Source organism: Salmo trutta, chromosome 5, assembly GCF_901001165.1.
Source record: "Salmo trutta chromosome 5, fSalTru1.1, whole genome shotgun sequence".
Classification (NCBI taxonomy): domain Eukaryota; kingdom Metazoa; phylum Chordata; class Actinopteri; order Salmoniformes; family Salmonidae; genus Salmo; species Salmo trutta.
Genome location: NC_042961.1, coordinates 5,429,787 through 5,501,875, shown reverse-complemented (window position 1 = coordinate 5,501,875; position 72,089 = coordinate 5,429,787). Strand labels below are relative to the sequence as shown.

Sequence of the window (72,089 nt, the reverse complement as noted above, 5' to 3'; positions counted from 1 at the left end):
GTGTCATATAACATGTTAAAGAAGGTCACGGCCCAAGCACTGTAATTGATAATAGATTGATCAATTATAATCCGAGCAGTTGCCAAAGCAGAATTGAATTTCAGGTGAATAAAACACATACTATATGGATTCGGGATGTTTCCATTATGATAAGAATGGTGAGTTTACAGTGGGAATAGGACTTTAATAGGAATGTTAGGAATGAAAAAACAAAGAATCATCACAATCACTCAAATATTGTTTGAGGTCATCAACCACAACAACACAACAAACCCAGACAGTATACGAGGTAGCTCCTATCAACATGCAGTGCTATTATGAACCCTTTCTTCCCATGTCTGAGGGGTTACTTAGTGGGGGAGGGTGGGTTTGCCTTTATCTAACCAGGTAAGTCATTGAGATCACATAACGATCCTGACTTAGTATGTGTAGGGGGATTCCCTGGACTGTGTTATGTACGTTGGTGACACGGCAGTGTGTTCTCGTTTTCTTTCTTTCACAATCCCAAATTGACCCCTAGGCCTGCCTGACTCATAGCTGTATGGTACAAGTTCCACCTACTGGACGGCACAGAGGAGCTAGTGCCATTTTCTTATAGCTTACTGCTTATAGCGCCATATTGCTTGCACCAATTAGACATCTATCTTCTGGCTTGGAGTCCAGCTTCGCGAGACTAACGTCTATCCAATCCTCTGGAGTGTCTAGGGGTAGGAGCGAGGGGTCGATTTGGGATTGTCTGAATGTCAGTCAGACCTTAAACTTGACAGAACAGGTTGAGATAAGTCAGTTAGAGTCGGGCTGCCTGTGATGTGAAGCCTGTAGGAAAGTTGTTAACAGCTGTTTGTCTTTCTGCAGGTTCAAGGTCGTGCTGCCTGGGTAGCCTCGCTCACAGCCCCAACCCCAGCCCCAACCCCAGCCCTCAGCCCCAACCCCAGCACTGAACATAATTCAAACATTTTGTTCGTTTTGGAGTCAAAGTTTCCGCATAGTTTTAGTTTTTTCAAACGGGTTTGTTCATTATTTTATTTCATTTTACCAAATACTTTTTTTTTATGATTAGTTTTAGTTTTAGTTTCAGTTTACTATAATAACCTTGGTGCAGTATACAATCAAAGATACAGTCTCTATCAACTTCACCTGTGATATAAGAAGTGACCCTACTAATGATTAGTCCTAGTCATTTGTTTACACTGTTGTTTTATTACATAAGCTATAAATGTTATTTTACTGTTGGTGTATAAAGGTCAGCATTCAATGTTAACTGTAGGTTAACTCTAAATTTGGATACATTTAGCAAATGATAATAAAAAATACTGAACATTATCGGTGAACAGGGTCTATTTGAGCAATTTAAACCAGCCTGAGCAGCACTTGTGGTGTTCACAACTTGGCAGTTGTCCCACTTCCATTTTCCCTCTTCCCACCAGGTCCTCTGATTAGCTAGATTCACCAGAGAGGAGTGTGGAGTGTGGACCAATGGCTGCTCAGGACCAGAGGTAACAGTAGGTGGGGTACGGTTCTAAACCTGTGATTGGTCAGAGGTCCCAAACACGTCCCAAAAGTCACATTGGCTTACAGTAGTGGTTCAGGGGTGGAGAGGGTTGTGTGTCTACAGTACGTCAGCGTGTGTTTGTGTATGTTGGTGTGTGTGTGTGTGTGTGTGTGTGTGTGTGTGTGTGTGTGTGTGTGTGTGTGTGTGTGTGTGTGTGTGTGTGTGTGTGTGTGTGTGTGTGTGTGTGTGTGTGTGTGTGTGTGTGTGTGTGTGTGTGTGTGTGTGTGTGTGTGTGTGTCTCAGACTAAGGTGGTGGTCCTCTGTAGCTCAGTTGGTAGAGCATAGTGTTAGTAAAGCCAGGATAGTGAGCTCAATTCCCAGGACCACCCTTACCTACATTTTTTTTTTTTAATCAAATTTTATTTGTCACATACACATGGTTAGCAGATGTTAATGCAAGTGTAGCGAAATGCTTGTGCTTCTAGTTCCGACCATGCAGTAATATCTAACACGTAATCTAACAATTTCACAACAACTACCTTATACACACAAGTGTAAAGGAATGAATAAGAATATATGAATGAGTGATGGCCGAACGGCATAGGCAAGATGCAGTAGATGGCATAGAGTACAGTATATACATATGAGATGTGTAATGTAGGGTAAGTAAACATTATATAATATAAAGTGGCTAGTGATACAATTATTACATCAATTTTTCCATTATTAAAGTGGCTAGAGTTGAGTCAGTATGTTGGCAGCAGCCACTCAATGTTAGTGATGGCTGTTTATCAGTCTGATGGCCTTGAGATAGAAGTTGTTTTTCAGTCTCTCGGTCCCAGCTTTGATGCACCTGTACTGACCTCGCCTTCTGGATGTTAGCGGGGTGAACAGGCAGTGGCTCGGGTGGTTGTTGTCCTTGATTATCTTTTTGGCCTTCCTGTGACATCGGGTGGTGTAGGTGTCCTGGAGGGCAGGTAGTTTGCACCCGGTGATGCGTTGTGAAGACCTCACTACCCTCTGGGGAGCCTTACGGTTGTGGGCGGAGCAGTTGCTGTACCAGGCGGTGATACAGCCCGACAGGATGCTCTCGATTGTGCATCTGTAAAAGTTTGTGAGTGTTTTTATGCACACGTGGCTGTAAATCGCTTAGCCTACTGATACTGCCCTTACAGAAAAACTACGTTTTCACATGTAAAATCACGTAAAATCATGTGAAAACGTGTTTTTAGGAACAATTCACGTGATTGCGTGAAATACGTGTGTTTTTTCAATAAGGGTGTATATACTGCATTACATGTTGACAATGCTGATAATAAGGCCATTATCAATGCAATTTATTTTACTACTGATATCATTACTGCAAAACATTTATATAGGAACACCCACATTGATGAAATGCTGCTGCCAGTTATAAACTAGGGGTGAGGGAAGGGTTGCATGTTTTTCTCAGAACTTCAAGGGTGAAAAGATGCACATGACACACACACAGTGAGAGAGAGAGAGAGTGCAAGACAGAGAGCGCGAGAGAGAGCGCGAGAGAGAGAGCGCGAGAGCGAGACAGAGGGCATAGACAGCCATTAGGAATGCAGCAGCTGTCTACTGGGATGGGTGTAGCTGTGACACTCAGCACATTCCTCTAGTCTATGAGCCCACCACTGATGAACAAACGTAACCACACCACAGCGCTCATCCTCACAGATGCTGCATCTCAATAGTTTGAAGCTGTCTCCTTTCCCTGTTTCCTCTCCTTCATCTGCACTGATCTGAAAGCACAGGATAGGGCAAAGGAATACAGCAAATGCATAGAGTTGTTGTCGCCTGCCCTGTCCTTTCGGACAAGTGAAGGAAAGGAGTTAAGGAGACAGGAGAAGAAGCCACATTAGACTATTGAGATGCAGCCCAGAGTCTCTTCTTTCATTACCCAGTTCCCCCCTGACCGTGAAAATAATCCACTACCACGCCTTGTGTTTATCAATGAATACTGTTACAAAACTGATGGCAGTGTGGAGTGCTACAATGGCTTAATTTGCAGCCATTTTTATTTCAATATCATATCCTTTCTGGGTAACAATTACGTACCTTACTGCGATTGTTTTAAAATGAAATTGTCAAAAATAAACAAAAGCAGCTTTTTAGCTAAGAGCAATTTCTCAAGCAATAATGTTTATAGGACTGTCTAGGAGTGGGTGGGGGAAACGGGAAACTAGCCTCTATTGGTAGAAAGCTTTGGAACTTTCTTTCTTATTGGTCTATTAACTAATTTACCACCTGGTGGTGTCATCAGGCAGACCAAAACTCCATCCCACCAACACAGGCTGAAATTTCAAGCTGTCTTTTCAAACAGCTCTTGCACTAAAAGGGCATTATAATAATTCTCTCAATTTCACAGGATCCGGTCCATTGTCCTGGGTGGTGGACCAAACAGAGGATCTGCTTCGGGAAAGTCGTATTCCTGGTTGTAATTATTCTAACTTCCGCGACGCATACAAAGCCCTCCCCCGCCCTCCTTTCGGAAAATCTGACCACGACCCCAGGGGTTCGGTGAGTCAGTCTCAGGGGTTCGGCGGAGGTCAAGACACACACCCGACTCATATGATTCGTGATGACACGCCCCGCTTGGCCATCATTGGCTGCAGGTGATCACGCAACATCGCTTGGCCTATCTGTGCTGCAGGGAATTTGGCGCGCTCAGTAGTCGAATTGTGACTGTCGTGATGGTACATCGTGTGATTTCTTTCTTAATATTTTAATCCCTTCATACTAACTATGTCGAGCAAAAAAAGAAAGTGGTCGGATGAATATGTACAATATGGATTCACATGTATAACGGAACGTGATGAGAGTCAGCGTCCTAACTGCATGATTTGCAATGCCAAGTTGAGCAATTCTAGTCTAGCACCGGCAAAACTAAGAGAACACTTCCTTAAGCTGCATGGAGATGGACAATACAAGAACACAACGCTCGCTGAATTCAAGGTGAAGAGAGCCATTTTTCCAATTAAGAAGGGTTCGGTGAATGCGCATATGAAACTGGTGGGGGTCAGTACCTCCAACAAGGTTAAGAACCACTGCTATAGACAGACACTAAAACAGGAAACGCACGTGCTCAGGTCTGTTCAACACTGGTCTGACCATGATGTCAAGCAAAGAGGCAGTGAGTTTGAAGGTTGGCCTTGAAATACATCCACAGGTACACCTCCAATTGACTAAAACGATGTCAATTAGCCTATCAGAAGCTTCTAAAGCCATGCCATCATTTTCTGGAATTTTCCAAGCTGTTTAAAGGCACAGTCAGCTTTGTGTATGTAAACTTCTGACCCACTGGAATTGTGATACAGTGAATGATAAGTGAAATAATCTGTCTGTAAACAATTGTTTGAAAATTACTTGTGTCATGCACAAAGTAGATGACCTAACCGACTTGCTAAAACTATAGTTTGTTAACAAGAAATTTGTGGAGTGGTTGAAAACTAGTTCTAATGACTCCAACCTAAGTGTATGTAAACTTCCGACTTCAACTGTATATACTGTACTCTATACCATCTACTGCATCTTGCCTATGCCGTTCAGCCATCGCTCATCCATTTATTTTTATGTACATATTCTTAATCATTCCTTTACACTTGTGTGTATAAGGTAGTTGTGAAATTGTTAGACTACTTGTTAGACATTACTGCATGGTCGGAACTAGAAGCACAAGCATTTCGCTACACTCGCATTAACATCTGCTAACCATGTGTATGTGACAAATAAAATTTGATTTTGATTTTTGATTTTGATTTTATTATAACAAACTCATAATCTGGAAATATACAGTACCAGTCAAAAGTTTGGACACCTACTCATTCAAGGGTTTTTCTTTATTTTACTATTTTCTACTTTGTAGAATAATAGTGAAGACATCAAAATTATGAAATAACACATATGGAATCATGTAGTAAGCAAATAAGTGTTAAACAAATAAAAATATATTTTATATTTGAGATTCTTTAAAGTAGCCACCCTTTGCTTTGATGACAGCTTTGCACAGCATTGGCATTCTCTCAACCAGCTTCATGAGGTAGTTACCTGGAATGCATTTCAGATGTGCCTTCTTAAAAGTTAATTTGTGGAATTTATTTCCTTCTTAATGCGTTTGAGCCAATCAGTTGTGTTGTGACAATGTCACGTCTACTCCCGCTCCTCCCCTCCAGCGTTCGACATTGCCAGTTTACTATCCACCGGGCCTGGTAACCGTCATTACGCGCACCTGACATCTATCATTACACGCACCTGACATCTATCGTTACGTGCACCTGACATCTATCATTACGCGCACCTTCACTTTATCATGAGGCTGGACTCCATTACCTCACTCATTACTTCCCCTTTATCTGACACTCCCTTAGCTTCTTTCCCCAGGTAGTATTGTTTCTGTGTTTCATGTCAAGACGCTACTCCTATGTTGTTTCGTTCCATGTTCTTATTTATATTAAACTTGTCACCTGCTTCTCGACTCCCAGCGTCTACGTTACAGACAAGGTAGGGGTGGTATACAGAAGATAGCCTTATTTGGTAAAAGACCAAGTCCATATTATGGCAAGAACACCTCAAATAAGCAAAGAGAAACAGCAATCCATCATTACTTTAAGACATGAAGGTCAGTCAATCTGGAAAATTTCAAGAACTTTGAAAGTTTCAAGTGCAGTGGCAAAAACCATCAAGCGCTATGATAAAACTGGCTCAAATATGCTTCCCACAGTTCCAGTAACAGACACAGCTCAACATCAACTGTTCAGAGGAGACTACGTGAATCAGGCCTTCATGGTCGAATTGTTGCAAAGAAACCACTACTAAAGGACACCAATAAGAAAATACTTGCTTTGGCCAAGAAACATGAGCAATGGACGTTAAACTGGTGGAAATCTGTCCTTTGGTTCCAACCGCTGTGTCTTTATGAGACGCAGAGTAGGTGAACGGATGATCTCCGCATGTGTGGTTCCCACCATGAAGCATGGAGGAGGAGATGTGGGGGTGCTTTGCTGGTGACACTCTCTGAGAACTCGTCTGACCACGTGTTCTCGCACACCCCGAGAGCATCTGGTCAGCGGGGTGGTGGCACTGGAATCCTCATCTCTCCCAAGTGGACATTCTCTCTTTCTCCCCTGACCCATCTGTCTATCTCCTCCTTTGAATTCCATGCTGTCACAATCACTAGCCCATCCAAGCTTAACATCCTTACCATTTATCGCCCTCCAGGTTCCCTTGGAGAGTTCATCAATGAGCTTGACGCCTTGATAAGTTCCTTTCCTGAGGATGGCTCACCCCTCACAGTTCTGGGTGACTTTAACCTCCCTACGTCTACCTTTGACTCATTTCTCTCTGCCTCCTTCTTTCCACTCCTCTCCTCTTTTGACCTCACCCTCTCACTGTCCCCCTACTCACAAGGCAGGCAATACGCTTGACCTCATCTTCACTAGATGCTGTTCTTCTACTAATGTCACTGCAACTCCCCTCCAAGTCTCCGATCACTACCTTGTATCCTTTTCCCTCTCGCTCTCCTCCAACACTACTCACTCTGCCCCTACTCAGATGGTATTGCGCCGTCGCAACCTTCGCTCTCTCTCTCCTGCTACTCTCTCCTCTTCCATCCTATCATCTCTTCCCTCTGCTCAATCCTTCTCCAACCAATCTCCTGATTCTGCCTCCTCAACCCTCCTCTCCTCCCTTTCTGCATCCTTTGACTCTCTATGTCCCCTATCCTCCCGACCGGCTCGGTCCTCCCCTCCTGCTCCGCGGCTTGACGACTCATTGCGAGCTCACAGAACAGGGCTCCGGGCAGCCGAGCGGAAATGGAGGAAAACTAGCCTCCTTGCGGACCTGGCATCTTTTCACTCCCTCCTCTCTACATTTTCCTCCTCTGTTTCTGCTGCTAAAGCCACTTTCTACCACTCTAACTTCCAAGCATCTGCCTCTAACCCTAGGAAGCTCTTTGCCACCTTCTCCTCCCTCCTGAATCCTCCTCCCCCTCCCCCTCCTCCCTCTCTGCGGATGACTTCGTCAACCATTTTGAAAAGAAGGTCGACGACATCTGATCCTCGTTTGTTAAGTCAAACGACACCGCTGATTCTGCTCACATTGCCCTACCCTATGCTTTGACCTCTTTCTCCCCTCTCTCCAGATGAAATCTTGCGTCTTGTGACGGCCGGCCGCCCAACAACCTGCCCGCTTGACCCTATCCCCTCCTCTCTTCTCCAGACCATTTCCGGAGACCTTCTCCCCTACCTCACCTCGCTCATCAACTCATCCTTGACCGCTGGCTACGTCCCTTCCGTCTTCAAGAGAGCGAGAGTTGCACCCCTTCTCAAAAAACCTACACTCGATCCCTCCGATGTCAACAACTACAGACCAGTATCCCTTCTTTCTTTTCTCTCCAAAACTCTTGAACATGTCGTCCTTGGCCAGCTCTCCTGCTATCTCTCTCAGAATGACCTTCTTGATCCAAATCAGTCAGGTTTCAAGGCTGGTCATTCAACTGAGACTGCTCTTCTCTGTGTCACGGAGGCTCTCCGCACTGCTAAAGCTAACTCTCCTCTGCTCTCATCCTTCTAGACCTATCTGCTGCCTGTGATACTGTGAACCATCAGATCCTCCTCTCCACCCTCTCCGAGTTGGGTATCTCCGGCGCGGTTCACTCTTGGATTGCGTCCTACCTGACAGGTCGCTCCTACCAGGTGGCGTGGCGAGAATCCGTCTCTGCACCACGTGCTCTCACCACTGCTGTCCCCCAGGGCTCAGTTCTAGGCCCTCTCCTATTCTCGCTATACACCAAGTCACTTGGCTCTGTCATATCCTCACATGGTCTCTCCTATCATTGCTACGCAGACGACACACAACTTTTTTTTTTGGTTACTACATGATTCCGTATGTGTTATTTCATAGTTTTGATGTGTTCACTATTATTCTACAATGTCGAAAATAGTAAAAATAAAGAATAACCCTTGAATGAGTAGGTGTGTCCAAAATTTCGACTGGCACTGTATATAAAACACAACAAATTACATTTTTGACTGCACTGGGCCTTAATAAATTAATTGGTTGTGTTTTCACTTCATCCTTTTGATGAGAGTTATGTCTACTTCTATGGGCCATGATCTAGTTCTCCAGAGGGTATATATATAAAAACCAAAAGGGCAATGGGCAGATAAAACACCTTAGAATCAACATGGGTAGCAGAAAAGTTAGTCAACACCAGAACCATAGGTACGCAATGTTCAAGAGAGGGACAATATTCCACTTGTTGCAACAAAGTCGTATCGACTGAAGCTGATAGGAAAAGGCCTACCACAGCGGAGAGAGTGTTTGTTTTTAAACCAGCACTAGAGCCAGACAGGTCTAGTTTGGTCATTGGGTTCAATGCTCACCTGAGGCGGTGGGCTGTGTGGTGAGGAAGGTTAGTAGGCTAAATTCTAGAAATGTCGAATTATCAAGCTTTCTACCAATAACAGCTTTTTTTTATATGTATTTTAAAACTATAGTAGACATTATGTTCCATGTCTCAAATATAATAAAAACGTACCATTTATTCACTGGCCACGTTTTAGGGTTTAGGATAATAGAGTAACATCGTTTCTATGGAGATGGATGACGAGGCATCGTTCAGTCATTTTTGACAACATATTTTGTCAACCCTATGCATGGACTTAGATTTTTTGAAAAAGTCCGTGGGTAAATGCATTTTGGAGGGAATGCTGTCGGTCGAGCAACCTGTTAACCTCATCGATTACTTAGCCCAAAGGAGAAATGAACCCACGAGAAGAGTAGCACATTTTTTGCTAGCTAGATAAGTTAATAACGTCGTTAGCTGTTGTTGTAACGTTATTGGCATGGGCTGTTGATATGGTTAGCAACACATTTTGTGATAGCTTGCCTATCAGTATAAGCAATTTCTCGTTTTACACAGTAATTATACGTTTGCATGTAAAAGCTATGGCAGTTTATTTGTCTGACTAGGGAGCTTCCCGGATACAGACTAAAGAGAACGCTTTTTCATTCCTCTGGAGTCATGAAAGCTGGAGAGAGTTGAAAACGTCTTTAAACTGCAACATGGTCGATTGCCTCTAGGAGTCAGTGTCTTCTTGCCAATAAATAGGTCTGTATGACTGATCAGTGGCCAAGCAAGCAGACCCCCCTCAAGACAATGAGCAAAACCATGGACAAAACCATTGATTTTGTAATTTGTTGTATATTCTTTATAAATGGGATATGCTACAATGTAGCTAAGCAATTAACAGCTTTGCTGACGTGGATATTCTGAGAAAGGAGCTTGAGATGTCTCATGAGGAGGAAAGCAGAAGAGAGGCTGATGAGGAGTCAAAGGTGAGGTTAGAGTTGTGTGTGTGTACAGTTACAGTAACAACTATCACCATAATTAATTTGTTTAATATTTAGGGGGGGTGCCCATGTCAATACACAACATACAGCACATACAGGGGTGACCCAAATCTCTATAGGAATGCCCAGCTCCCTCTGAGAACTCCTGTGACTTGACCCCTGACCTCAGACCTATTTGAAAAGCCTGCCGAGCCAGTCGCAGAGGTTAAGACCCTTCCTGAGAACCCCGAGAAATAAACCCCTCCTGTTCTGGCGGTCCTGGATGAGGGGGTCAGTACAGTAGTAACACAGTATAGTAGCAGTATTGTCTAATATCATATTAGAATAATAGTACAAGTGGGCCACCTGTGCAGTGCTCCAAGTGGTAGGCTATATACAGTATATATGTGATGCCTCAATATCGGCACACCCGGACATAAATGTTATCCATTTGCTTTTCAGGAAGAAGATTTCTGAATATTCCAAATAAAGGCAGTTCAATTGACAATCCCTGCACCCATGCAACACCACTATCCAAAGGCAATAGAAACAGAGCACAGCCTAATGTAATGTCATTGAATAGAAGATAATTTCCAATCCCTCACATAAAACAGAGAGGAATTAGCCTGGTCCCTGATCTGTTGTTTTGGTGTGACAATGGCCATAGGAGTTGGCAAGACAGCACAAACTGGGACTAGGCTAGCGAGGAATGGGATGAGTCAACAACAATGGCGGCATCCTGATTGGCATTTAGGCAACTGTGGGCGGTGAAGCGTGTCGCTCCAGTAAGTGTCCAATATTTTAGTCTCTGGCTCGTACTCAGTAGTCATCAAACCGAAGAAACAGGGATTGAAATACCTGTAGGGAGGTACTATCTGAACTTGTCCTATAACAAATGCTCAATTTCATTTTCCGTAGCACAACGTTTTGAAAAAGATTGCTACAGTGTACCCTAATGAATACAACCATGTAGTACCCCATAACAAGGGATCAAATGTGTCATATGCGCCGAAACAACAGGTGTAGTAGACCTTATTGTGAAATGCTTACTTACAAGCCCTTAACCAACAATGCAGTTAATAAAAAGAGTTAAGAAAATATTTACTAAATGAACAATTTTTTTTTTTTTTTAAGTAACACAATAAAATAACAATAACGAGGCTATATCCAGGGGGTACCAGTACTGAGTCAATGTGCGGGGGTGTCGCATCTGGATATTTCACCTGTCTTGTGCTCTGTCTCTATGCACACTCACAGGGCCCTACCTCATCCCCATATTATTACTTACCCTTTTGCACCCCAGTATCTCTACTTGCACATCATCATCTGCACATCTATCACTCCAGTATTAATGCTAAATTGTAATTATTTTTGCCTCTAGGGCCTATTTATTGCCTAGCTCCCTACTCTTCTACATTTGCACATACTGTACATAGATTTTTCTATTTTTCTTTTGTGTTATTGACTGTACCACTTCATCCCAGTTCATCACTGGGGCCAGTCAATCTCTCTTCTGAGCCTAATTATTTACTGGAAATTGTGCAGTTTATCCTCCCATCACTAGAGTAACTCATCAACACCAAAAATAACATTACAATGTAACCAAGCTCAGGTGTAGGCCTACCTTGGAAGTAAGATTTGTTATAAGATTTATTGAGAAGTGTTAGGCTATGTGTGTGTGGTGTGTGTGTTGGTGGGGATGCTGTGTGTATGGGCTGTGTGGTGTGTATGCAGGGGGCATGGGCACAGGGTTGGGTGTTTATCTGTCACTCTAGGTCTAATCGGTTAGTCTACTGAAAACATAACTGTGATATATACAGCCAAACTGTTACTAATTGGTAAATAGTAACCCTGCTTTTTGTTCATGGACATGTAATTCTAATTACTCTGTTACCAGAATTTACTACCTCTGGTGTGTGTGTGTGTGTGGACACGCAATGTCGGCACATTACTCCTCAGTGTATGATTTTTTTTTCTCAACAATGAATCTGTCAATCTGTTTTTATTGTACAAAAATAAACTTGATTTGTGTCAAAGGTCCGTGTTATCTTGTGCGATTAGTTTCCCTGCAATGACAAATCCATTTATCTTGATCAACTGATACACCTACGCCAAATTTAGATATTTTGAACGGAGACGTCAACTGCACTCTTCTCCTTCAACACAATATTTGTGAGTATCATTCCTTTATACATTATTTGAAATATTGTTAAACATTTTGTTGCGAGCATTATTTCAATCAGCAAGCTAACGTCATCATGCAGCTAGCTAGCGTTAACCTAGATAGCCAGCTAGCTAGATGACTAGGCCAAATGTGAAGTCTACAAAGTGAACAAACTAACGTTAAGTGTCATTGCTACTACTAACTTATACTTAGCCTATTTAATGCGTTAATCAAAGAATGCCAACATAGATTTAGCTAGCTAGTAAAGTTTACTTTATAATTCCACTTACCAGTCAGCAAGATTGTCTGTCTTTTAGTGGATCTCTAGGTTACTTATCAAATAGGCAAGCTATCTATGTCAAATTGCATGGCAGTTGTCTTCATAGGGTTTTTATGGGAAGCCACATTTAATAATTTGTCACTCCAATTTGAAATAAGCACTCTAAGACAAGGAATAAGAAGGTGCAGAATTCAGTTAATATTCAGATTTGGAACTAGCCTACTTTCCATTTAATCTTTGTCACGATTTTTCGTTGTCAATAATAACAGTCCGTTTCTCAACTCATTGTCACTGTATAAATCAGTATAGCTAAGCTTACAGTTACAATGTTAACATTCCTTTCCACTATCTATCAACATGGAATCCAGTCAATCAGTTCATGGGCGGCTGCTAGGTTGCTGTTCTCATTAGGGTTCAGTCCTTTGTCCTCACTCTGAGAAGGGAAAGTCACTGCAGTAGTTAGTCAAGACTGGCAAGTCACGGTGAAGTGCAGAACAGAGTACTTGGGATTGAATGAGCTGAACTTGAGGTAAATGAGTGCACGCCTTCAGTAGGTGATTGTTTGATAAATGAATCATGTTTGAAAATAGAATTTGAGTATTTTTATAATGACCATACGTGTAGGTTTGTGTTTGGTTTCACATATTTCATGCATGTAGGCCTAAGCATTTGGTGGACCATTCAGACTGTCTTGTTCAGAGAAAATGGAAAATACCTGAATGATCCATATCTTGAAAAATCCACGTCTAAGCAAGCCTTGACAATACAGTAACAGTATTTTGTTCATGTTCATATAGACTTATAATAATTATCCTCAGTTGACTATACTGATGATTCACTGTGTACTGTCTAACATTGTATGTTAAGGCCCTTCTTGCTTATACAAGGGGAAGGAGGATTAGCCATGTAAGCTAGTGTGTGTGTGTGTGTGTGTCAGTCACACCCGCAACTTTATAACCACATACTGTAACTAACAGCCCAGTACAGTTTGATGGTCTAAAGATAAGCCACAACAAACGGAGCAGTTCATATGTTTAACTTAGTCATGCCCATCAGTTTCATGAGGAAATGTAATGTAGACAAATAGGTTTGCTGTCATTCATTAAACAATGCCTAAGGTCATTTCCAAAAGGACCCATGAGCACCAACATGTGAAGTTCATAGGAGAATGTCAAATCTGGTGACCAATGAAAGCTAAGAGATTATATTTTTGATAAATAAGATGTTCAGCCATTTTCTATCCTAAATATAAGGAATAAGCGATGGCTTTGATATAAGCGACAGCCAAACAGATAGAAAAGGAGTCTTAGAATACATCTACCAGAAAAAGTCTTAAAATGTATTGGAAATAGACGGGTTGGTTGTTTAACAACAAAACCGACAAATGCACAACTATGGGGCAAAACAGACTGGGTTGGTTAGATTGTTTGCAACATGTCAACTATATTTAGTCTCCAATTTTCATTGAAAACAAATACATTTGCACAATGAGCCACTTGTTGTCGCTCAAATACATTGTTAGTTGTTGGTTAGCTAGCTAGAACTTATTTTTGCCATATTAGCATTGACATGAAATCAGTCAAAACACCTAAAAACAAGACATGGTATCAAGAAGAAGATTTAACAAGCTGAAAGGAGTTACTATTCCCCACATGGCAGTTTCTTGTCATTGTTGCTAGCTGTCTGACCGTCCAGAACCACAACAACGCACAGACGTCTGCCTCATTGAAGCGTGACGTTGTCAGCTTACCCATCTCTGTACATCAACACACAATAATGTTGAAGTAAAGACCCCTGCCAACTAATATCAACACATATATTTCGTTTGGATAAATTATTTGCCTTGTGTAAGTTTAAGAAACATTGCCCTGTGCCTTGAAATTCCGTTACCAAAAACCCACTCATCTTTAAGATATTTTCTAATTTCTCCCCCTTATGGGGGACAATAATGAAAGTTAACAGAAATAACAAGTAAAGGTAGACCTATCAGTTAGTGTTTTTACAGATATCTATTTGGTTTAACCAAATTGGTAGGTTGTGTTTATACAGTCACCATGGCCCTGGCACTGGTCCAGGCCCTCTCCAGATGCTCCGCTAAAGCCCTAAGGGCCAGATGGAGGCTATCTCAGACTCTGCACATCTCTTCCCTGCCTCTGGGGGGTGCCATTCACAACAGCCAGCCCTCTACCAACCCTACAGCCAGACTTCCTTGTCTAAAAGCCTTTCACCTCAGCACAGCCTCATCCAGCCCTGACCCTAACAAGCCGAAATCAGGCAAGGAGCATTACATTATCTCGCTCTAGTGACACATTGCATGGAGTTTGTTATAGGCTAGTTCCCTTTACTTGTCGTATGGCCTATATCAGTGACCCTGACCATCCCACCCCCTAACCCATGCCTAGGAATGTTGCCTCTCGCTAACAGTAAAGTCCCGTTACCTAACAGTACCAGAAATCATTAGACATGTACGTGTGGCATGACGGAGTAAGAAGACCGGCCCTCTTCTCTAGGCTCTGGTTCCTCTTAAAGTTTCTCCTTCCCTAAGAACAATAAATCACTCTGATAATCATGTTTGTCTATCTTTTTGGCTGCAGGGTTGTCCTCCGGCCTCGAGGTGGAGCTGTTTGAGATGGGGATGTGGTCTCTGGGTCTGGGGACCTTAGGAGTTGCCATCGTTGGAATCTTCCTGGCCAACACTGACTTGTGTCTGACCAAGGCTGCCCAGGCCTCACTGGAGTACCTGGAGGACGCAGACCTCCGCTCCACTGGAAACGGTACGAGGGCCCTGGTTCACCTACTGGGCATGGCCGGAAAGTGCAGAAAACTGTCGATCATACTGGCACCAAACGTTCTACAGTATGACAATGACATTCTGTTTTACATTCATACTAGAATGTAGCAAGGTTAGAGCTTTTGGTGCCAACATGGCAGCTGTTAAGATTTGAAATCTCAAACAGAGTTTACAGAACTCTGAATATCTTTTGCATAGCTCTGAGCAAGGCATTTTGGGGTCCATAATATGCTAACGAATATCCGCTCGCTTTTTTTCTCGCGAGACTCGGAAACAACGGTAGAGCGAAGCCTAATTATTATCTGGGTGATTTAAAAAGTTTTTTTTTTTTTAAATGGTCTAGGCACACTGGTGCTCCAAGAATAGTTTTTATCCAGGTCGGACAGCAAAATATTTAGGCGCATATGCGACCAAAATCGTCACACTGCAGAGCCCAGGTACCAATGCATGACCTGTGTATATGTGTGTGTCCTGCAGATGAGAACACCATAAAGGCCAAAGCTCTGTGGGAGAAGACGGGAGCAGTAGTCATGGCTGTACGACGGCCCGGATGATTTTTGTGCAGAGAGGTGACGTGATGTCACTGATACTATACAGTATAGTCAGCTTTTTTTACTTACAGGGAAAGTTCATCCAAAATGTCATAAATGGTCTTAAATCAAGTCTATATTTCACACCATATGTTGTTGTTGTGTAGATTCCGCTGTATGCATCAGGAGAATAAACAAGACCCCATCCTATTAATGAAATTGTACTAATTGTGTGTGCGTAGGAAGCTTCCGAGCTGTCCTCTCTGAAGACCCAGCTTGAGGATCTCGGGGTCCCTCTAGTTGCCGTGGTGAAGGAGAACATCGGCACGGAGATCCAGGACTTCCGACCGCACTTCGCTGGGGACATCTATGTAGACGAGAAGGTGAGACCCTGGGTGTTACTCAGTATGCATACTACCGTGCTCCACACTATCATGCTCCAAGTACGCCACGTTCTCTTGAGTACGTTCTTGTGAGGACGAGAATGTGGAGAATGCATAAAACGATACATTTGTGAAGCACTGGTACACCGCTACTGTATTATTTCACGCTGCATCTCCTCATTCACTGAACCTTCTTCCAGTCAGGACAATGGCAACAATAGGCAAAACAAGATAGACACAAAGAAGATGTTTTACTTCACAACTATCAGCTAGGTATAAGTGAATCTGAATAATCTAGCTATCCAGCTAGTTAACCTGTCTGGCGCATGTGGGACGAATTCGTCCCACCTACGTAACAGCCACTTCAATCCAGTGGCGCGATTTTTGAATCGTTTGAAATACTATTACTTCAATTTCTCAAACATATGACTATTTTACAGCTATTTAAAGACAAGAATCTCGTTAATCTAACCACACTGTCCGATTTCAAAAAGGCTTTACAACGAAAGCAAAACATTAGATTATGTCAGGAGAGTGCCCAGCCAGAAATAATCAGACACCCATTTTTCAAGCTAGCATATCATGTCACATAAACCCAAACCACAGCTAAATGCAGCACTAACCTTTTATGATCTTCATCAGATGACACACCTAGGACATTATGTTATACAATACATGCATGTCTGTTCAATCAAGTTCATATTTATATCAAAAAACAGCTTTTTACATTAGCATGTGACGTTCAGAAAAAGCATACCCCCCGCAAACTTCCGGGGAATTTACTAACAGTTTGCTAAATTACTCACGATAAACGTTCACAAAAAGCATAACAATTATTTTAAGAATTATAGATACATTACTCCTCTATGCACTCGATATGTCCGATTTTAAAATAGCTTTTCGGATGAAGCACATTTTGCAATATTCTAAGTACATAGCCCAGCCATCACGGGCTAGCTATTTAGACACCCGGCAAGATTAGCCTTCATCAAAATCACATTTCCTATAAGAAAAATGTTATTACCTTTCTTGTTCTTCGTCAGAATGCACTCCCAGGACTTCTACTTCAATAACAAATGTAGGTTTGGTCCCAAATAATCCATCGTTATGTTCCAACAGCGGCGTTTTGTTCGTGAGTTCTAGACACTATCAGAATACTAAATCACGGTCACGAGCATTGCGCATGGCGTGACAAAAAAATTCTAAATATTCCATTACCGTACTTCGAAGCATGTCAACCGCTGTTTAAAACCAATTTTTATGCCATTTATCTCGTAGAAAAGCGATAATATTCCGACCGGGAATCTGCAATGAGCCTAAACAGCTGACTGAAATTTCTCCACGGGGGCGAATCGTGCACGCGCCTCATTGCATTGACACCTAATGGGACACTTGGAAAAGGCGATAATGTGTTTCAGCCAGAGGCCGCCTCGTCATCATTCAGGTTTTTCCCGGGTTCTGAGAGCCTATTGGAGCCCTAGGAATTGTCACGTTACAGCTAAGATCCTTACTCTTCAATAAACAGATGCAAGACGCACGACTCCTTGTCAGACAGGCCACTTCCTGCATGAAACCTTGTCAGGTTTTTGCCTGCCATAGGAGTTCTGTTATACTCACAGACACCATTCAAACAGTTTTAGAAACTTTAGGGTGTTTTCTATCCAAACCTGAACAATAATATGCATATTCTAGCTTCTGAGTTGGTGTAGGAGGCAGTTAAAAATGGGAACATATTTTTTCCAAAATTCTCAATGCTGCCCCCTAGCCCCAACAGGTTAAACAGACAAAATGACCTAAAACTAATGTTATGGAAGGTAGATGTACATTTTTTGTGGGTAGCTACCAATTCTTTGTGGCTAGCTAGCTAGCCAGTTAGCCCTATTGATTTACTATGGACTTACCCATTCACTGAACCATCTTCCAGCAAGGACAACAATGGCAAACGTGACAAAACAAGATATACACAATGCAACCGTTTTACCTCATAAATATCAGCTATCTATATGTGAATCGTAATAATGTAGCTAACCAGATAATGACCTAAAACAAATATTATGTCAATTTTTCGTGATTAGCTAGCTAACAATTCTTCGTGGCTATCTGGCTAGCTTGCCAGTTAGCCCTATTGACTTATTATGGGCTTGTGATCTCCGGTACGTAGGCAGGTAAACATGCCAAAATTAACATAGCATGTATTTATTAAGATAAAGTATGTTGCCTGACTACAATACTTTATGAGATGTGAATAGGCAACATTTCATTCCGAAGTCGGAGTGTATTTTCTCTCGCTTCAGCTCAATAATGGCCGCCATTGATTTCAAGAAATGCTGCGTAATTTTGTTGTTGCGTCATATTTCTTTGCATACTTTCCGTTGAAGCTTGCATCGATGCATGCTTTAAAATATGTACAGTTGAAGTCGGAAGTTTACATACACTTAGGTTGGAGTCATTAAAACTCATTTTTCAACCACTCCACAAATTTCTTCTTAACAAACTATAGTTTTGGCAAGTCGGTTAGGACATCTACTTTGTGCATGACACAATTAATTTTTCCAACAATTGTTTAAAGACAGATTATTTCACTTATAATTCACTGTATCAAATTCCAGTTGTGCCTTTAAACAGCTTGGAAAATTCCAGAAAAGGATGTCATGGCTTTAGAAGCTTCTGATAGGCTTATTGACATAATTTCAGTCAATTGGAGGTGTACCTGTGGATGTATTTCAAGGCTTACCTTCCAACTCAGTGCCTCTTTGCTTGACATCATGGGAAAATCAAAAGAAATCAGGCAAGACCTCAGAAAGAAATTTGTAGACCTCCACAAGTCTGGTTCATCCTTGGGAGCAATTTCCAAACGCCTGCAGGTACCACGTTCATCTGTACAAACAATAGTACGCAAGTATAAACACCATGGGACCACGCAGCCATCACACCGCTCAGGAAGGAGACGTGTTCTGTCTCCTAGAGATGAACGAACTTTGGTGTGAAAAGTGCAAATCAATCCCAGAACAACAGCAAAGGACCTTGTGAAGATGCTGGAGGAAACGGGTACAAAAGTATCTGTATCCACAGTAAAACGAGTCCTATATCGACATAATCTTAAAGGCCGCTCAGCAAGGAAGAAGCCGCTGCTCCAAAACCACCATAAAAAAGCCAGACTACGGTTTGCAACTGCACATGGAGAAATGTCCTCTGGACTGATGAAACAAAAATAGAACTGTTTGGCCATAATGACCATCATTATGTTTGGAGGAAAAAGGGGGAGGCTTGCAAGCCGAAGAACACCATCCCAACCGTGAAGCACGGGGGTGGTAGCATCATGTTGTGGGGGTGCTTTGCTGCAGGAGGGACTGGTGCACTTCACAAAATAGATGGCATCATGAGGAAGGGACATTATGTGGATATATTGAAGTAACATCTCAAGACATCAGTCAGGAAGTTAAAGCTTGGTCAAAAATGGGTCTTCCAAATGGACAATGACCCCAAGCATACTTCCAAAGTTGTGGCAAAATGACTTAAGGACAACAAAGTCAAAGTATTGGAGTGGCCATCACAAAGCCCTGACCTCAATCCTATTGAAAATTTGTGGGCAGAACTGAAAAAGTGTGTGCGAGCAAGGAGGCCTACAAACCTGACTCAGTTACACCAGCTCTGTCAGGAGGAATGGGCCAAAATCCACCCAACTTATTGTGGGAAGCTTGTGGTAGGATACCCAAAATATTTGACCCAAGTTAAACAATTTAAAGGCAATGCTACCAAATACTAATTGAGTGTTTGTAAACTTCTGACCCACTGGGAATGTGATGAAAGAAATAAAAACTGAAATAAATCATTCTCTCTACTATTATTCTGATATTTCACATTCTTAAAATAAAGTGGTGATCCTAACTGACCTAAGACAGGGAATCTTTACTCGGATTAAATGTCAGGAATTGTGGAAAAACTGAGAAACTTTAAATGCATTTGGCTAATGTGTATGTAAACATCCGACTTCAACTGTACAAACGGAGTACGCATTAGAGAAGTGTCCACCGTGCTCCGTTTCGCATAATTTGATTTTGACTCCGACCCTCCCATGCTCCAATATGCGTGCTCGGAGCATGGTAGTATGCATTTTCAGAAACACCCCCTGACTCTTTATGGGTGCGTCTCAATAGTCTCTATAGAAGGTGAGACGGACTTGACTATGGGTACATCTGAATAGTCTACAGGGGAGACAAACCCTGACTCTCTATGGGTGCATCTCAATAGTCTAACAAAGGCTTCCTCTCCTTGTCTCCATTCCTTCATCTGCACTGGCCTAAATGAACTGTGAACATGTTTGAATTGATTTCTACACGGGCCAGCTATGAAGGAGAGGAGCTGAACCATTTGTAGATATAGTATGCCTATTGTCTGTGCCTGAGTTTTGAGTTTTCTTTTCTCCGTTGATTGATTGGTTTACTTGTGTTCTTTGCAGCACCACTTCTATGGCCCACTACAGAGGAAGATGGGGGGGCTGGGCTTCATCCGTCTGGGGGTGTGGCAGAACTTTATGCGGGCCTGGAAGGCCGGTTACCAGGGCAACATGTTGGGGGAGGGCTTCGTCCTGGGAGGCGTGTTTGTCATCGGAGCAGGGAACCAGGTACCCCACACACAGGGCTGTGCATCAATGGAGTACGCTCAGCCACAGCTGGGAATCATTAACTGGAGCTGTTAAGGTGTCCGCATGCTTCCCAGCCGAAACAGTAAGAGTTTGTGCATATATTATGATATTTTGTGACATTTTTGTTCATTTTGGACTTCGGTAAGGGTTTTTTTCGGCTGTTCGGGCACACAATTTTTTCTTGAGGCAAGCCGAAGTCTACTCCCCTTCGTCTGTAATTGGCTAACAGTAGGGATTCTTCAATAAAGTCTGTCATTCAACGAGAGACGACTCGTTTTCATAAAAAAAATGTTTAGAAATACTGCACCTACGATCTTAGGGTGCGCAATTTTCAATTTTTAACTAAGATCTACTCGGCAAAAAAACATAACTCAAGAAATCTGTCATCCATTTTTATCTTAGATTAACTCGTACTATTTTGAGGAACTGTAACGTATACTGGCTACGGTGTCTCAAAATGGACAAACAGTACTGTTGCTGCTTTTTTGCTCGTTTTTCAAGCAGAGGTCTATTAAGGGAGTATGCGAGCACACTGCTGGGTGCCAGCTGAACTGAAGCATGCTGACACCTTTAGACTCTAACTGCCGACACATTTTGTACATTTGCCCACTTAAAGAAATGATCAGTCTATAATTTTAATGGTAGGTTTATATGAACAGTGAGAGACAGAATAACAAAAAAATCCAGAAAAAAAGCATGTTAAAAATGTTATAAAATGATTTCCATTTTAATGAGGGAAATAAGTATTTGACCCCTCTGCAAAACATGACTTAGTACTTGGTGGCAAAACCCTTGTTGGCAATCACAGAGGTCAGACGTTTCTTGTAGTTGGCCACCAGGTTTGCACACATCTCAGGAGGGATTTTGTCCCACTCCTCTTTGCAGATCTTCTCCAAGTCATTAAGGTTTTGAGGCTGACGTTTGGCAACTCGAACCTTCAGCTCCCTCCACAGATTTTCTATGGGATTAAAACCTGTTGGGGCTAGGGGGCAGAATTGAGAATTTTGAAAAAAATATGTGCCAATTTTTAACTGCCTCCTACACCAACTCAGAAGCTAGGATATGCATATTATTAACATTTGGATAGAAAACACTCTGAATTTTCTAAAACTGTTTGAATGGTGTCTGTAAGTATAACAAAACTCATATGGCAGGCAAAAACCTGAGAAAAATACAACCAGGAAATGAAAATTTTGTAGCTGTACTATTTTCGAATCATTGCTAATAGATCACACAGTGACAAAGGATTCATTTCGCACTTCCTACGGCTTCCACTAGATGTCAATGATCTTTATAAAGTTGTTTGAAGCGTCTATGATGAACAGAGACCGGATGACAAGGAAGAGAAGTTGACGTCCCTGGGATGTCTTCACTTCATTATTGCGCGCACCTGCGCATTCATGTGAGTTCATGTGAGGCGAGACATTTTTCAAAAACGTTTTTCAAGACACAGGAGAGGTCGGGTTGAAACATTACTGATGTTTCACCTTAAAAATGGCCCTAAAGATTGATGCTAAACAACATTTGACATGTTTGAACGAACGTAAATAGATTTTTTTTTTTTTACCTTTCGTCGGGACTTTCCCCCCCCCCGCCCTACTTTTGAGTAGCTTACCGAAGCGCTAACAACATGGAACAACTTGGAATTATTTGGACATAAATTATGAACTTTGTCGAAAGAAACCACATTTGTTGTGGACCTGGGATTCCTGGAAGTGCCAATGGATGAAGATAATCAAAGGTAAGGGATTATTGACAATAGTATTATTGATATTAGATGGTTACAAGATGGTGCTAACCTGTATATCCTAGCCTATTGTTCTTAGCACAGCACCCCATTTATTGCAAAGTGTGATTTTCCCAGTAAAGTTATTTTGAAATTTGGCAATGCAGTAGCATTTACGAAATGTTAAACTATAATTCTTTGAATGACAATATTATAATTTACCAATGTTTTCGAATAGTAATTTTGTAAATTGTAACGTTGATTCACCGGAAGCATTTGAGGGGGAAAAAATTCTGAATTTCACCGCTACTGTAAAATGCTGTTTTTGGATATAAATATGAACTTGATGGAACAAAAAATGCATGTATTGTATAACGTAATGTCCTAGGAGTGTCATCTGAGGAAGATTGTCAAAGGTTAGTGCATCATTTTAGCTGGTTATCTGCTTTTGGTGACGCCTGTCTTTGAATTGACAAAACATTACACACAGCTATTTTCAATGTACTCTCCTAACATAACCTAACTTTATGCTTTCGCCGTAAAGCCTCTTTGAAATCGGACAATGTGGTTATATTTAGGAGATGTTTATCTTTCAAATGGTGAAAAATAGTTGATTGTTTGAGAAATTGAAATTATTAGATTCTTGCAGTTTTGAATTTCCTGCCATGGTCTCTTGACAATAAATCCCAATACCGGGATCAGATCCCCAACAGGTTTTAAGGTCTGGAGACTGGCTAGGCCACTCCAGGACCTTAATGTGCTTCTTCTTGAGCCACTCCTTTGTTGCCTTGGCCGTGTGTTTTGGGTCATTGTCATGCTGGAATACCCATCCACGACCCATTTTTAATTCCCTGGCTGAGTGAAGGAGGTTCTCACCCAAGATTTGACAGTACATGGGCCCGTCAAATGATGCGGTGAAGTTGTCCTGTCCCCTGAGCAGAAAAACACCCCCAAAGCATGTTTCCACCTCCATGTTTGACGGTGGAGATGGTGTTCTTGGGGTCATAGGCAGCATTCCTCCTCCTCCAAACACGGTGAGTTGAGTTGATGTCAAAGAGCTCCATTTTGGTCTCATCTGACCACAACACTTTCACCAGTTGTCCTCTGAATCATTCAGATGTTCATTGGCAAACTTCAGACGGGCATGTATATGTATTCTTGAGCAGGGGGACCTTGCGGGCGCTGCAGGATTTCAGTCCTTCACGGCGTAGTGTTTTACCAATTGTTTTCTTGGTGACAATGGTCCCAGCTGCCTTGAGATCATTGACAAGATCCTCCCGTGCAGTTCTGGGCTGATTCCTCACCGTTCTCATGATCATTGCAACTCCACGAGGTGAGATCTTGCATGGAGCCCCAGGCTGAGGGTTCTTTAGTGTTTCTTCCATTTGCGAATAATCGCACCAACTGTTGTCACCTTCTCACCAAGCTGCTTGGCGATGGTCTTGTAGCCCATTCCAGCCTTGTGTAGGTCTACAATCTTGTCCCTGACATCCTTGGAGCGCTCTTTGGTCTTGGCCATGGGGGAGAGTTTGGAATCTGATTGATTGATTGCTTCTGTGGACAGGTGTCTTTTACACAGGTAATAAAGTGAGATTATGAGCACTCCCTTTAAGAGTGTGCTCCTAATCTCAGCTCGTTACCTATATAAGAGCCAGAAATCTTTCTGATTGAGAGGGGGTCAAATACTTATTTCCCTCATTAAAATGCAAATCAATTTATAACATTTTTGACATGTTTTTCTGGATATGTTTGTTATTCTGTCTCTCACTGTTCAAATAAACCTACCATTAAAATTATAGACTGATCCGTTCTTTATCAGTGGGCAAACGTACAAAATCAGCAGGGGATCAAATAATACTTTTTTCCCCCCACTGTATGAGGGGAGAGACTCAACCTTGAAGGATCCAGTGCTGCAGATGAGACACACACAATCTGTTATCAACTCAGTGGCCATGAGTAGAGACAAGGGAAGGACGTCCTCCAGGACAATATTGATACAATCACGGTTTATCCGAAATGTATAGACCGAGAGCAGCAGCATTGTTGTTACATTGTGTTGTGAGCTTGTTTGGTATTACGTAGGTCCCTTTTTTAAAATTGTCTTTTTTCCTCCTCAGGGAATTCTTCTGGAGCACAGGGAGGAGGAGTTTGGCAACAAAGTGGAGAATGAAGATGTTTTACAGGCTGTCAAGAGAATTGTTCCAGTGCAATAGATGGTTAGTTTTGTGTTCACAAACTTAGTAGCATTAGATCAACGCTGAAAAAGACTCCTCCGTTTCATTCACAACTGAACTTTATCAGAACATCAAGTGTTTTTGAGTTGTGTATGACGACATTTAAACTTGAAAAGGGCATTTTTCATAGCTGTAGTTTTCCTGCACCAACCTTACATGATTTCTATTATTGCTAGCGCCGCCCATCATAGAACGTGTCTCTTCCTCAGTAACAATGTGAATGTTCTGGAATGCTCAGCTGAATGATGAGCTCCACTGCTTATAATATCCTGACCTCTTAAGCCCATTGGAAGACGAGGTGGACCTTATTCCCATCTATTTTCTCTAGGTGTGGAAACTCTAAGTTGTACCAACTAGACAGTGTTCTGTAGGCTTAAGGTCTTGGTCAGGTCGTTATTGTAAAAGATGTTCTCATGATTTACCTGGTTAAATGAAGGTATTGTCAACCAGGGACCTTACTGCTTGCACTTTAACTCTGAGAACATTACTCATCTCTTGGGAGAGGTATATCTACAACTAGTGTGTTTCACACTTTTATTGAAGTCTAATGGAGTCAAACTCAACTTGAGGAATGCATGGTTCTCTGCATCTGGATTTTGTACGTAAAGTCAGTCTTGTAACTTTGCTATGTGTTTCATGTTATACCTGTGAATGAATATATGCGTGTGGTCAATGTGTGTTTATTAATGAAGACCTGACTGTAAACTCAGTGACGAGGGGAGAAGGTTTGATATCTAAACACACACTGCCTCAATATACTCGCCAGGTTGGCAGGAAGCAGGTGTGTGAGAGACAGGATGCAAAGCACAATAAACCCATCACACCATCCTATTTTCTTCTTCTCTGGACCAGCATGACATTCTGAACATTTTAACCCTTTCATAAAATGTTTGTTTCCATAACAGTCACAACTTTAACTTCTCAGCTACTTATTGTATTTACAAAGGTGGCTTATGAAACAAGTGGAGAGTTTCTCAGTCCATGCTTAATGTTTGTGTATTATAGGGAGTAAGGGCTGAACTCAATCCATAGTGCAGCATATTAGCCTTAGAGCACGATGAACATTTAAAGGCAATGTTTCCGAGGAGACAGCATTCATTGTAAACGCTGCCTATGTCGGCTCATTACCTTTAAATTAACAACTCTGTGCTATGGATTGAATGAAGCTAAGTCAGCCTGTAGGACCATTCCTTTGTTGCTGGAAGACTACAGACAGCAGTGCGAGCAAACACTGAGCAATGCGGCATGAGTGACCCACCCTCAAATGGGTACGTTCAGCAGGGCACAATGGTGTGGAACGTTCACTTTGTCTTACTTTTGTTCCTGAACAGTACAGTAGGTCTGTGGCCTGAGAAAGAAAACTCACATTTCAATCACTTTATTCTATAGCTCTTAGTAAATGTCTTACATAGTCCAGGTGTGACAGAACATATTCCAACTCAAAATGGAGAGGGCAAAAACAAGTAGTGAGCACCAATACTGACAACTACATGGGTACTGGACATGGACACACATTAACATGAAAACATTCATGGAGTGTAGCGACATCATAGATTGTCTTCAGTGTTGTGCCTTCAATGTGCTGCCAAGACCAAATTCCATGACATGCCGAAGCTAACCTAGAGATATTTAATAATATAAACACAATGACATGCCTAAGCTAACCTAGAGATATTTCATATGAAAGTTATTGCATGAAAATATCCTGATATAAAGCTGAAGCCGATGACAAAACGCTAAAGACCACTGCTTTTTCTACTTCAATCTCAAGCCTTGCATGTTTCTGTCAGCATAATCTAGCTATAAAAAGGCTGGGCTATAGGTTCATTTTTGTTCTAGTCACATTTCCTTGCCCTCCACACCAAAAGGAACAGAAAACAACTAAATGGCAGTGATAAAATAAAGCTAGCTGCTGCTGGATAACGTACTGTAACTTGACTTGGTTTATATCATACACATTGTCAAGCACATTATAGAAACAGGACAAACATTTCCAATACACGTGTATATATAAATATATTTTTTAAAAAGAAAGAAAAGTGGTACCCCCACCCTTTACATTGGTTATTACACAGCACCCAATTCCAGGCCAAAGACTGCAATTTTACCCAAGCTGCAACCCCCCCAATGCCCAAACATACAATGAAGAGGGTACCTCCTTTTATAGTAATGAGTGAGTGAATGAGTTTACAATGGTGTCAACTTGCTCATGAAATATGGGATTTTATTCAATTATGGACACAACATTGTGACTAGTGGAATAACCATTTACTCTGTGTGCGTAGGTACAGTACAGATGAACCAGTATCTACCGGAATTGGGGTTAATTCCATTTCAATTCAGTCAATTGAGAAGGAACTGACTCCAACCCTGGTATTTACAGTTGAAAGCCATGGCATAATGTAGTGTTTACTGTATGGCCATAACACTGCCGCAGTGCATCTGATTGTCTATAGACAATATACATTTGCAATAAAATGTTTGAGGAGCCTAGCCTGGTCCCAGTTCTGTCTGCGGTCTTGTTTAGGGTGACAATGACCATAGGATTTGGATAACACAAACAGAACTGGGACCAGGCTATGCGGATTCATTACAAAAAAAGTGTGGGGGGGGGGGGGGGGGGGGAAATAAGATTCGTATCAGTCTGTGGAGGAGATTCATTAATGTCCTCATTGCATAAATATCCACTCATTTCATTCAGAGGGAACTACCAAGCAGAGTGGTTTGGTAGACATGCAATACTGACTGATAGAGGAAAAGGTGCCCTATCACCTGGCAAGACTGCATAAACAGATCTGGGACCAAGCTATATGGCGCGAAACCGTACTAAAGTCAGCCAGGGCAATAGTGATGGGTGGTTTTGACAACTATATTCAAACTCTGACACAAACACACTGAAAATGTGTAATAGTTGTTCTAACTTCTAGCTGAATAAACGTTGCCACCTGGTGGAGAAATGCAACAGTGCACCCTGAAATGTTAAATCTCCTAATACCTCGCCACCATTTATTTGTTAAATATACCCTCTGTTACGTCACCTTAATCCCACAGAAATATACCTGTTGTACATACTCTATTTCCACCACACAAAGTTACTCAGTTGATACGGTACTATGAAATAGTCTAGACTACTAAACAACCATATCATTACTACACTTGACATCTAGCTGGATATTCAACAACATTAATATACTGTATTATAGCCCAGGTTTGATCAGGAATGCTCTAACTAAGCCCAGATTTTCCACACAGGAATTAAAGAGCCAAACATTACTTCCAATTGTCTTACAATCTAATCGATGATTTCCTTTTACACAAGGTTAAAGGGATACTGCCAGATTCTAGCAAATAAGCTGTTTAAGCGTATGCTAGCGTACATGTAGACTACCAATCATTGTGCTAACACTAGTTAGCCTTGGCCCGCAGAAATATCACTAACTTCCTTCACACTGCATGTAGAGACAACTGGTATCCACGATTTCATCAGAATCTGGGTAAGTGGAAAATGCCAGAATCTCACTGTATCCCTTTATGACCATGGGCTGCATTTACTAAAGACAACCGCAGGCCATATTAAATCAGCTTGGGAGCCACATTTGGTCAGCGGGCCTGTAGTTTAATACCCCTGGTTCTCACAACTTTGCTTTATGACAATAAAACGATATTTGGTACACATCACCAGAACACAATTAATCTAAAGCTAACATCATACAGAGTGGGATTCATATTTACTCTCTTGCCTCACCACACATCTAGGTCACCACTGCAAGTTAACTCTTCTTCTCTATTGTAACAGAAGAATGACTAAAGAGACAATACGCGTCAAACTGACAGGAGGGCTGTGGCAGGGTGGTTAGGACAAAACGGATACAATTCCTTTAACATTTAGACAATACAGTACATTCCCCTTCAATGGCAATAGTAATACACGGCACAAATTTCACCAACAATCATTCATGAGTTCTGATCCAAATTCATCCATAGTGTTTCCAAATCAAAAAAAGGCCTTGATATGGGGCTGAAACATTAAGCCTTGGATCCTGTTCTATAGAAACCTTTATTCTGCCATATCATTGTCATCAGTGCTACTGGGGATTTACTTACTGAAATCTCATTTAGGAGTGCTCATGCAATGTCATTGCACCTCTAAAGGTTTTCTTGATAACACAAACACACAGGGTTCCCGGTGCACTAGGCTGAGAGCGGTTGAGGTGGGACAGCATGTGTGCAAGTACACTTCCAAGGGAGATAGAGAGAGAAACTGTGCTCGTCAACTGGGTCATGTTCATTGGGGCACACTCACTGGAGCAAAACATTTTGCAACAGAAAACAATCCCTGGTAGACCCAAAAAGCAATTAAATAATGGGTCAGTCTAATGTGCTCATAAACCAACTGTTATCCTTCATTACCTGTACTAGACTACAGTTGAGCCAACTGAGGAGTGGATATCTAGCAGATTATATTTGGCTATTTTCTAATTGCAAGTCATGAATGGGTTTCAGTGCACACAGCTCAAAAGGGTACGATCTCAAACACAAGGGCAATAAATAACAAACACTTTGGGAAGGGAAAAAAAATAATATTCTCTGGGGTCAAATACAAGGGGTGACATGTATGTAGTTAGTGGTGATGGAAGTAGATTTGTCATTCTGTAACATTCACAGCAGTCAGTAACTAAACAGCCACAACCCCAGGAAGGATAAACACACCAGACTAAACCCAAATTTAACTATAGTCTGTTTGTCTGTCACACTACTCTCACCTCAGGTGCATCTCATTACTCTGAAGTGGCTTCCTCGTCTCCTTTCCTTCATCTACAATGATGACAAAAACCTGACTGGTAGCCCCCCCCCCCCTTATTCCATCCTTTCAGGCAAGGAAGCAACTTTTTAGGACTGAGACACACCCCTCACCATCACCCTAATCAAATCCTAAAGCATATAACAAACATCATAGTAAACAAACAGGTAAATACAAAAATAAGCATAAATATAATATTCTCTTTGCCTGCTGAGCTGTACTAGCAGGGTCCAGCTAGCAGAGGGGGCTGGTCTGTGGCGTGTGTGTGGTCCTACAGGCCTTTGTTGAAAAAGACGGTAGTAGTGTGGGGACTGTTCTGTCGTATCCTCTCCTGCAGATCTGGCTCCAGGCTGCTCACAGCCATAGAACTATATAGACAGGTAGAGAGAGAAAGAAGGGATGAGAGAGTGAAAGGGAAGGGGAATGAGAGAGAGAAAATGATTGATTAGACAGTTGTGTAGGAAAAGCAGATCCACGGTCTATATCTAAGGTATGTAACAGATCTATGGTCTATATCTAAGGTATGTAACAGATGGCCATAATGTACCTCTTCTGTGGGAACAGGGCACAGCACAGAGGAGTGGCAAACACCAGGCTGAAAGAGAGATGGGAGGTTTTGTCCAACCAGAGTTTAAGTAAACCGTGCAATACACATTGTTTGCAATCTGCGACGCTCAGTATTCAGAGCTCCAGTCCATTTAAAATGTTATGGTTAGTTTGCTTACAGTGCATGGATAAAATGTGTACCAAACAAACACGGTTTACAGTAACATTAACTATAGATACTTACCACAGACCCACTAGTCCCACCTGTACTGGAGCGTTTAGGACTGGGAACCGCTGAGGAGAAAACACAGTGAGAGAAAAAGTGAGACTTCAACCTGAAGCAATTTTTCATAAAAACAGTATACAGACATTACACCGACAGTACTGCAGAGATTTACAGGCATGGTCCAGATCTGTTTGTGCCATCTTGCTTATTCATATGGTCATTGGCAAAACAGCACAAACAGGTCTGTGTCATGACGTTGCCCTCTTTGAGCACAGGGAGGACAGTTGACCCCCTCCCCCTTGTACCATCCCCCAACCTACCTCCCCCCACCCAGGCCCTGTGTGAAGGGGTGGTAAAATTCTAAGAGGAGAATCTCCTGCCACATGGCCCATAGAGAGACACTGGAAATTCTTCCAACTCACAGAATTGGGGAACCGAACGACATTTATGTTCTGGAGAAGGTATAAAAGATTGGTGAAGAATCCAGCTACGAAATGGTCCGCTTGGTACAATTTTGTGATACTCAGAAGAAACAATATAGCCATATTACCATAAAACTGTTTATATAATAGCCTCAGCTATGGGACTTGCATCCAAATGGTGGTATAAAATGTATTAATAAGGATAAAGCTATTTGTAATACATTGAGATGCTATGTACTGATGTTAATGTGATAGAATTGTATTTCTGTACCAAGCTTAACTCAGTCATCGGCCCGCCCCCAGGGACACAGACATGACGCCTGGTCCTGTGACAAGCCTGTTCTATGGTCACTATAAAACCCCACCCTGATTTACTTTCTTCATACCAGCTTACCTCAGAAGAGAGAGCCAAGGTTTGACCCCCAATTCCTCTACTGAAAGTTAACTATACCACATGGTTAAACTTTTAGACTATCGAGACCGACAGAATAAGAACAAGTCTTTGATATTAATTATTAGTCTGCAGCTAAGTAAATTATATCATTAAACGCGAAGACCAACGAAACAGCCATTCTATAACGACATTAATGAATGTCGCTTTGAAAGATCCATTCTAACCGAGAGAGAGAACTCTCCAACAGAACGACTCTCCAACAAGGATCCCAACAACACACTGAGTGTAAATATATATTGATTGCAATTGTTCCCGAATGAGTGAGCGTTCATGTGCAAAGGATTAGCATATCAATTGTTAATATTAATGAACTCTGTGCCTCCTCAGCTGACCTTTTATGACCCTTTGTTTAACAAGACACCAGCCATGCCTGTTTTGCCCACTTGGGCACATTACTCTACCAATTCTTTGTGACGATAATTACTGTTTGTATGCTTTCTGTGAATTACTTAGTTTAGTAAATAAATGATTTTAAGACAATTGATGTATGGATGACTTTAGTAAAGGCTGGATTCGTGCAGATACAACAATTTACGACGTTTGGAATGAGACTGGACGCAAGGTAAAATACACCATTTAAACCAGAAGATAATTGGCCTATACTATAATATATCATGTTATAATATAGGAAAGATATATTAGGAAAATTATAACTTTGTAATCTGAATATTTTCCGTGGTGCCCCGATCTCCTAGTTAATTATAGTTAAACGATTAATCAGTTTAATCGCGTGATAATAATTACAGGGAGTTATTTTGATAAACATGTCTTCAGTTTAATGGTGACCCAAAGACACGACATCTGGGACCAGGCTAGAGATTTACTGGATATCAGACAGACAAAGCACAGAAGCCTGGATTTCCAACAAAAATTGCGTTGCATGTTTAACACGGCTGAACCATCCAGATTGGTTTGAACTCCAAATAGAGGGTAGGCATAGTGCAACAGTGGCTACATGCCACACTCTCCCTACTGACTGTAGAACCAGCTCCAGTAAGCCCATTTGCTGTAGAAAGCATGACAGGCATCTGGCTGTTGTAACATTACCTTCATAAAGGCTTTCTTCTCCAGGGCGTTCATGATCACAGGGGGTATAGCTGTAGACAGACAGAAAACAGTGAGTATTTTCAAGAGCAGCATTTCATTTCACAACACGTTGCTGATTCTGATAGTCATCTACGGTTTTAAGGAGGCTTTGCTAAATCATCTTTCCCAGAAGTACTGGTGTGAGGACTGAGTTTCAGACCAAATTACACATGACCAATTGATCTGGTTTGAAACTGCATGTTAACTCCTTACCCAGTGGTTCCCAAACTTTTTTGCGCTGTGAAATAGTGTGCCCCACCAGGTAAAAAAACAAAACAATGTTCAATCCATCATGTGTGAAACAGTGCTTACCCATAGCTGGCACAGCCATGCCAATCCTGGACACCACCACCTGAATGATGCCCGACTTGGCAGCGGTGACTGACTCTCCTAACCGGTTTCCATTCTCATCTGTCACTGGGATGCCGTACTTCAGCTCCCTAAGGAGACGGGCATAAGGAGAGGATGGAATTCAACCAAGCCCGTCATAGTCATGTTAATCAATTTGTATAACTTTCTTTTTTTTACAAATACATTTGAAACAAAGTGTTTGACAGCAACCCAGTCCTAACCCCTCACAGAGCTGACCAAAAAGACAGTCCTAAGGAAAACCTTTGTCCCTAGTTAGGAGTTGTGGTCTAAACTCTAGCTCACCTCTGCCTCATGAAGGGGATGTTGATACAGTTGGCAGCAGCTACAGCAAAGAAGGGGACGAACCGGCTCATGACGGCTGGAAGGCGCTGGAGAGGGAGTTTGTTTCAATGTAGATTTTTCACAGCGCTCAAAAAATGCAACGCAAATGTGCAAATCCACTAGAACTAAGATGATCCAGAGACAGTACCTTGGCTAGAGACTTGAGTCCCAGGGCTGTGACTACGGCTCCGGTGGTCGCACTGACGTACGCTGCAGCCAGCTGACTGAGAGAACATCACACAAAGACATTTACATCTCTCAATTTACTGAGCCTCAATACGGTTCCTGTTCCAGGCATTTACCAGAGTCAAGTCTATCTGATACACAGACAGAATGATCCTAAACACAGAGGTCTCAGGTCACAATACATACGGAATGTAGTCAAGGCGGTCAAGTCAAAAGCAACATTCATTGAACACCGAAATGTGGCAAGTCAGGCAAAGACAAGATGCACCAATAATGATTGGAATCGCCCCCCAGTCTACATGCTCGTTCCATGATGGTTTTCATCTGCATATGAACTGAGGAGCACCAGCATCGCAGGCTCCTATTCCTTATGTGTCCTGGTTAGAGTGGGTGCATCTCAATAGTCTAAAGTGGAATCCTTTCCTTTGTCTGCACTGATTTGAAGGAACTGGACAGGTGAAATCTGATAGCAACATAGTGTAAACCTTTCACCGATAATGTGTTTTGAAATTGGTGCAGATGTAAAAAGGACGCCCCTTTAAACGATTGAGATACATCCCTGGTTTGTACAGCCTCTCCACTAGGGGCTGTATGTATCAAAAGCCTCAGAGTAGGAGTGCTAATCTAGGATCAGTTCTCCCTTTTAGATCACAATGCATGGGATTACATGCATGGTGGGGTGACATGATCCTAGATCAGCACTCTTACTCTGAAACATATGGTCCCAGACCAGAAAGATATATGCAAATGCATTGCTTCCTCTACCAGTTTCAGACATTGAGGAAGGGGTACAGTCGTTCAGTTGGAATGGAGGAGCATGCTGAACTAAACAGTGGGGTGTAATACCGCTGTAAGGGGAGGAGTGTAGTGGACTGGGGTTCCACTGGCTAACCTCTGCCGTGCCCTGCAGGCCTCCATACAGAGCTAGAGGTGTATCACAATAGTCTACTATGGTCTTCTCACCTTGCCTCTTTCTTCGTCTGCACCGATAGGAAGAGAGAAGACAGGTGAAAGCAACATAGGGGAAGTGTTATGGGGATTTGCTCCCACCTATCCATGTCCTTTCAGATCAGTACTGATGAAGGAAAGCAGATGAGGAGAGGAAGCTAACTAAGGCTATGAGATGCACCCTAGTACAGGTACAGCAGGGCTGGTTTAGTAATGTGGCGTTAGTGTTCCCAGTCCCTACTTGGTGGTGAGGGCAGCATCTCCACTGCGGTTGGTGTAGTTGACCACAGCGTTGAAGGACTGGTTCACCCACTGCCAGAACACCACCGCTGGAGTCGTCCTGGAGGAGAGATGATGAAAACAAGGGAGAGAAGGGTAGGGAAAGGATAGAAAGGGAGACAAAGAAAGTGTGTGAACAAGCATTAATCATTTCAGATATTTAATTCAGAGGCAGAATGCTTGAATTAATCATTCAAACAAAGCCAAACCACGACTTGTAAAAAGGTAAAAATGTCACTTTCCACTTCTGTGCACGGTTTACATAATTTACAGTGTTTTTATTTTATTTAACTAGGCAAGTCAGTTACGAACAAATTGTTATTTAGAATGACAGCCTACCCCGGGCCAAAACCTAATAACGCTGGGCCAATTGTGCGCCGCCCTACGGGACTCCCAATCACGAGCGGTTGTGATACAGACTGGATTCGAACCAGGGTCTGTAGTGACGCCTCTAGCACTGAGATGCAGTGCCTTAGACCGCTGCGCCACTCTGGAGCCCAGTGTGACTATGATTGTATGCCCTTTACTCTTCAGACACACAACAATAGCTGCAGTGTGCTACTCTGGTCTTGCCCTGTGAGCAGGAATGTAAAAGGCACAGTGGAAGGTATGCAGACAGAACCAGAAAACAATCCAAGGCATCCACACGCTGCAAGGCCAATATCGGTGTCCTGACCCTCAATAAACGGCTTAGGAATTTTCCTTTCCGATGCCCTCAAGATAAAAAAACAAAATGTTTTAAGTTTTACATTTTAGCCGACGCTCTTATCCAGAGCAATTAGGGTTAAGTGCCTTGCGCAAGGGCCCATCGACAGATTATTCACATAGTCGGCTTTGAGATTCTAACCAGCAACCTTCCGATTACTGGCCCAATGCTCTTAGCCACTATGCTACCTGCCGCCCGAATACACAGAACACTGCCATCGAACCCAGTCTTCAGTTGAAAGAGAAGAGACCACACCGTTTGGGAAAGTCAACTGCATAGGTTGTTTATGCCATTATGTGAGAAATTCTAACATGCTACATTTATTCTACACGATTCTATGCACTTTTTGTCCTGGCATAACTTACTATACAGCAAGAGAGAAGAGCATGAGCAGCCCATATGGTGTATGTGATTAAATGAAGCCAGCCAGCAACAGCACGCACCATCCACAGCGTGGGTGGAGATTTAATCCTCATGAAGAATGTTGAAATATCCCTGCTGTGCGGTTAGTTGCCACATCTCTGACGTGCCTCTACATTTCAATCTGCAACATTAACATTTCACCTCATCAGATCTTCCCCTTCCAGTACGCTGCTCTGTGTATTTTTAATTGATGTGTTTTACGCCACACACAAATTGCATTTAACATGTATTGAATTGAAAAGTCATCCACCCCAGTGGTACCTGTAGAATGTGAGCATACAGCCGGTGATGGTCATGTTCATGGGGACCTGGGCAGACATGCGTCCCACCACCACCATCTTCTCTCCGGTGTCAGGGTGGAAGGCAGAGTCATAGACGTACTTGGCTCTCCACAGCTCATCTTCTGTCAGACCTGGCTTCACCACTCCTAACCTGGACACAAGCACATCCTCTAAACAATGAATGAAACACAAATTCTTAGCGTCGGGGCAACTTATTGCAAAGTTTGATTCACAGAAACATGTGCTAAAATAAATATAGGCTAAAGCTTCACCTACCTACAATGTTTTAACAAAAACAAATTGTATATTGGACATGTTTTGCAGATGTTAGCGCAGATGCAGCAAAATGCTTATGTTTCTAGCTCCAACAGTGCAGTAATACCTAACAATAAACACAAATCCCCCAAATATTTCTGCATTTCTTTATAACAAAGACAGTCTTAGACATTTATTTTGGTGTTTTCAGTTCACCTCTGATGTAAGAGAGAAACTGGTATGACAGATGTTCCAACCTACAAGCCTAATTAGTGGCCTGTGTCTAAAGATGTTTGTTTGTTTCTCTTATTACACCGTGGGGGGACAAGAGAGATATCAGGTTAAGGTGACCGCTAGCTAGCTCCTTGAACTCCTCAGTTTAGACTAGAGACAATGTTGAGTCCATGCTCATACATAAATGCATTAATGAAAATTGATTCCTACCCAGGGGCCAGGGTAACTTCCAAATTACCATTCACATTTTAGGCCACAGTAAACCACCCCTCTAACATAACCCAATGTCAACTCCACTACCACCCCTACATTCCTCTCCTCCCATTAATCTCTCACTCTACCCCCTTTCAATACCTGTAGATCTCTACAGAGACTGGTATGTTCTCCAGCATCTCAGAGGACTTTAGGATGTTCCTGGGATCAACCACCCTCCTCCTTCCTTAGGTGTCCTCCCCCCTCCCCTCCGTACCTGTAGTTCTCCACAGTGACCCGTGCGTCCTCCAGGGTCTTAGAGGACTTGAGGATGTTCCTGGGGTCGGTGACGAAAAAGAAGTGCTGGGCGCGGCCCATGAATGTGCTCTGGTCCCATCGCGGCTCCTTGATGTTAATGTTCAGGGACAGATCTCCAGACATCCTTGAGGTTACTATGAGACCACCTGACAACAGAAACAAGTGTTAGACATGTGATTATTCTCTGCACATTTGACAAAGACTTTCTCATTTTATTTTTTTGCCCTGTAATGTTAGAAAGACAAAATTGGCCTTGTGGATGAATTCAACCAGCTCATGGAGCCTAGTGACTCGAGCAGAACTCAAAAGGCAAATGATAAGAGATTACTCCTCCTTCCCAGCTAGGACTAAGCCCCCCCCACCTCTCTGATCCATTTATAACTCCCTCCCTCTACAAAGCCTAGCTCAACAGCCAAAACACACCTCCTGATTGGAGGGGCCCTCGCCACCTCTACTATCCTCCCCAAATCAAAATAAAAAGGACAAGGAGGCTATCATCAGGGCTGTTTCTATTTGAGCCAACTGGTCATTGTAGGAAAGTAACGGTGTTGTTAAATACAGAAAGACTGGCCTTAACCAAATTCTCTGACTATGGAGCTTGCCCCAAACTGCATCAGCATTATTGAAGTGAATTACATTGCCATCCTGAATCTTCCAGCATTTTACGCCCAAATTCAACCTGAATGACGAGCAGTCCAGCACTCAGTTTGAGAATAGGCCTACTGGCTGTCTTTTACATGCATATCTAGGCTATGAATCATCTGACCAAAGCTATATCAGAGCCTGGCAGTACAACAATAAACAAACTGAGGCATGAAAAGTCTAGCTTCCAACCATTGGAGTTATCATGATTTTTGGTTTCCTAGGTAATCAGATGATAAACAGTTCTTTCAAGCTGAAGGTTACCAAAGTAAGTTCATTGCAATGTGGCTAAAAACATGATTACCGCTACTTCAAATTAACGTGGTTTCTAGCTGCCTGAAACATATCAAGGAACATGTTTAGGCTATGTGCAATGAGAGGATCAGTGGTGACATGTCATTTTAGCAACAAAAAAAATTACATGTCACATATCAGTTTGCAAACAATGTAAAAAAAAAAATATATATATATATAATTGAGTTAATAAAGCCGCACACAAACATGGTCTATTTTTTGTTTTCTCGAGTAAGGCAGCTCCAAAATGCAGGTGTTTCAGCCTAGCTCAGTGCTTTCTGTGGTCGTAGGGCACGCCAGCAGAAAATACGGAGCGTTGCACCGTTAATGGCTAAGTGTTTGGTCACTCATGGGGACACTACATCACCACCAAGTCTAAGGACAGAGCTAGAAAATTCAAGCCCCTTGGGCACTTCTAATGTAACTATGGCAGCACCCATCTAAGAAGGCTCAAGGTCATTGGCCACAGATAAAATTACAAAAAAAATCACGCTAGATCTACAGTAGTTTTCAAAATCTAGCTAGTAGTCATCATGAATCAAGTCAACAATGTACTGGCAAATCCTTTTTAATCCTTGTCATATGAAGAGAAACTATTGATAAAACGTATCGGTGCTAATCGGCCATAAACATTACACAACAAGCTGGAAATTGTAAATTCAACAATGAGTTTGGGAGGAATCAGTGGCTAACTGCAAGCATTGCAAAGCAATCATTAGCCTGCTATTCAGTGGACTGGCTGTATGGTTCCAAGTCTAAGATTAAGGGTCTCTTTACCTAGTTTAAAATTATAAACATTAAATATTAGCCGTGCTGTCAATGAAGCATGACTTGTGCCGCGCTCAAAACAACTTAACTCGGAACTGCAAAATCTGACTTCAAGACAACTGGGATCTCAGGAAAAACAAGCTACGGCAGGGAAAATACATTTTGAACTTTCATCCAACTCGGGAATTGTAAAATCGGGAATCTTTCTAGAGCTACAACCTTTTTGTTTTGTTCCCAAAAATGTATTGTATGCTGCTGCATAAATTATGTAATATGCCAGGGAGATATGTATACTGTAGCTAAGAAAGTAATACTAAGTGTATGTTGTGTAGTAAGCTGTTCGTAGCTCATGTGCTTCACCCTAATAATTTGGTTCTTTTCCCCCTCACAACTTAGCCTACTGTTCTAACTTGGTGGTGCACATGTAGCCTATAACCTGTTTTTGAGAAATGTAATTGAATATTGTAAGAGCTTTCATTGTCTGCATATATGCCCCCTTTATTTATCCTACGGTTCTGACTTGGTGTACAGGGAGAACCCTGTAAGAACGGCCCATGATTATAAAGGATTTGCCTGTATATATTGTTATTTTTACTGCTGCTCTTTAATTACTTGTTACTTTTATCCTTATTTATTTTTTTAAACTGCACTATTGGTTAGGGGCTCATAAGTAAGCTTTTCACTGTAAGGTCTACACCTGTTGTATTCGGCACATGTGACAAATACAATTTTATGTTCTGAATTCTGTTGCTGTACATTTCAAAAGTGCTGAACAAATAGTTATATTGACTACATCCGTCCTAGCGCACTCATTAATGTCTTAATCGAAATTACAGATTGCCTCTTATCTGCTTGTCTTCCCCTTATGCCATAGCTTGTACATCTCAATTGTCAGAAGAATCCACATTTTTTTAAGGCCGTAAATGAGGCTGAATGAAGTGCTTCGCTGTCAGACAAGGCACCGCTGATAGCCAGGTGTAGCAGTAGTTTAGGGCAATTACTGTATTGTTGCTTTGCTGGCATGCATCCCACCCCCAATTTATTTATTTTTTGCCCCACCAAGATTTACATGATAAAATCGCCACTGGAGAGGACAGTGCACATGCATTGGCCTATATTTTGTTATGCAAATCAAGTTGTAAGCCTAAACACATCCAAAACAATGTAGTTATTTTCACATAATAGTAAACCAATTGTTATGTCTATACAATAACCACTTGTGTAGACGTCATTGCGACATGGTATTCATTTACAAATTCTGTACTTAAACCAACTGGACAACAAAGATGACCATCAAATACATTGTAACACCTTCCTTCTCTTTGTCAACATATTGCAGTAAGACCACGTGGGAAAATATGTAACGTTAGCTATTGTAATCAACAAATTGAACCCTAATGAACCCAAGCTTTATTGCAATAAGGTACGTGACTGGTGCAGAAGATGACAGATGGGCTGTCACACATTTCTGGCATTACTATAGGCAGAATCACTCACTGCGTGACACTCACGAAAAGTAAAGGAGAAAGCAAGACTAAAACTGAAATGTGCATAGCTACAAATTGTTAATATTACTTGAATTTAACGTTAGGTGACTAGAAATCAACCTGCACTTAGCATCACGCTATTGACAAGTCATTGATTCAGCGATGTGACATTTAGTGAGTGCAGTTGACATTAGCTAGCTAGCTAACGTTACTTAGCTAGCATGCTCACTTTTAGTTAACTAGCTACTTTTCTCAGTTGGCTTGTCAAATATTGAAGCAGTAGAATGGGTGTCTGACAGACACTGTCTTGGTATGAATTACTATATTGTGAACGAAATGGTGACTTTTTAGTTAGCTAGTTATATGGCTAACTTCTAGCTAGCACGTCACCACGTTGAAAAAAAGGGGGAAACGACCGAACGTTAGCATCTTCGTGTTAGCTTGCGCTAGCTATACATTTACTGCATGCACAAACTTTGCCAACAAAAACACCAAAACATACATACCTTGGTTCAATGTCCACCAGCTGTGTTCACTATATAATTGCAGAGAGCTGTAAAACTGTGACCTCTCAGTGATATCACTTAATGGATTGATGTACACGGTGCCAGTCTCTCTACCTTGAAAGCTGAGGAGAAAAGACAGGGTCGTCCTTTGTTACCACAACCACAAAGTCATAATTATGGCTAAACCCCGCCTATTTCTACAATTGATCTTCTTAAAATCTTAAACCTGACCCTAACCTTAAACTTGACAACTTAGCTAACCATATGCATAGCCCTAACATTAAATTAAGACCAAAAAGCAAATGTTTGTTTCATGAATGTTTACGATATAGCCCATATTGACTTTGTGGCTGTGATTACTATCTAGTGACAACCGGAAAAGGGCGGTGTCGAACTACAGTCATTTGTTCCATAGCGATGGGAGGTTGGCTAGAATCACTGGGCGTTGGTGGCAAACGGAAAATGATTGGTTTATTGTATCTGCCTAGGCAAATACTTTCAAAAACAAACTTCTCAAATAGTAAAATATATGTATTTCTATAAGATTGACCTGGATAAATCAAGATTATATAAGAGATACATCGTTTTTTTCCCGGACATAAATAGATATTTTAAATAATGTTTTTCTATTTCTCAGTCTATCAACGTTGCTACATTTTGGTTCGAGACCTTCCTCAAGCCTTCAAATGTTCCTGTGTCCCTCAACTGAAGGCGAACAAAACAGTGTTTTCCAATCCCACCAGAGCCCAACTATGCATGCACAGCCCAGTGGAAACTAACTGTGTGACTCACCACAGTGATCCTGTGACTCACCAGAGGTCCTTTCCCACCCACCATTTGGGAAACAGCTTGAACTGAGCAAAGTCTTGAAAGAGGGAAGTATAAGAAGTATGTTTTGCATCACAATGTGTGTGTGTGTATGCAGCACCATATGATTCATCACATGATTAATGATTGATTGACTGACAATCTATATTTAATAATTAACTGAAGATGCTTTCAGTCATAACTGAGTTTATAAACTACAGTAGACTACTGGCCTACATTTCCTTCATTATCAGGGATCCTATACTACTACCATGATATGGCATTACTCAGAAGATTGTAGCATAACATCTCTCACTGTCACCCAGGAACACTAGCCATGTATTCTTGTCAATTACAATAAGTTCTAGCTTTAATACCTCAAATAGTTTTAATTGTGCTCCTACATTTCCCAACTTTGGCGCTCTGCCGCTTGCCTACTTTGTGAACCTTGTAATGTAATTTCAGAGGGATAGACACTAGCTATAGTATGGGAGTAGTTAAGACACTAGCTATAGTATGGGAGTAGTTAAGGGAGTAGATAAGACACTAGCTATAGTATGGGAGTAGATAAGACACTAGCTATAGTATGGGAGTAGATAAGACACTAGCTATAGTATGGGAGTAGATAAGACACTAGCTATAGTATGGGAGTAGTTAAGACACTAGCTATAGTATTGGAGTAGATAAGACACTGGCTATAGTATGGGAGTAGTTAAGGGAGTTGATAAGACACTAGCTATAGTTAAGGGAGTAGATAAGACACTAGCTATAGTATGGGAGTAGATAAGACACTAGCTATAGTATGGGAGTAGATAAGACACTAGCTATAGTATGGGAGTAGATAAGACACTAGCTATAGTATGGGAGTAGTTAAGACACTAGCTATAGTATTGGAGTAGATAAGACACTGGCTATAGTATGGGAGTAGTTAAGGGAGTTGATAAGACACTAGCTATAGTATGGGAGTAGATAAGACACTAGCTATAGTATGGGAGTAGATAAGACACTAGCTATAGTTAAGGGAGTAGATAAGACACTAGCTATAGTATGGGAGTAGATAAGACACTAGCTATAGTATGGGAGTAGATAAGACACTAGCTATAGTATGGGAGTAGATAAGACACTAGCTATAGTATGGGAGTAGATAAGACACTGGCTATAGTATGGGAGTAGTTAAGGGAGTAGATAAGACACTAGCTATAGTATGGGAGTAGATAAGACACTAGCTATAGTATGGGAGTAGTTAAGGGAGTAGTTAAGACACTAGCTATTGTATGGGAGTAGTTAAGACACTAGCTATTGTATGGGAGTAGTTAAGACACTAGCTATTGTATGGGAGTAGTTAAATAGTATTCTTATACCTCCCAAGACAATTGTCACTGTCCAGAGCAAATGAGATGGTGCTAATGTGTCCTAAGCCGTCCACAGGTGTCCAATGGTAGGGCAGATGGGCGTGCTGTGCATCTCTGTGGGCGGATTTGATTATGCTGAGCCGCGGGGCACCGGTCTATGGCCTGTAACGTGAGCGGGCAAAGTGGTGAGGGAGGAGGACTCTTCCCAAATGGAACAGTAATCTGCACCGTTTGGTGATGTTGTCAACAAGGCAGCATGGTGCATTGTCCAGAAACATACAACATCTATTTTCCATAAAATATACACTACCGTTCAAAAGTTTGAGGTCACTTAGAAATGTCCTTGCCTAGAAGGCCAGCATCCCGGAGTCACCTCTTCACACTGACATTGAGACTGGTGTTTTGTGGGTACTATTTAATGAAGCTGCCAGTTGAGGACTTGTGATGCATCTGTTTCTCAAACTCGACACACTAATGTACTTGTCCTCTTGCTCAGTTGTGCACCGGGGCCTCCCATTCCTCTTTCTATTCTGGTTAGTGCCAGATTGCAGTGTTCTGTGAAGGGAGTAGTACACAGCGTTGTACGAGATCTTCTGTTTCTTGGCAATTTCTCGCATGGAATAGCCTTCATTTCTCAGAACAAGAATAGACTGACGAGTTTCAGAAGAAAGTTATTTGATTCTGGCCATTTTGAGCCTGTAATCGAACCTACAAATGCTGATGCTCCAGATACTCAACTAGTCAGAAGAAGGCCAGTTTTATTGCTTCTTTAATCAGAACAACAGTTTTCAGCTGTGCTATCATAATTGCAAAAGGGTTTTCTAATGATCAATTATCCTTTTAAATTGATAAACTTGGATTAGCTAACAAAACGTGCCATTGGAACACAGGAGTGATGGTTGCTGATAATGGTCCTCTGTACCCCTATGTAGATATTCCATAAAACATCTGACGTTTCCAGCTACAATAGTAATTTACAACATTAACAATGTCTACACTGTGTATTTCTGATCGATTTGATGTTATTTTAATGGACAAAAAACATGCTTTTTTTTCAAAAACAACGACATTTCTAGTGACCCCAAACTTTTGAACGGTAGTGTATGTTTTCATTGAGAAAGCAGATAAAGCATTTTAATCACTTTTGCATGTGAATACGCAGAATCCTAGTCATTACTCCTCATGCTTAATTACGCCACTTTTGTTTTGAGCTCACTTCACCGTGGGCATCCCAGTTCCAAAACGAATGCAAAACGCCTTCATGGGCACCCAGGCCAGATTAATCTAATCTCCTCAGTGTTAGTCACAGGTGAGGTCATTGAGCATAACATCATACAGGTTATGTTATTTAACTTAGCTTAATAGTGTGCACGAATGGAGGCTGGTGAGAGGAGCTATGGGAGGCTGGGCTCATTGTAATGGCTGGGATGGAATTAATAGAACGTTATCAAACAGATCAAACAGATCAAACCACGTTTTACTCTGTTCCATTGATTCCATTCCAGCCATTACAATGAGCCCGTCCTCCTATAGCTCCTCCTATGAGCCTCCACTGGTGTGCATGCATGTGTGGATGGGGAAGGTGTGTGTTTTTAAACTTTAGCCTTCTGTTTAGGTCTTTACAAAATAACTATCTATAATTTGAAAACGAGCCAATTTTGGTGATGTGTTTTGTGTGCCCTAGTTGAGTCTCTCTGACTTGTTTAGGATCCTACTCTATATATACAAAGTATGTGGACACCCCTTCAAATTAGTGGATTCATCTATTTCAGCCACACCCGTTGCTGACAGGGGTTTACAATCGAGCACACAGCCATGCAATCTCCTTAGAGAAACATTGGCAGTAGAATGGCCTTACTGAAGAGCTCCGTGACTTTCAATGTAGCACTGTCATAGGATGCCACCTTTCCAACAAGTCAGTTCGTCAATTGTATGCCCTGCCAGGTCAACTGTAAGTGCTGTTATTGTGAAGTGGAAACATCTAGGAGCAACAACGGATCAGCCTTGAAGTGGTAGGCTGCACAACCTCACAGAACGGGACCGCCGGGTGCTGAAGCGCGTAACATGTAAAAATTGTCTGTCCTCGGTTGCAAGACTCACTACTTCGTCGGGAGATTTATGAAATGGGTTTCCATGGCCGAGCAGCCACACACAAGATCAACATGCGCAATGCCAAGCGTCGGCTAGAGTGGTGTAAAGCTCGCCGCCATTGGACTCTGGAGCAGTGGAAACGCGTTCTCTGGAGTGATGAATCACACTTCACCATTTGCCAGTCCGACGGACTAATCTGGGTTTGGAGGATGCTAGGAGAACGCTACCTGCCCCAATGTATAGTGCCAACTGTAAAGTTTGGTGGAGGAGGAATAATGGTCTGGGGCTGTTTTTCATGGTTCGGGCTAGATCCCTTAGTTCCAGTGAAGGGAAATCTTAACGCTACAGCATACAATGACATTCTAGACGATTCTGTGTTTCCAACTTTATGATAACAATTTGGGGAGGGCCCTTAACATATTAATGCCCATGATTTTAGAATGAAATGTTTGATGAGCAGGTGTCCAAATACCTTTGGTCATGTAGTGTATTATATTTTGCCATGATATATATTTTGCCACATATATTTTTTGCCTTTTTAGAGCTCAGGGATTCTTGAAAGGGACAATCTCAACTTTTTTTCAACAAATTTTTGTCTTAATATTAATAAAATATGTAATACACTGAGGGTTAAAAACATAAGGAACACCTAACATCTGCTAAGCATGTGTATGTGACCAATACAATTTGATTAGACCTTCCTGATATTGAGTTGCACCCCTTTTTGGCCTCAGAACAGCCTCAATTCGTCGGGACATGGATTCTACAAGGTGTCGAAAGCGTTCCACAGGGATGCTGGACCATGATGTCACCAATGCTTCCCCGTCTCCTTATACTGGCCCAAGAATTCTGAGCAATTTTTTAATTTTTTATTGTTGAACATAAAAGACTGTAAAAACACCAGCAAATCAGCTCCAAGGGATTTTAATTTTGGTAATCTGTTCCAAAGTATTCCCCGAATAATTTTGAGATATGTACTGTATGTACAGTATATGATCATATTATGCAAATCTAAGCAAGGTTTGAAATGATTATGTTTTAGTCAAATATTATATCTGTTTGGGCTTCTTGTGGTCAATTTTCAGTCTACAAATTATTTGTAATTATGTTCTGGCCCCATGACCATCCACCCAATAAATAAAACGCTCAATACAGTACTTTCAGACAGTATTCACACCCATTGACTTTTTCCAGATTTTGTTGTGCTACAAAGTGGGATAAAAATGTATTGAATTGTCTTTTTTTTTGTCAACGGTCTACACAAACTACTCTATTTTATAAAATAAACACTAATACATCTTCATTAGATAAACCCCATGAGTCAATACATGTTAGATTCACCTTTGGCAGCGATTACAGCTGTGAGTCTTTCTGGGTAAGTCTTTAAGAGCTTTCCACACCTGGATTGTGCAACATTTTCCTATTATTCTTTTCAAAATTCTTCAAGCTCTGTCAAATTAGCTGTTGATCATTGCTAGACAACCATTTTCGGGTCTTTCCATAGATCTTCAAACAGATTTAAGTCAAAACTGTAACTCGGCCACTGACTTCTTGATCAGAAACTAAAACAGGAAACGTCTGTGCTCAGGTCTATTCAACGCTGGTCTGACAAATCGGATTTCACGCTTCAAGATTGCTTCGATCATATGGACTGGGAAAGGTTCCAGATAGCCTCAGACAACAACATTGATGTATACGCTGATTCGGTGAGCGAGTTTATTAGCGAGTGCATCGGTGATGTTGTACCCACGGTGACTATTAAAATCTTCCCCAAAGAGAAACTGTGGATTGATGGCAGCATTCGCGCAAAACTGAAAGCGCAAACCACTGCTTTTAATCATGGCAAGGCGACCGGAAACATGACCGAATACAAACAGTGTAGCTATTCCCTCCGCAAGGGAATCAAACAAGCTAAGCGTCAGTATAGAAACAAAGTAGAGTCGCAATTCAATGGCTCAGACACGAGACATATGTGGCAGGGTCTACAGTCAATCACGGATTACAAAAAGAAAACCAGCCCCGTCGCGGACACCGACGTCTTGCAAATTAAACAACTTATTTGCTTTGCTTTGAGGACAATACAGTGCCACTGACACGGCCCGCTACCAAAGCCTGCGGGCTCTCCTAAAAAACATTTAAACGTGTTAACCCTCGCAAGGCTGCAGGCCTAGACGGCATCCCTAGCCACATCCTCAGAGCATCTGCAGACCAGCTGGCTGGTGTGTTTACAGACATATTCAATCAACCCCTATCCCAGTCTGCTGTTCCCACATGCTTCAAGAGGGCCACCATTGTTCCTGTTCCCAAGAAAGCTAAGGTAACTGAACTAAATGACTATTGCCCCGTAGCACTCACTTCCTGACACCCTTGACCCACTCCAATATGCTTACCACCCCAATAGGTCCACAGACGATGCAATCGCAATCACACTGTACACTGCCCTAACCCATCTGGACAAGAGGAATACCTATGTAAGAATGCTGTTCATTGATTACAGCTCAGCATTTAACACCATAGTACCCTCCAAACTCGTCATTCAGCTCGAGACCCTGGGTCTTGACCCCGCCCTGTGCAACTGGGTCCTGGACTTTCTGACGGGCCGCCCCCAGGTGGTGAAGGTAGGAAACAACATCTCCACCCCGCTGATCCTCAACACTGGGGCCCCAGAAGGGTGCATTCTCAGCCCTCTCCTGTACTTCCTGTTCACCCATGACTGCGTGGCCATGCACGCCTCCAATTCAATCATCAAGTTTGCAGATGACACTACAGTGGTAGGCTTGATTATCAACAACGACGAGACGGCCTACAGGGAGGAGGAGAGGGCCCTCGGAGTGTGGTGTCAGGAAAATAACCTCTCACTCACTCAATGTCAACAAAACAAATGAGATGAGTGTGGACTTCAGGAAACAGCAGAGGGAGCACCCTCCTATTCACATCGACGTACACATCACGGACAAATGTGGTGAACGTGGTGAAGAAGGCGCAACAGCGCTTCTTCAACCTCAAGAGGCTGAAGAAATTTGGCTTACCACCGAAAACACTCACAATCTTTTACAGATGCACAATCGAGAGCATCCTGTCAGGCTGTATCACCGCCTGGTACGGCAGCTGCTCCGCCCACAACCGTAAGGCTCTCCAGAGGGTAGTGAGGTCTGCACAACGCATCACCGGGGGCAAACTCCCTGCCCTCCAGGACATCTACACCTCCCGATGTCACAGGAAGGCCAAAAAGATCATCAAGGACAACATCCACCCGAGCCAATGCCTGTTCACCCCGCTATCATCCAGAAGACGAGGTCAGTACAGGTGCATCAAAGCTGGGACCGAGAGACTGAAAAACAGCTTCTATCTCAAGGCCATCAGACTGTTAAACAGCCATCACTAACATTGAGTGGCTGCTGCCAACATACTGACTCAAATCTCTAGCCACTTTAATAATAAAAAATGGGACGTGGTAAATGTATAACTAGTCACTTTAATTAATGCCACTTTATATAATGTTTACTTACCCTACATTAGTCATCTCATATGTATATACTGTATTCTATACCATCTACTGCATCTTGCCTATGCCGCACAGCCATCGCTCATCCATATATTTATATGTACATATTCTTATTCATTCCTTTACACTTATGTGTATAAGGTAGTTGTTATGAAATTGTTAGATTACTTGTTAGATATTACTGCACTGTCGGAACTAGAAGCACAAGCATTTCGCTACACTCGCATTAACATCTGCTAACCATGTGTATGTGACCAATAAAATGTTATTTGACTTTATTTGAAGCAACTCCTGTGTTGTTTTTTAGGTTATTGTTCTGCTGAAATGTGAATTAATCTCCCAGTGTTTGGTGGGAAGCAGACTGAACAAGGTTTTCCTCTAGGATTTTGCCTGTGCTTAGCTCCATTCCTTTTCTTTTTTATCCTGAAAAACTCTTCAGTACTTAAAAAATTACAAGCTGACGCATAACATGATGCAGCCACCGCTATGCTTTAAAATATGGAGAGTGGTACTCAGTAATGTGTTGTATTGAATTTGCCCCAAACATAACACATGTTTAAAGTAACGCACCGGCCACATCACTTCAACTAAATCCTCTGCTGTGTTCATCACAGTCCCCAGATCTTATCCTCTGCTTTTTGCTTAATATAAGTGGGTCTGGAAATAGCCCCAGAGTAGTGCTGTGTGCCCAGATACAGAGCAGCAGTCTGGGGCATGGCTTGTTATGGCAGATGGGTGGCTGGATGGGTCTGAGTCCCAAATGGCATCATATTCCCTACTCTGTGCACTTTTGACCAGGGTCCATAGGGCTCTGGTCAAAAGTAGTGCACTATATAAGGAATAGGGTGCCATTTGGGATATAATGTGGGTGTATTTAGGTTACTGGGATGTGAGAATACTGAGCCATTTATGGGATTTATATGATTGTTCCTGATGATTCATGTAGTTGAATTGATCCTCTGTCCCTCTGTACTGTAGTTAAAGCCAGTGGGATTAGCTGAGACTGAGTTCAGACAGATGTCTGTCTGTACCAACTACCAAGACTAGTGTGAAAAATGTGATGAGTGTTATGTATACTGAATGAACACACTAGAGTTTACTCAGAGTTCAGTTTAGTGCCTCTGGCTGTGGGTGCCTCTGGATAACGAGATATGCCCTCGGAGCTTTAGGGAGATCCCCTCTGAGCTTTAGTCTGTTGATCTGCACACGACACAACTGGTCCTCCCTCTCACTAAGAAATCAACAAAAACAACAACACTTTACTGTTCTGTTTGAGGGTGCAGCTCAATAGTTTTCACTCGCTTCCTCGCCATCATCTGCAATTAACTGAAAATAAAGAATAGGATAAAACAAAATGATGGAGATACCTGAAGTTACAGGTATTTGATTTCACTCGATTGCAATTTTCACAGATAAGGGAAAGGAGACCAAAAAAGACACTTCAGACTATTGAGATGCACCCCATGAGTCACACTTTATTTATGTTAGTCAGAGGACTGCGGCAGATCTCTCAATACACCAGAGAATGTAACCATCTGTCTACAACACATCAATATTAGCGTGTTGTCTAGGAATGATTACTGGAGAGAACAGAGAATGTGACTGGATGAGGGATGACCAGTCTTTAACCGTGTAGTGAGGAATGTGTTTCATCCACTTTTATTGGCCAGCGTGAGCATGGAACCTAATGAACTATGTGTGGTATCCCAGGGGGCCTATCCCGGGGGATGGTAATAGAGGGGAGGTACGTGATGAGACGTTGGCTCCCTCTGCTGGGAATACATGAGCTGGGCACCCCGACACGGATAGCTCCAAGTGGAGGTAATAGGGGAAAGTACCAACCAGCCGTGGAGTCCAAATAAAAGGTGCACTGTGGCACACCACGAGGGAGAACGGGGAGAGACCGAGACAGAGCAAAAGCAGAGAAGAAGGAATGAGCTAAACCTTCGTGATTTTCTTTGTTATGTTTATTTTCTGTCTTAGTGAAGTTGTTTTTGCGGACTAAACCCTCCCTGTCTCTGTGTTAATCTCTGCACGTTCAACCCAACACCCCACGGTTTACCACATATGCTTTGAAATAACACACACATACAATTATTTTTGTCATTTTTCTCTGTAAACCTCAATCTGGCAAAGCTACATACACAAGCAAGGCATTTCTAACAAAGACCCGTAAGTTACAAATAAAATCAAATTCAAATGAAATGTTATTCGTCATGTAAGGATAGAAAAACAGTAGCAGCAGCTTATGTGATTAATCAAAAATGTTTGTGCAAAAAGGATCAATGCAGATAGTCTGGGTAGCTATTTGGTTAACTATTTAGCAGTATTATGGTTTGGGGGTAAAAGTTGTTCAGGTTCTTGTTGGTTCCAGACATGGTACCGCTTGCCGTGCGGTAGCAGAGAGAACAGTCTACAGTGAGGGAAAAAAGTATTTGATCCCCTGCTGATTTTGTACGTTTGCCCACTGACAAAGAAATGATCAGTCTATAATTTTAATGGTAGGTTTATTTGAACAGTGAGAGACAGAATAACAACAAAAAAATCCTGAAAAACGCATGTAAAAAATGTTATAAATTGATTTGCATTTTAATGAGGGAAATAAGTATTTGACCCCCTCTACATCAGAAAGATTTATGGCTCCCAGGTGTCTTTTATACAGGTAACGAGCTGAGATTAGGAGCACACTCTTAAAGAGAGTGCTCCTAATCTCAGTTTGTTACCTTTATAAAAGACACCTGTCCACAGAAGCAATCGATCAATCAGATTCCAAACTCTCCACCATGGCCAAGACCAAAGAGCTCTCCAAGGATGTCAGGGACAAGATTGTAGACCTACACAAGGCTGGAATGGGCTACAAGACCATCGCCAAGCAGCTTGGTGAGAAGGTGACAACAGTTGGTGCGATTATTCGCAAATGGAAGAAACACAAAAGAACTGTCAATCTCCCTCGGCCTGGAGCTCCATGCAAGATCTCACCTCGTGGAGTTGCAATGATCATGAGAACGGTGAGGAATCAGTCCAGAACTACACGGGAGGATCTTGTCAATGATCTAAAGGCAGCTGGGACCATAGTCACCAAGAAAACAATTGGTAACACACTACGCCGTAAAGGATTGAAATCCTGCAGTGCCCGCAAGGTCCCCCTGCTCAGGAAAGCACATATACATGCCCGTCTGAAGTTTGCCAATGAACATCTGAATGATTGAGGACAACTGGGTGAAAGTGTTGTGGTCAGATGAGACCAAAATGGAGCTCTTTGGCATCAACTCAACTCGCTGTGTTTGGAGGAGGAGGAATGTTGCCTATGACCCCAAGAACACCATCCCCACCGTCAAACACGGAGGTGGAAACATTATGCTTTGGGGGTGTTTTTCTGCTAAGGGGACAGGACAACTTCACCGCATCAAAGGGACGATGGACGGGGCCATGTACCGTCAAACCTTTAGTGAGAACCTCCTTCCCTCAGCCAGGGCATTGAAAATGGGTCGTGGATGGGTATTCCAGCATGACAATGACCCAAAACACACGGCCAAGGCAACAAAGGAGTGGCTCAAGAACAAGCACATTAAGGTCCTGGAGTGGCCTAGCCAGTCTCCAGACCTTAATCCCATAGAAAATCTGTGGAGGGAGCTGAAGGTTCGAGTTGCCAAACGTCAGCCTCGAAACCTTAATGACTTGGAGAAGATCTGCAAAGAGGAGTGGGACAAAATCCCTCCTGAGATGTGTGCAAACCTGGTGGCCAACTACAAGAAACGTCTGACCTCTGTGATTGCCAACAGGGGTTTTGTCACCAAGTACTAAGTCATGTTTTGCAGAGGGGTCAAATACTTATTTTCCTCATTAAAATGCTAATCATTTTATAACATTTTTGACATGCGTTTTTCTGGATTTTTGTTGTTGTTATTCTGTCTCACTGTTCAAATAAACCTACCATTAAAATTATAGACTGATCATTTCTTTGTCAGTGGGCAAACGTACAAAATCAGCAGGGGATCAAATCATTTTTTCCCCTACTGTATGACTTGGGTGGCTGGAGACAATTTTTAAGGCCTTCCTTTGACACTGCCTGGTATAGAGGTCATGGATGGCAGGGAGCTCTATCCTCTGTTGCACCTTGCGGTTAAATGCCAAGCCCTTCAATACCAAGCTGTTATACAGCCAGTAAAGATGTTCTCAATTGTGCAGCTGTATAACTTTTTGAGGCTCTGAGGACCCATGCCAAATCTTTTCAGCCTCCTGAGGGGGAAGCGGTGTTGTGCCCTTTTCACAACTGTTGATGTGTGTGGACCATGACAGTTCCTTAGTGATGTGGACACCGAGGAACTTGAAGCACTCGACCTGCTCTACAAGAGCCCTGTCGATGTGGAAGGGGGTGAGCTCAGCCCTCCGTTTCTTGTAGTCCACAACCAGCTCCTTTGTCTTGTTGACGTTGAGGAAGAGGTTGTTGCCCTGGCACCGCACTGCCAGGTCTCTGACCTCCTCCCGGCATCGGGGATCAGGCATACCACCGTTGTGTCATCAGCAAACGTAATGATGATATTGGAGTCGTGCACTACCACACAGTCGTGGGTGAACAGGGAGTACAAGATGGGACTAAGCACGCACTCGATGGGCCCCCGTGTTGATGGTCAGTGTGGCGGATGTGTTGTTGCCTACCCTTACCCCCTGGTCCAGGATCCAGTTGCAGAGGGAGGTGTTTAGTCCCAGGGTCCTTAGCTTAGAGATGAGCTTGGAGGGCACTATGGTGTTGAACGCTGAGCTGTTTTCAATGAACAGCATTCTGACATAGCTGGTCCTCTTGTCCAGGTGGGAGAAGGCAGTGTGAACTGCAGTAGAGATTGCTGTCATGCAGAGCAGTGGAATGACTCTTCGGCTGTGAAAAGCTGCCTCAGTGAGGTTCTCTGCTCCCTCTGATACCTGTTGACCCTCACCTGCACATCTTTGGAGTTCCATTCATGAAGTGCTTTGCAGTTGAACCTGGAGGAGAGCTCAGAATCAGGGACATTTTTCACAAACATGCGAACCACTTGTTGAATTATATTTTCCATCCTCCCACCCTGTCTACGTAAACCCTCATCGGCTTGATCTGCTGCTTTGTTGAGCCTGATCCAATAGTTGATTGGGTTTTTCTTTAGCTTGGGTCTGGGACTGTAGAAGTCTTCAAGCGGCAGACAGGATGACATGTCACTGAAGTACTGCAGGAGAATGTGATAGTTTGACATCCAATGACTTGTCACTCCGCAAGCCAATCTTCACTACATCCCTTACTTTTCCCATCAACCTGTACATGATCTCTTCCGCCTAATCAGTCACATCACATTTTTGTTTTTCCAGATAAGCATTTGTGATGTCGACCCACTCTTGAGCTGTGTATCTGTCAGAGCTGTCACCTCTGAACGCTTTGGGTTCTCTCTCGGACTTGACATGGACTGTCACTTCTGGAACTTCCGGTCTCACTGAATCAGTGGCTGCTGTGTCTCTTGGTGGTGTACTGTGGTGCTCGCCACTCACATCAATGGCTCCAGCTGACATTAGTCTGGCTACTATGGAGCAGTGGTGGAAAAAGTACCCAATTGTCATACTCAAGTAAAAGTAAAGATACCTTAATAGAAAATGACTGAAGAAAAAGTGAATGTCAAACAGTAAAATACTACTTGAGTAAAAGTCTAAAAGTATTTGGTTTTAAATATACTTAAGTATCAAAAGTAAATGTAATTGCTAAAATATACGTAAGTATCAAACGTAAAAGTATAAATAATTTCAAATTCCTTATAATAAGCAAAGCAAACGACACCATTTTCTTGTTTTAAAAAATGACGGCTAGCCAGGGGCACACTCCAACACTATTTACAGAAAATGCATTTGTGTTTAGTGAGTCCGCCAGACCATAGGCAGTAGGGATAATCACGTGTTCTGTTGATAAGTGTGTGAATTTCACAATTTTCCTGTCCTGCTAATGATTCAAAATGTAACGAGTACTTTGGGTTGTCAGGGAAAATGTATGGAGTAAAAAGTACAATATTTTCTTTAGGAATGTAGTGAAGTAAAAGTAAAAGTTGTCAAAAATATAAATAGTAAAGTAAAGTACAGATACCCCCCAAAACAACTTAAGTAGTACTTTAAAGTATGTTTACTTACAGTGGGAAGTTAAAGTATGTGGACCCTTTAGAATTACCATGATTTCTGCATAAATTGGTCAGAAAATTGTATCTGATCTTCATCTAAGTCACAACAATAGACAAACACAGTCTGCTTAAAACTAATAACACACAAACAATGATCATTTTTCATGTCTTTATTGAACACACTGTGTAAACATTCACAGTGCATTTTGGAAAAAGTATGTGAACCCTTGGATTTGGCAGCAATAACCTCAACCAAAAGTTTTCTGTAGTTGCGGATCAGACCTGCACAATGGTCAGGAGGAATTTTGGACCATTCCTCTTTACAAAACTGTTTCAGTTCTACAATATTCTTGGGATGTCTGGTGTGAACCGCTCTCGAAGTCATGCCACAGCATCTCAATCGGGTTGAGGTCAGGACTGACTGGCCCACTCCAGAAGGCGTATTTTCTTATGTTCAAGCCATTCTGTTGTTGATTTACTTCTGTCTTTTGGGTTGTTGTCCTGTAGCATCACCTAACTTCTGTTGGAGGACAGATAGCCTTACATTCTCCTGCAAAATGTCTTCATAAAATTGGGAATACATTTTTCCGTCGATGATAGCAAGCTGTCCAGGCCCTGAGGAAGCAAAGCAGCCCAAAATCATGATGCTCCCTCCACAATAGTCTACAGTTGGGATGAGGTTTTGATGTTGGTGTGCTGTGCTTTTTTTTCTCCACACATGGTGTTGTGTGTTCCTTCCAAACAACACAACTTTAGTTTCATCTGTCGGCAGAATATTTTGTCAGTTGCGCTGTGGAACATCCAGGTGCTCTTTTGCGAACTTCAGACGTGCAGCAATGTTTTTTGTTGGACAGCAGTGGCTTCTTCCATGCTGTCCTCCCATGAACACCATTCTTGTTTTAGTATTTTACGAATTGTAGACTCGTCAACAGAGATGTTAGCATCTTACAGATATTTCAGTAAGTCTTTAGCTGACACTCTAGGATTCTTAACCTCATTGAGCATTCTGCACTGTGCTCTTGCAGTCACCTTTGCAGGACGGCCACTCCTAGGGAGAGTAGCAACAGTGCTGAAATTTCTCCATTTATAGACAATTTATAGACTGACTTACTTTTGTAACCCTTTCCAGCTTTATACAAGGCAGCAATTCTTAATCTTAGGTCTTATGTTGTCTATTTTGTTCGAGGCATGGTTTACATCAGGCAATGCTTCTTGTGAATAGCAAACCCAAATTTTGCTTGTGTTTTTTATGGGGCAGGGCAGCTCAAACCAAAATCTAAAATCTTGTCTAATTGATTCTACTCCAGCTTATTTGACTCCTGACTCCAATTATATTTTGGAGAAGTCATTAGCCTAGGGATTCACATGCTTTTTCCAACCTACACTGTGAATGTTTAAATTATCTACTATTCAATATAGATAAGAAAAATACAATAATTTGTGTGTTATTAGTTTTAGCACACTGTTGGTCTATTGTTGTGACTTAGATGAAGATCAGATCAAATTTTATGTCAAATTTATGCAGAAATCCAGGTAATTCCAAAGGGTTCACATACTTTTTCTTGCCACTGTAAGTACTTCACACCACTGTGTGAAACCCATTGGACATAGCATTGCTCTCAGCATGCTTCCCAAACCAAACATCCCTCCCTGTGGCAATAATAGGGGGTAGAAGAGTAATCATCTATCTTGTAATCAGATGTGAATTTGTAAGCCATGACATCAATATGAGATTAACCCTTTGACGCATACCATTACATATTTGTGATCATTGTTGAGTGGTCCCTGCAGCGTACCATCGCAAATATGTGTTTGGAACAGGAGCAACAGAATGTATGATGCAACACATACGTCTATTCAGCATTATTGTCTTAAAAGCATCTAAACAATATTTTGTGCTATTGTAACAGTGTAGGTTCCGTCCCTCTCTTCGCCACAACCTGGGCTCGAACCAGGGACCCTTGCACACATCAACAACTTACACCCCACGAAGCATCGTTACCCATCGCGCCACAAAAGCCGCGGTCCTTGCAACGCAAGGGGAACAACCACTTCAGGTCTCAGAGCGAGTGATGTCACTGATTGAAATGCTATTAGCGCGCACCACCGCTAACTAACTAGCCATTTCACATCGGTTACACTATTATTCTTCAATTTCACCTTTTATTGTAAAAGATAAATGTGAACTTCCTCATCCAAGCATCATGGAACACATCCACAGCCAAACTCTATAAACCAGTCTAAATAACAGGCAAAAAATAAAGTTAGCGACCTAACAGCTAGACTTGTTTACAATGTACCACATCTCTGGTGAGCACATGAGAGAAATGTAATATTGTTTAGAAAAGAGATACATTTCAGCTAAGCTAACAGCAGCTAAATTCTTTATGATGGCAGCCATATTTGTTTATGTTTAACAAGCTAAAAACTCCCTTATCCCAGAATGCCATTCGCTATAAGATGCAAATAAACAAAGTCAAAGTTGGCTGCGCACATTGCCTGAAAAATATCAACTTAGTATGGCCACTTTTCAGCATATTACAAATCATTGATGTAATTGCTACAGTGTATTCAAGAACCGGAGCACATGACTTGACAAGTCGTTTACAGTTTTTGACAAATCACAAAGCAAATTAAATGCTATTACCTCACAGATCATCACTCCAAATACAAGTTTACTGCCTAGCCGTAGCGCGAAAGCTAAACAGGGTTGCCAGATTTAGTTAAAACCATTTTAGGGGGGTATTCATTTGTGTGTTGTTTTTTTTAATTCCATGGGGGTAGAAATGGGGGAAGGTATCATGAGGGGTTAGGATGGAGGAAATATTACTATGATGGGTGATTTATCAATAAACACAGATGTTTATAATCTGAATAAAAATAAAACTCCTGGGAAGGAGGGGTCTAAGCTGGCAACCCAGAGTAACCATACCTACAATCTAAGTCAGTTATGACAGAAAATCGTAACTCTTGACAGACACTGATAGCCATTGAGTATAGAGATAATGTCCGGTTTCAAAAGGTAACGCCTCACTGATGAGGAGGTACAATAAATATTTTGTAATTCTGAAGAACCTGTGTATGAGAGTGACAATGGTGCCTAGCCCAACCTTGCAGGCAATGAGTATCCCTCACCTTCCCAAGATGCTGGTGCTACTGCCAATCTTGTAGGCTGTAAGGGAGAAGAGGTTGAAGTTGAGGAGGTCCCTCCCCGCTGCTGGAGATTCTGTCACTTCAAACAATCAGAGATAGACTTCAATGACACCCTGTCTGGTGTACAAAGCACCCTGCCTACCTCCTCATAGGCAGAGTGTTTTAAACTGTTCCTTGAGGAATTGGTGGAGAGTGTGGTGAAGGAAACCAACAGGTATGCCAATTATCATATTACAGAAAACCCCAAGGCTCTTTTCAAATGTATGAAATTCAGAATGCCTTTAGCCTACTAAATGTGCATAATTTGTTTGCAAGTATTCTCATGAACTGAAAGAAAAGACTGTCGCTGGCATAAAAGGGAAGTTCTCAAAATGGGTGAACAATACCATCAGTGAAATGTATACATTCCTGGTCACGGTGCTGCGTATGGGGCTAGTGAAGAATGGCTCTGTGAGGGACTACTGGACCACTGACCCCATGCTGCAGACCCATTTTTTCCCAACCCTTATCTCCCAGGACCGCTTCCTTGTCTTGCTGAGTGCGCTCCACTTTATGAACAACGCCACTGCCAACCTCGCCAACCCCCTTCACAAAATCAGGAATGTCCTGGGCAGCTTGACCAGGGCATTTGGAAGAGTTTTTGTGCTTTACAAGGACTTGTGCTTTGATGAGCCTCTCATATGGCTTGGAAAGGGAGGCTTACATTCCGCCAATACATCCCATCAAAGCGTCACAGATTTGGAGTCAAGTTCTCTGTTTACGTGGCTCTCTGACAGGATATGTACAGGACCTGATCATCTACACCGATGCCACCACAGATATAAGGCATTTTGAGGGTCTTGGCATATCTGGGTCAGTGGTGATCACCATACTTATTTATTTATTTAAAAAATATATATATACACTGCTCAAAAAAATAAAGGGAACACTTAAACAACACAATATAACTCCAAGTCAATCACACTTCTGTGAAATCAAACTGTCCACTTAGGAAGCAACACTGATTGACAATACATTTCATATGCTGTTGTGCAAATGGAATAGACAACAGGTGGAAATTATAGGCAATTAGCAAGACACCCTCAATAAAGGAGTGGTTCTGCAGGTGGTGACCACAGACCACTTCTCAGTTCCTATGCTTCCTGGCTGATGTTTTGGTCACTTTTGAATGCTGGCGGTGCTTTCACTCTAGTGGTAGCATGAGACGGAGTCTACAACCCACACAAGTGGCTCAGGTAGTGCAGCTCATCCAGGATGGCACATCAATGCGAGCTGTGGCAAGAAGGTTTGCTGTGTCTGTCAGCGTAGTTTCCAGAGCATGGAGGCGCTACCAGGAGACAGGCCAGTACATCAGGAGACGTGGAGGAGGCCGTAGGAGGGCAACAACCCAGCAGCAGGAGCACTACCTCCGCCTTTATGCAAGGAGGAGCAGGAGGAGCACTGCCAGAACCCTGCAAAATGACCTCCAGCAGGCCACAAATGTGCATGTGTCTGCTCAAATGGTCAGAAACAGACTCCATGAGGGTGGTATGAGGGCCCGACGTCCACAGGTGGGGGTTGTGCTTACAGCCCAACACCGTGCAGGACGTTTGTCATTTGCCAGAGAACACCAAGATTGGCAAATTTGCCACTGGCGCCCTGTGCTCTTCACAGATGAAAGCAGGTTCACACTGAGCACATGTGACAGACGTGACAGAGTCTGGAGACGCCATGGAGAACGTTCTGCTGCCTGCAACATCCTCCAGCATGGCCGGTTTGGCGGTGGGTCAGTCATGGTGTGGGGTGGCATTTCTTTGGGGGGCCGCACAGCCCTCCATGTGCTCGCCAGAGGTAGCCTGACTGCCATTAGGTACCGAGATGAGATCCTCAGACCCCTTGTGAGACCATATGCTGGTGCGGTTGGCCCTGGGTTCCTCCTAATGCAAGACAATGCTAGACCTCATGTGGCTGGAGGAAGGCATTGATGCTATGGACTGACCCGCCCGTTCCCCAGACATGAATCCAATTGAGCACATCTGGTACATCATGTCTCGCTCCATCCACCAATGCCACGTTGCACCACAGACTGTCCTGGAGTGGGCGGATGCTTTAGTCCAGGTCTGGGAGGAGATCCCTCAGGAGACCATCCGCCACCTCATCAGGAGCATGCCCAGGCGTTGTAGGGAGGTCATACAGGCACGTGGAGGCCACACACACTACTGAGCCTCATTTTGACTTGTTTTAAGGACATTACATCAAAGTTGGATCAGCCTGTAGTGTGGTTTTCCACTTTAATTTTGAGTGTGACTCCAAATCCAGACCTCCATGGGTTGATAAATTGGATTTCCATTGATTCTTTTTGTGTGATTTTGTTGTCAGCACATTCAACTATGTAAAGAAAAAAGTATTTAATAAGATTATTTCATTCATTCAGATCTAGGATGTGTTATTTTAGTGATCCCTTTATTTTTTTGAGCAGTGTATTTAACTAGGCAAGTCAGTTAAGAACAAATGTTTATTTACAATGACAGCCTAGGAACAGTGCCTTGTTAGGGAGCAGAACGACAGAGTTTTACTTTGTCAGGTTGGGGATTCGTTCTTGCAACCTTTCGGTTACTAGTCACTATAGTATCTGGTGAATATAACGGATCATCTGTGACTACATATACAATTAGGCAAAACCGAATTGCACGGCGGGAGAATAACGTCACGTTCGTCTGTAGCTGTACCCCAACTAGCCACATCCTCCTTACGAGGGACTTAAAGTGCTACTTAAAAATTCCACTCCGACGCATGCTGCTGCTAGCTCGCAGGCGATTTTAAGAAATAATGCTAAACAGATTTGTGAAGTCAACTTTTTGTGTCTCGATTTTCTTTAAACACAATGCAGGCCAAGGGATTTGCTGTAGTCCACCACCAGTAAAGGTAACGTTACGTTATTTTAGGTAGCTAGCCTAGTAGCAAACTTAACGCTAGCTATGTTACGGACAACTAGCTAGCTTTCTAACAATTGGTTAGCAGTTGCTAACCGCATTAACCTAGTTCGCAAAATACAATAAAAAGTTACATCTAAATACATCGCCAAATACGATTTAGGCGTTTGTTGCCATTTAGCTAGCTAGCTAGGAAGTTGGCTGGCTAGCTTGGTCAGATCAGTTGTATGCTAATTTTTATAGCCCATGTATGTATTGGAAAGACCAGGGTAGTCGCAAATTGGTGAATTATATTTTTTTAGCAGTCTGACAGCGATTCTGATTCCCCGGTGGGTCTGAAATAGAATTTACAGTATTTAACAATATTAAATAAATGACCAATTGCTGCTGGTGACTCGTTGTGCTGTAAAGTGACGTTGACATTCCTTTTTTTTAATAAGTTGTTCTGTCAGATATCTAACAATCGACTGTTCTCAGTTTAGAGATTGTCATCAGGGCTTTTTGATGAGTTTGTTTTTGTAGTTTATTGGTGCAAAATGGATGTTAAGATAGAGGACGATGAAGCAGAGCGATCCCAAGTAACCATTTGGTCTGATTCAATTAATGCCTGCATGGATTACCCACATTCTCCAGTGTCAGGAAACACAGAAGCAAGTTATCTGGAAACCAAAACCGATTCAACATATGAACATGACTATACAGTGATCCAAACTACCAACAATTTATCAGACAGTTATTTTCTTTCTGAGATTGATGTAAAGCTTGAGGAGAATAACATGGGAATATCCCCAACTGTCCCATGGTCTTCATGTTCCTATGTGGGTTTACCAAAAGAGCATTCACATGTATCTTCCATCAGTTCCCAAACAACAAGTCAAGGGCAGATTTTACGTCTTTTCCCTGAAAAGACAGGCACAAGGGATGGGGAGAATAACGCTGTCAAAGTGGTTTATTTCTGTAATGCCCAAGATCCCATTAGCACATCTGAAGGGCATTTTCTCAAAGAGGAGTCATGGCATGGATCACCGTCCAGTGATATTCCCATAGCAAATGTATTCACCCTCTGTGGTTCATTTGAAGGTCAAATCAACCCATCTTCACAGGTGTTTAGCGTAAACCAAACACAGACCAATAATGAATTGCCATTGCCGGCTGAAAATGTTCATCTAGCAAGCCATAGTACTGACACCTCTTCTGTGCTAACCTCACCTGCTACAGAAAGCGGCTGCAATTTAGCTGTATCTACTAGACCGAGGCCTATTCTTTCCGATTATTGTGAACCATTCAACTTTCCTTCTGATGAAGATGAAGACGAAGACTACAATGGCGATGGAAGACGAAGACTGCAATGCCAAAAAACGGTAGAGGATGAATATATACGGCAGTGTCGTGTCAGTTACTCAAGAAAAAAACCAAGACATTTTGGAAACTATTGGAAAGCTCCATATGCAAAGTGCAAGGAAATGGGTGTAAATTTCAATGTTGGATCAGGAGCTAAACAGAAACTTGATTTTCATTTACTGACAAATGGTGTAATGCTTGAGGTGTCTGAATATGCAAAAGAGATTAATAGAGCTCACCAGCATGTTATCTATGATATTCTAGAATACAACTTTGATCTTGGTGTTGGTAATGAAGTACGATATGATTTTTCCAGCCGGACTATGTCAAAACTAAATGGCATGAAAAAGAGTTACAAAAGGACAAGACCTGAGTGGTTAGCAGAAGTGTTTGAACTTCCTGATCCAAAGACAATGAAAGCACGTGCCTACTCTCTTAAATGGGCAAGGTCCAATTTGCATAACAGAATCTCAGAAAATCGAACACCTTTTGACGTCTGCATAAAGGAGGAGCCTGTTGTGGACTTGATATCTCCTCCGCATGTGAAGACTGAAAGCCTCTTTACTGAGACAGATGTAGCACGGTGTGCGGATGAGACCGCACTCCTTGGCCCTGAAAATGGACCTAATGAAATATGGACAAAGGATGAGGCTGATCTGGATGTGATCTATCCTCAACATGTCCAGACAGAAACCGTCTTCACTCAGAAAGACATAACAATGAAGCAATCCTTAATGATGCCCACAATAGAAGAAGCATTGGAGTACCTCTACCCTCTCTGTAAGGAAAAAGGACTTGACCTGGATGTGAAATCTAAATCTGTGAAAAAGGAGAAACTTGACTTGCATCTATTGACCAGAGACATAATGCTTGAATTGGCTGATTTTGCCTCAGATGTGTGTGGAAATTACAAGCAGATTGTCTGTGATGTTCTAGACCAAAATTTTGATCTGGGTTTAGAAGGTGGGAAAACTGTGCTGGCTGACGATATTATGGGTGCGTTATCAGTTTTGAAGGCAAAATCACATTTACAAGGTCAAAAGAGATGTCAATTGCACAAGGATACTTTCATGAAAAAACGACGCAAACGAAAGTATCCTGCAGAGATTTGCCGTAACCAGAATTTCACTCCAGCTTCACTTAGGCGGAAATACCGAAGACTGAAAGAAGTAACAAAAAGGAGGAGGTTGGGTTTAATGAGGAAAAAAAGAGAAATGGACACGTTAATAGCCAGGGTGTCGAAGGGAGGCAATTTGCTGGAAGTCAGACAAGTAGAACCTCATTGGGTCAAGCTAGAGAGCATCTCTGATAAGATTGACCTTGCACTTTGTGCTGATGAAACGAAGCAAAATGTTACCAACTTAGACCAATCAAATGTGAAGTTTAACGCCAAAGAATTGGTGAAAGACTGCTACCCACTCTGTCATGAAATAGGTCTGGGCCTTGATGTTGCATCCAAACCTGCATTCACTCACTGTGGTTCTTTTGAAGCTCAAATCAACCCATCTTCACAGGTGTTTAGCGTCAACCAAACACAGACCAATAATGAATTGCCATTGCCTGCTGAAAATGTTCATCTAGCAAGCCATAGTACTGCCATTCCTTCTGTGCTAACCTCACCTGCTACAGAAAGCGGCTGCAATTTAGCTGTATCTACTAGACCGAGGCCTATTCTTTCAGATTGTGAACCATTCAACTTTCCTTCTGATGAAGATGAAGACTACAATGGCGATGGAAGACGAAGACTGCAATGCCAAAAAGTGGTAGAGGATAAATATATACGGCAGTGTCGTGTCAGTTACTCAAGACATAACCTAATAAATTGTGGAAGGTATTGGAAAGCTCCATACACAAAGTGCAAGGAAATGGGTGTAGATTTCAATGTTGAATCTGGAGTGAAACAGAAACTTGATCGTCATTTACTGACAAATGGTGTAATGGTTGAGGTGTCTGAATATGCTAAAGAGATTAATAGATCTCACCAGCATGTTATCTATGATATTCTAGAATACAACTTTGATATTGGTGTTGGTAATGAAGTACGATATAGTTTTTCCAACCGGACTATGTCAAGACTAAATGGCATTAAAAAGAATTACAAAAAGACACAACCTGAGTGGTTAGCAGAAGTGTTTGAACTTCCTGATCCAAAGACAATGAAAGCAAGTAACTACTCTCTTAAACGGGCAAGGTCCAATTTGCATGACACTGTCTCAAATCGAACACCTTTTGACATCTGCATAAAGGATGAGCCTGTTGTGGACCTGATATCTCTTCCACATGTGAAGACTGAAAGCCTCTTTACTGAGACAGATGTTGCACGGTGTGCGGATGAGACCGCACTCCTTGGCCCTGAAAATGGACCTAATGAAATATGGACAAAGGATGAGGCTGATCTGGATGTGATCTATCCTCAACATGTCCAGACAGAAACTGTCTTCACTCAGAAAGACATAACAATGAAGCAATCCTTAATGATGCCCACAATAGAAGAAGCATTGGAGTACCTCTACCCTCTCTGTAAGGAAAAAGGACTTGACCTGGATGTGAAATTTAAATTTGTGAAAAAGGAGAAACTTGACTTACATCTATTGACCAGAGGCGTAATGCTTGAATTGGCTGATTTTGCCTCGGATGTGTGTGGAAATTACAAGCAGATTGTCTGTGGTGTTCTAGAACAAAATTTTGATCTGGATTTACAAAGCGGGAAAACTGTGCTGGCAGACGATATTATGGGTGCGTTAGGATCAGTTTTGAGGAGAAAGCCGCATTTACAAGGTCAAAAGAGATGTGAATTTGACAAGGATACTTTCATGAAAAAACGTCGCAAACGAAAGAATTCTGCAGAGATTTCCAATGACCAGAAGGCCACGACAGAAACACTTGAGCCGAAATACCAAAGACTGAAAGAAGTAACAAAAAGGAGGAGGTTGGATTTAATGAGGAAAAAAAAGAGAAATGGACTTGTTAATACCCAGGGTGTCGAAGGGAGGCAATTTGTTGGAAGTCAGACAATTTGTCCCATAGCACAATTGGCCCAGCGGTGTCCGGGTTATGGGCAGGTTTGGCCGGGTGGCCTTTACAAGTAGGCCGTCATTGTAAATAAGAATCTGTTCTTAATTGACTTGCCTAGTTAAATAGAAAATAACCTCCATTGGGTCAAGCTAGAGAGCATCTCTGATAAGATTGACCTTGCACTTTGTGCTGATGAAACAAAACTAATTGTTACCAACTTAGACCAATCATATGTGAAGTTTAACACACATGGGTGTAAGAGTGCTACCCGATCTTTCATGAAATCGGTCTGGACATTGATGTTGCATCCTAATCTGTAAAAACGAAACTGGAATTGAATTTACTGAGTAACAGTGTCGTTATCGAGGTTCAAACATACTTGCGTAAGAATCGTTGAGGTAAGACTGGATTGGAAAAGATGGGTGGATATTTTGTTTGCTCTCTGATATTCTAGAATACAATTTTGATCGTAGTTTGCAAAATCAGAGACGTTATCAATCTCAATTATGGATTTTGAGTGAAGTGACGGTTCGGAAACACAAACCTGAGCTCTTGGGAAAGGGTGAAATGTCAAAAGAAGTGTTCATAATACCTAGTGTGATTTCAAAGCCGTGCAACAACAACAAAAAAACTGTGCTTTCAGATAATTTTCCTAAAATAATGTCAAAGAAATCTCAGGAAAAATTGGAACAAGATGCAAGACTGGAATATCCTAATCATGGCAAACACACTATCGCCACGAAGAGCATTTAATCAAAGATTGTTCATGACATGGCTCAACGCCCATTGATATTCTGACAGGAAATGTTTTCAGCCTCCCAGAATTGTCACTACGCATTGCAGAAAATGGTTATTTTGAAATTCAAGTCAATCCAACTTCAGATATATAGTCAAACACCAACCTGACAGCATCAGGCCAACAATCTCCCAAAACATGGTACTGCCATACCTTTTGTGCTATCCTCATCTACAGCAATTGTCTGTAATGTAGAACTACCTACTAGTCCTCCTCTTCCAGCCAATTGTGAATCATTTGAACTTTCCCTCTGAAGTCTACAATGTCAAAACTGTAGAGGATGAATATAAACTCAGCAGAAAAAGTAACGTCCTCTCACTGTCAACTGCATTTATTTTTAGCAAACTTAACGTGTAAATATTTGTATGAACATAAGATTCAACAACTGAGACATAAACTGAACAAGTTCCACAGATATCGGACTAACAGAAATGGAATAATGTGTCCCTGAACAAGGGGGGGTCAAAAGTAACAGTCAGTATCTGGTGTGGCCACCAGCTGCATTAAGTACTGCACTAAATCTCCTCCTCATGGACTGCACCAGATACCCCGCTCTTCCACCAAGGCACCTGCAAGTTTCCTGACATTTCTGAGGGGATTGGCCCTAACCCTTATCCTCCGATCCAACAGGTCCCAGACGTGCTCAATGGGATTGAGATCCAGGCTCTTTGCTGGCCATGGCAGAACACTGACATTCCTGTCTTGCAGGAAATCACGCACAGAAGGAGCAGTATGGCTGATGGCATTGTAATGCTGGAGGGTCATGTCAGGATGAGCCTGCAGGAAGGGTATCACATGAGGGAGGAGGATGTCTTCCCTGTAACACACAGCTTTGAGATTGCCTGCAATGACAACAAACTCAGTCCGATGATGCTGTGACACACCGCCCCAGACCTTGACGGACCTTCCACCTCCAAATCGATCCCGCACCAGAGTACAGGCCTCGGTGTAACGCTCATTCCTTCGACGATAAACGCAAATCTGACCATCACCCCTGGTGAGACAAAACCGCGACTCATCAGTGAAGAGCACTTTTTCCAGTCCTGTCTGGTCTAGCGACGGTGGGTTTGTGCCCATAGGCGACGTTGTTGCCGGTGATGTCTGGTGAGGACCTGCCTTACAACAGGCCTACAAGCCCTCAGTCCAGCCTCTCTCAGCCTATTGCGGACAGTCTGAGCACTGATGGAGTGATTGTGCGTTCCTGGTGTAACTCGGACAGTTGTTGTTGCCATCCTGTACCTGTCCCGCAGGTGTGATGTTCGGATGTACCGATCCTGTGCAGGTGTTACACTTAGTCTGCCACTGTGAGGACGATCAGCTCTCCGTCCTGTCTCCCTGTAGCGCTGTCTTAGGCGTCTCGCAGTACGGACATTGCAATTTATTGCCCTGGCCACATCTGCATGCCTCCTTGCAGCATGCCTAAGGCACATTCACGCAGATGAGCAGGGACCCTGGGCATTTTCTTTTGGTGTTGTTCAGAGTCAGTAGAACGGTGTCTTTAGTGTCCTAAGTTTTTTTTATCTGTGACCTTAATTGCTTACTGTCTTTAAGCTGTCAGTGTCTTAACGACCGTTCCACAGCTGCATGTTCATTAATTGTTTATGGTTCATTGAACAAGCACAGGAAACAGTGTTTAAACCCTTCACAATGAAGATCTGTGAAGTTATTTGGATTTTTACAAATTTTCTTTGAAAGACGGGATCCTGAAAAAGGGAGAAAAAAAAATCTGAGTTTATATTTGTCAGTGTCGTCAGTTACTCAACCTTCCCAAAAATGGTCTGGAAGATATTTGAAAGTGCCAAGAAATAGGCTTAGAATTGAATGTCGGAACTGGAGCAAAATATAATCTTGATTTGCATTTTTACTGACTAATGCCGTAATGGTTGAGGTTTCGGATTTAGGTAAGTGGATTAGTAGAGCTTGCCAACATGTCTGAGATATTCTAGAATACAACTTTGATCTTCTTTTGCAAAATGAGTAACGATATGACTTTTAAAAAAATTGACAGAAGCAAGATGCATTACAAGAGAGAACCTGGGTGGTTAACGGAAGTGTTTGAACTTCCTGATCCAAAGACAATGAAAGCAGGACAATACTCCCTTACATGGGCAATAAGCTATTTGCATACAGTGCCTTCGGAAAGTTTTCAGACCCCTTGACTTTTTCCACATTTTGTTACGTTAGTCTTATTCTAAAATTGATTAAATTAAACAATGTCCTTAGCAATCTGCGTTCAAAAGTGCTACCCACGCTGCAAGGAAATAGGCCTGGACCTCGACATTGCATCCAAACCTGCAAAAAACAAAACTTGAATTTCAGTTACTAGTAATGGTGTAAATATTTTATAAAAGAATGTAAAAAGGCTAAAGGATATGCGTCTTTTCTCTATGACAGCCTAGAATACGTGTTTGATCTTAAAGTGGAACTGACAGCGTTTTTTTTTTGTTGTTGTAATATGCAATCTTATATCTGTTCACATCCCAGGAAGAATATAGATTTAACGTTTTCTGACACGTGATCACTTTTAGATATGGTCGTTTTTATAAATTCATTGAATGTTTGAGAATGAAGTATAGTAAGGCATTTGTGAAAATTCTATAAGAATATAGTCAGAGGACAGACCCAGTTTTTTAAAATCTATATTTTTATTGACTGTTCAACTCAATCTGATCTTAGACAGTTTTTTTTAGTTTACCGGTAATTTTGTGTGGCCTACCACTTCGACTGAGCCGTTGTTGCTCCTAGATATTTCCACTTCACAATAACCCTTACAGTTCACCGGGGCAGCTCTAGCAGGGCAGAACAAACTCACTTATTGGAAAGGTGACATCCTATGACGGTGCCATGTTGAAGTCACTGAGCTCTACAGTAAAGCCATTCTACTGCCAATGATTGTCTATGGAGATTGCATGGCTGTGTGCTCGATTTTATACACCTGTCAGCAACGGATGTGCCTGAAATAGCCAAACACACTTATTTGAAGGTGTCCATATACTTTTGTGTATGGGATTTGTGTTAAAGTTAAGTCTTTGAATAGTGGATTTTGCAGATTCCCTTGGCCTCCTGTTGGTTCACTTTTGTTCTTGCTGTGAAGACTGATTTTATTTCTAGACTTCTTTTTTCTTCACCAATAAACATGTTCATTGACTAGCCTAACTTTTCTACCTTTGAAAGCATCTGTACATGAACTCCTGATCTTTTTTTTTATGTAAATAAGGCGAACAAGGAGATTTTTTGTCTAATTAAGAGTAGGCCTAGGCATTGGTAAAAAACCTATGGATCATGTTTTTCTTCTTGCAAGTTTGTTTTTCAGCCATTTTTGGAGTGACTTTTATCCGTGGGCTATTTCTATTTTTTTTTTTTGAGGAGGAGAGATTAAAGATACTGCATCAAGACTTGCTTTGCAGTTACCCATATTTTTCTGTTCTAAGGTCAACTATGAAGTGAAAGTATTTTTTATTTTTAAGGACACTTTCATTGACATTCTTAGGTGTCCCTCTGACAACCTGTGGCATTACAAGGTATGCAAGTAAATGTGTGACTGAGATGCACATTGCAGCTTTTTCTACTGCTTGCCATTCAAACTTTAAAACATGCAAACCGGTCTGGAATGGTGTGCTTGTATACAGTGTTTTGGTACAAAAATCCCATATCCGTCGGGCTATAGAATATATGGTATCCGATTTTATGATTTTAGCTGGAATGAAACATTTAAATATTTTCTGTATGGATTGTGATTAAAAAGATACTCAAAGAACATTTTAATGTAAGCACCACAGAAAAATGAGGAGCACCAGAAAGATGTGAAAGGAAAGGAGGATAAACTGCACTGATTCCAGATAAAATATTAGCCTCTGAAGACTGAGCGGCCTCATGCTAGCCAGAATGAGGCTAGCATTTGATTTGTAGGGCTGTAGCCACTGTGGTAGTTGTCACTTGCAAGATACAATATAATTCACAGAATTTTACGCTGGCACTGTGCTGCCTCTCGCCCCAAGTGAACGGTCCTTGCTATCCGGGATCCTTGAGACATCGCTACCCCGTTGTTTTGAAACACCATGTAAACACTGAGCATGTAAAGCAACTTTTATGTCTACCTGGCATTTTCTTTGGACTTTTTGTCACCTTTTTTAGACAAATGAGTGGATTGTCTTTGTTTATATTTTAATTAATAAATATACTTTTTTGTCATTTAGACTCTTATCCAAGTGCTTACAGTTTCGTGGATGTTTTTGTGATATTCATTTTTCTGAGCAGATGTTATTTTTAGCTATTTTTGGAGGCTGACTTATTTTGGTTATTTTTGCTTTTTTTTCCTGGGAGGATTAACACACTTTTTGAAAGAGTCTTCATACTTCTCCCATTTGTGGACTTTCTAAAAGGAGTTTCTTTCTGGCAATCTCTGGAGTGTCTTTGGAACAAAGGGTATGTAGCCTTTATGCTGCGTTTTTGTTAATGAAATGTTAACTGTTAATTAGCCTATTCAAGACTTTGCTATTTTAGTTATCATCTAGTGTTATCATGTAGTGTTGTAAATGTATATTTCTTAATTTCCACTCTTGAATGTATTTTGTAATCACTTGGGCCCTCCCTTGAAGCGACCACTAGCCCCCAACCCCTAGGATTAGAAATTATTTATGTTAAGGCCATATGTTAATAGCTCCAGCATGCCTTCTGATGGACTTTCAGCATTTTAGCCATGTTCTTTTCATATCTATGTGTAAGGGTTGGTAGTGTTTGCTGGATCCTGCCCTGTTCTGGTAACTGCATACACATTTCTTCCCAGGTGCTGCGTCTCTGTATCAACCCGGCTGAGCATGCGCCCCAAAAGCAGAAAGGTCTTTCCGTCCTTTCTGCCATGTTTGACGGAACTCTTCAGAAGTGAGTAGCCTACCTCAAAGCCCTGAAGTGGTGTTAGCCAGAGAATCAACTGGCAGCTTTTAAAAATGTATTTTATTTCACCTTTATTTAACCAGGTAGGCCAGTTGAGAACAAGTTCTCATTTCCAACTACGACCTGGCGAAGATAAAGCAAAGCAGTGCGACAAAAACAACAGTTACACATAAACAAACGTACAGTCAATAACACAAAATAAAAGAAAAATTGAATAATCTATGTATGATGTGTGCAAATGTAGGGAAGTGGGCAATAAATCAAATCAAATTTATTTATATAGCCCTTCGTATATCAGCTGAAATCTCAAAGTGCTGTACAGAAACCCAGCCTAAAACCCCAAACAGCAAGCAATGCATGTGAAAGAGGCACGGTGGCTAGGAAAAGCTCCCTAGGAAAAACTCCCTAGAAAGGCCAAAAGCCTAGGAAGAAACCTAGAGAGGAACCAGGCTATGAGGGGTGGCCAGTCCTCTTCTGGCTGTGCCGGGTGGATATTATAACAGAACATGGTCAAGATGTTAAAATGTTCATAAATGACCAGCGTGGTCAAATAATAATAATCATTGTAGTTGTCGAGGGTGCAACAAGCACGTCCGGTGAACAGGTCAGGGTTCCGTAGCCGCAGGCAGAACAGTTGAAACTGGAGCAGCAGCATGGCCAGGTGGACTGGGGACAGCAAGGAGTCATCATGCCAGGTAGTCCCGAGGCATGGTCCTAGGGCTCAGGTCCTCCGAGAGAGAGAAAGAAAGAAAGAGAGAAAGAGAGAATTAGAGAGAGCATATTTAAATTCACACAGGACACCGGATAAGACAAGAGAATACTCCAGATGAAACAGACTGACCCTAGCCCCCCGGCACATAAACTACTGCAGCATAAATACTGGAGGCTGAGACAGGAGGGATCAGAAGACACTGTGGCCCCATCCGATACGGACAGGATATAACACTGTGGCCAAACAGGCAGGATATAACCCCACCCACTTTGCCAAAGCACAGCCCCCACACCACTAGAGGGATGTCTACAACCACCAACTTACCGTCCGAAGACAAGGCCGAGTATAGCCCACAAAAATCTCCGCCATGGCACAACCCAAGGGGGGGGCGCCAACCCAGACAGGAAGACCACCCTCCCATGGACGGCATGGAAGAACACCAGTAAGTCAGTGACTCAGCCCCTGTAATACGGTTAGAGGCAGAGAATCCCAGTGGAAAGAGGGGAACCGGCAAGGCAGAGACAGCAAGGGCGGTTCGTTGCTCCGTCCTTTCTGTTCACTTTCACACTCCTGGGCCAGACTACACTTAATCATAGGACCTACTGAAGAGATAAGTCTTCAGTAAAGACTTCAAGGTTGAGACTGAGTCTGCGTCTCTCACATGGGTAGGCAGACTATTCCATAAAAATGGAGCTCTATAGGAGAAAGCCCTACCTCCAGCCGTTTGCTTAGAAATTCTAGGGACAATTAGGAAGCCTGCGTCTTGTGACCGTAGCGTACGTATAGGTATGTACGGCAGGACCAAATCGGAAAGATAGGTAGGAGCAAGCCCATGTAATGCTTTGTAGGTTAGCAATAAAACCTTGAAATCAGCCCTTGCCTTAACAGGAAGCCAGTGTAGGGAGGCTAGCACTGGAGTAATATGATCACATTTTTTGGTTCTAGTCAGGATTCTAGCAGCCATATTTATCACTAACTGAAGTTTGTTTAGTGTTTTATCCGGGTAGCCGGAAAGTAGAGCATTGCAGTAGTCCAGC

The 72,089-nt window shown here is 42.1% G+C and overlaps 4 protein-coding genes across 8 annotated transcripts in view; 3 read left to right on the top strand and 1 right to left on the bottom strand.

The window, feature by feature from the left end:
* The first annotated feature begins 11,929 nt into the window (after nt 1–11,929).
* Nucleotides 11,930–25,429, top strand: LOC115193554 (peroxiredoxin-like 2A). Of its 5 annotated transcripts, none has more exons than XM_029752283.1 (7): nt 11,939–12,019; nt 14,341–14,565; nt 14,886–15,065; nt 15,560–15,651; nt 15,855–15,995; nt 20,455–20,619; nt 24,484–25,429. In XM_029752283.1, exons 2-7 carry the CDS (start codon nt 14,346–14,348, stop codon nt 24,577–24,579), a joined length of 894 nt encoding a protein of 297 aa, XP_029608143.1. In that variant the 5' UTR covers nt 11,939–12,019; nt 14,341–14,345; the 3' UTR covers nt 24,580–25,429. The 5 variants fall into 5 exon arrangements, with proteins under 5 accessions (XP_029608145.1, XP_029608143.1, XP_029608142.1 ...); XM_029752282.1 differs by having other exon boundaries at nt 11,942–12,019; nt 14,326–14,565; XM_029752284.1 differs by lacking the exon at nt 11,939–12,019 and adding an exon at nt 12,365–12,820 and having other exon boundaries at nt 14,326–14,565.
* A 533-nt stretch (nt 25,430–25,962) lies between these two features.
* Nucleotides 25,963–40,692, bottom strand: LOC115193553 (sideroflexin-1). Its single transcript, XM_029752280.1, has 11 exons — nt 40,348–40,692; nt 36,610–36,796; nt 35,632–35,802; nt 34,204–34,302; nt 32,977–33,052; nt 32,790–32,875; nt 32,448–32,575; nt 32,097–32,146; nt 30,192–30,241; nt 29,949–29,996; nt 25,963–29,769 (listed from the first exon to the last, which is right to left on the bottom strand). The coding sequence occupies exons 2-11, from the start codon at nt 36,771–36,773 to the stop codon at nt 29,673–29,675; spliced, it is 969 nt and encodes a 322-aa protein (XP_029608140.1). The 5' UTR covers nt 36,774–36,796; nt 40,348–40,692; the 3' UTR covers nt 25,963–29,672.
* A 19,399-nt stretch (nt 40,693–60,091) lies between these two features.
* LOC115193552 (uncharacterized) lies at nt 60,092–65,738 on the top strand. The gene is made up of 2 exons (XM_029752279.1): nt 60,092–62,949; nt 64,822–65,738. The coding sequence occupies exons 1-2, from the start codon at nt 60,832–60,834 to the stop codon at nt 64,969–64,971; spliced, it is 2,268 nt and encodes a 755-aa protein (XP_029608139.1). The 5' UTR covers nt 60,092–60,831; the 3' UTR covers nt 64,972–65,738.
* A 2,551-nt stretch (nt 65,739–68,289) lies between these two features.
* LOC115193551 (PDZ domain-containing protein 7) overlaps nt 68,290–72,089 on the top strand; it is a 12,998-nt gene continuing 9,198 nt past the window's right edge. The window contains exons 1-2 of the transcript XR_003878201.1: nt 68,290–69,872; nt 70,234–70,328. The gene's annotated coding sequence lies outside the window, so the exon portion shown is untranslated. The remainder of the gene's footprint in view (nt 69,873–70,233; nt 70,329–72,089) is intronic.

What these genes read in the sequence shown, in the direction of transcription:
- LOC115193553 (XM_029752280.1), bottom strand. Translation starts at nt 36,773, where the DNA reads ATGTCTGGAGATCTGTCCCTGAACATTAACATCAAGGAGCCGCGATGG. An exon ending in ATCCCCTTCATGAGGCAGAG is followed by an intron (nt 32,576 to 32,789) that starts GTGAGCTAGAGT and finishes CCGTCTCCTTAG; the next exon opens with GGAGCTGAAGTACGGCATCC. An exon ending in CATGGCTGTGCCAGCTATGG is followed by an intron (nt 32,147 to 32,447) that starts GTAAGCACTGTT and finishes GTCTGTCTACAG; the next exon opens with CTATACCCCCTGTGATCATG.
- LOC115193552 (XM_029752279.1), top strand. Translation starts at nt 60,832, where the DNA reads ATGGATGTTAAGATAGAGGACGATGAAGCAGAGCGATCCCAAGTAACC. An exon ending in TAGAGAGCATCTCTGATAAG is followed by an intron (nt 62,950 to 64,821) that starts ATTGACCTTGCA and finishes ATCTCTGATAAG; the next exon opens with ATTGACCTTGCACTTTGTGC.